Source organism: Solanum dulcamara, chromosome 7 (genome assembly GCF_947179165.1).
Source record: "Solanum dulcamara chromosome 7, daSolDulc1.2, whole genome shotgun sequence".
In the NCBI taxonomy this organism is placed as follows: domain Eukaryota; kingdom Viridiplantae; phylum Streptophyta; class Magnoliopsida; order Solanales; family Solanaceae; genus Solanum; species Solanum dulcamara.
In genome coordinates this window covers 48384594-48456682 of record NC_077243.1, presented here as the reverse complement: position 1 = coordinate 48456682, position 72089 = coordinate 48384594, and the positions used below count along the sequence as shown (strand labels likewise).

The following is a 72089-nucleotide window of genomic DNA, read 5'->3' as shown; positions in this document are numbered from 1 at the left end:
TTGACCCCAAGTCTGTGACAAACTCTTTTCGAAATTGAATCAATAGTTAGTTAGTTAGTTAATTTAATTTTGGTAAACTGTTAGTTTAAGAATCCATTCAAACTTTCTTTCACACACGTGCATTTACTTAAAGTACATTGAAATTTAATCATCTTCTAAATTAAAGTCCATTGGGTTTGATAATCTGGCTCGTAAGAGCCACTATATAACTTAGTTGACCACGTACACTTGCATATGCTATTAGGAGCAACAAGTTTTTGGTACCATTACCCTGACTTTAAAATCATCGAATATTTTATTTTCAAGTATCTGGATTATTTGTACAAGTATTGACAACTTGATCTTAGATTCTGTTTCTTACAGGTCTCTTTTGTCATTGCACTAGAAAGAGATAGGGAAATTTTAGAGCCACTGGCAGAGCCAGAATAATTTTTCCATCAATAATGGAGACAAGCGGCTCTACGTATCTTGTGCCTCAAGTCGATCATGAATGAGAGGTCCTTGAGAAAATGGAACCTATGACAGTTAGAGATGTCGCAATTGAAAGTTGGGGGTAGATTTGAGCTGAAGCAGAATATGGTGTAGGTTTTGCACACTAATAGGTAGTTCGCCCATTTACCTCAAGAAGATCCCTAAATGCATATTAAGAAATTTTTGGAGATCAGTGACACTTATATGCCTACTAAGGTTTCTCTTGACTACATGAGGCTCACCTTGTTTCCTTTCTCTCTACTGCAGAATTAAAGCGGTGGTTGAAGTTGGAACTAGCTAATTCTATCACCTCATAGGATGATCTCGTGTGGAAGTTCTTGATAAGCATTTTCTCTTCGGAAAAGACAACTAAGTTACGAAGTGAGATTCTGAGTTTTAAATAGAAGGGAGGAGAGAACTTATACTAGGCTTGGGATAGGTTCAAGTCCTTATTGATAAGATACCCACATCATCACAAAACTAATAAAGTGTTGGTACATACCTTAATTGAGGGCTTGGAACCTAATACTAAGATTTTTTTTGATTCAGTTGCGGGTGGACAGGCATTAGAGAATACTTATGCAGAATTTTTCACACTGTTATATCATATTTCACAAGGGAATCCTAAATGGAATAGAGGAAGTGCCAGACCAGTGGTGTAGAAAATAGCCGGCGTACTTGAAGTTGATACAGTCACTACTTTGACTGCTCAAATAGCAGCCATGCACAACATGATAACCACCCAGTTCAACAACTTAGATTTATGGAAGTAACAGGCTCCAATTAATATGGTACATCAATAACTGTGGTGCGAAGTGTGCGGCAGTGGTGAGCATGCTTCAGAATACTATGGTGCAAATTCGAAGTCTATAAATTTCATTAGGAAGCTTAAAGAAGCGGAGGGAACCAAAATTATGGAAACATCGATAATCCTAGTTAGAGAAACCATCCTAACCTCTCGTGGGGTGGTAATCATGCTCAAACCCAGGGGTAGAATCAATTTAGGCCATAGAGTAGTAGACAGCCGTATCAGCAATAGAGCCAGTCAAACCAGCAAGGTGGAAAGTAGGGCAGTATGAGTGTAGAAGATATGTTGACTAAGCAAATCATGACAGATCAGGCTAAGTTGGTTGCAGATGTTCGCAATAATCATTGGCTACACAAAACTTGGAGAAGAAGTTTGGGCAGTTTGCTAGAGCTTAGAAATTCTACCCACAGGGGGGTTTGTTAGGTAATATTGACCTAAATCCAAAGTAGGTGAACACCATCGATACCCATAGTGGTCGTCAATTAGAGGAGTTAGCTACAAAAATGCAGCGGATGGAGATAAGGCTAAAAAGAAGGTAAATAGTGAAGCTGGGTAAAGTTCACCAGGAACTAATAAGCAGATCTGGGCTAAACCACCTCAACCATTCCTGTAGAAATTCATAAAGCAGAAGGAGGACGAATGTTTTGGTAAGTTTATTGAAGTCCTTATGCAGGTATAGGTTAATATGCCTCTCATTGATGTGTTTCAGGGCATTCCTAAGGATGTTAAGTATGTGAAGGATATTGTTGCTAATAAGAGCATGCTGATAAAGTATAAAATAATGGCACTTCCTAAAGAGTCCAGTTCCATGATTCAAAACAAATTGATGGCCAGGAAGAAAGATAGAGGGAGCTTTAGATTGCAAATCACAATTGGGAGATGTATAAATGTTAGGGGTTATATGACTTGGTATCCAGCATAAACCTGATACCAACATCTATGTTAAGAAGCTGGGTTTGGGGAATCCAAAGCCGACCACCATATTATTGCAACTTCCAGACCGCTCTGTGGCTAGGACAAATGGGATTATAGATGATGTACTAGTCTAAGTGGGATCTCTCATCTTTTCCATGGACTTTGTAATCCTAGATTTTGAGCTTGATCCGGAAATTCCATTTATTTTGGGATGTACCTTTTTGTCCATTGGAGGAGCTTTGATTGATATTACAGTAGGACGGCTGACAATGAGGACTCATGATAAAGTAGAGGTATTTGATGTGTACAAGGCAATGAAGCTGCCTGATATTTATGAAGAGCTATCAACGATCACAGTTATTAATGAGAAAGGGGAAGCTAAGTACACCAAATCAAAAGACCCTCCTAAGAGAGTGGTTGTGGGCCAGGAATTTTATGGGGATGCAAAAAACAATGAGTTGTTGCAGATTCTGGATATAGCAAATATAAACTTTTAGAGAAATATTGTAGAGCCATTGAACAGGGTGTTGGGCCCTCCACCCAAGCCATTAATTGAAGAATCACCAAAGCTAGAGTTAAAATCCCTTCCTTCCCACTTGAGGTATGCTTTTCTAGTTGAGAATGATACTTTACCTATAATTCTTTCAGCGGCATTGTCTGAAGTGCAGGCTAAGGATACTTTGACCATGTTGAGGAGGTGGAAGAAGGTTATTGGATGGAAAATGTCATACATACATGGTATTAGCCCTGCATTATGCATCCATAAAATATATATGGAGGAAGGTCACAAGCCGAGTGTGTAACACCAACATCGGCTTAATTCGGTAATGAAAGATATTATCTGCAAAGAGGTGATCAAGTGGCTAGATGTAGGTATTGTGTACCTTATCTCTGAAAGCAAATGGGTTAGTCCAGTACAATATGTATCCAAGAAGGGTGGCATCACTGTGGTAACTATTGATACCGATAAGGATAGTCATAGGCTGGCGTATTTACATGGACTACAGGAAGCTGAATGAGGCAACTCGCAAAAATCAATATTCAGTCTCATTTAATGATCAGATGTTAGACAGATTGGCAGGGCAAGAGTATTATTGTTTTCTGGATGGCTATTTGGGATACAATTAGATTGTGATTGCTCTAGAGGATTAGGAGAAGACCACCTCCATTTACCTTTATGCCTTCAAGTGTATGCCATTAGGGTTATGTGATCTTGGATACATTTATGTGCCCAATAACAAATAAAACCTATAAATTATTAGTCAAGTTGAGAGAAAATTCCTAGAATTTAGTTCATATTGTTCCATTTTAGTATTATTGTAACAAACCAATATGATTAGATACTTTCAGGGCTGATTAGGAAAGAATGAACATCAAAACATGATCGGATAGAAAGTGGAGCTCAAAGGAGAAGTTGAGAATACAATGTGAAGAAAATACACTATAAGAAAGTATGTCCGCGTCGCACACTTGGCTTTTGAGATTAAATTCTAAAACTTGGAATTTATTCGACGAAATAGTGTGGTGCGTGTCAGGTCTGTGTCGCAGACTTGGTTCTGTATAGCACAAATTCATGTCGACACAGCAAATGAAAAATTGCACTGAACTGAACCAAATCCATGTTGCGGACTTCAGTGCGCCTACTTTAATTCTGCATTTTTGGTGTTATAAATAGCACATTTACATATTTTATTAAAAAGTAAATCAGATTGTCCGATTTAGAGTTGAAGATGATGAAGGAAGAGCTACTTTTGGAGATATTTTCTTCTTTACTTTTATTTTGAATTCAATTTTTTATGTTATTAATAATTTATGTAAATATTTTACACACTATAAGTGGTTAAATCCCCTTGTTCTTGGGTTGTACCCACAAGATGAAGGTTTAAATCTTGTTTTCTTTGGTTGAAAATGGGTTTTGTATGTGATTGCTCTTATATTCCTGTTTTTATTGTTTTAATGTTTGATCACCATTAGACCAAATTTGTTGTCAACCTGGACTTGGAAGACGGAAAAGGGATAAAACACTAGAATATAAGGAGCATGTTTGTCCTAGAATTGTCTAGAATAATTCGTATATAGAATGACCGTTACACATATCTATACACCATGTTTGGTTACTAAACATGATGATTAGATCTATGCATTTTTGTTGGTTTATGCTTATCCCCGCTCAACAATGTAGTTAAATTGTCAACAAGAGTAATTAGAGGTCTGAAGATCATAATTGTAAAATCAACCTTATAAATCAGTAATCGAATAACCCATTGGATACCAAAGAAAGGATTTTAGACTAGAAACCTATGAGTGCTACAACCTAGGGACTCTTCTTTAAATTGATAAAATTTCTCTAATATCGTTAAATTAGTTTCTCATATCGTTTTTGGTATAATTAGTTTATAGATATAAATGAACTCAACTCTTTGAAAACAGACATGAATAATTTGATTCATTGAAAAGCTAACTAACGCCTAATTGTATTTCTCTGTGGATTTGATATTCAGCTCTTAAAAAGGGTCACTATATTACTTTTGAGACCACGTACACTTGCGTGTGCATTTGGATGAAACAAGTTTTTGGTTTCGTTATCGAGGAAATTTTTTAATTTGGCAATAGTTTTTTTGTGCGAAGTTTCTTTATTAGTTGAGTTTGTGTTAACAACTTGATCTTAGCTGTTATTTTTGGCAGGAGAACTCAAAAAGGCATACTTGAAAGAAGTGGGAACATTGTAGAGTCGCTAGTTGAGCCTGAAGTATTTCTGCATCAGCAAAGAAGGATAGTAGCTGCTCTATATCCCGTACCATAGATAAATCTGGGTGATAATAACGAAGTGCCTGTAGAGGTCCTTGTGGAGATGACAGCCAGGATAGTACGTGATGTGGTAGTCCCACTCATAGCGAATATCACCTCCAGCATTTAGAAATCATCAACTGGAGAAAGATTTGAACTGAAACAGAACATGGTGCAGTTGTTGCACTCTAATGTGCAGTTTACAGGTTTGCCTCATGAAGATCCTCAACTTCACATCCAGAACTTCTATGATATTAGCAACACTTATATGCCTAATAGGGTATCTCCAGACTATGTGAGGTTAACATTATTTTCCTTTTCTTTATTGGGGGAAACTAAGAGGTGGTTGAAGTCAGAACCACCAAATTCAATCACTTCATGGAATGATTTGGCTTGCAAGTTTCTTATTAGGTTCTTCCCTTCGGGGAAGACAACGAAGTTGAGGGCTGAAATTTTAAGCTTTAAAAAACAATCTGGAGAAAATTTCTACCAATCTTGGGACAGGTATAAATCTCTACTTATTAATTGTTCTCACCATCATCAAGCTAATGAGGTATTGGTACACACCTTTATAAAAGGGTTGGAACAATACACCAAAATTCTTTTTGACTCTGCAGGTGGAAAGGCACTAGAGAAAACATATGATGAGCTCTACACATCGCTTAATCACATATCTCAGGGAAATCCTGAGTGAAATGGAGGAAACTCTTGACTTGTGGTTCAAAAAAAAGAAGGCATATTGGAAGTTGATATAGTGACAACATTGACTGCACAAATTGCAGCAATGCAAAACATGATGACAATGCATTTCAACACTTTAGCTAAAGTACAACAGCAAGCTTCAGTGAATATGGTTCAACAACAACACATGTGGTGTGAGATATGTGGCAGTAGTGAACATGTGGCAAAATACTGTGGAGTTAATCTTGAATCGGTGAATTTCATGAGTAATGCACCTAGGGGTGGTGGTAACCAGAATTATGAGAACACTTACAACCCAAATTGGAGAAACAACCCAAACTTCTCATGGGGTAGAAATAAGCAAACCCAACATCAAGGGTAGACCCAATTCAGACCATAAGGAGGTGGAAAACAGTATAATAATTAAAACCAAGGGTACAATAATCAAGGTCAAAGTAATCAAAGCTCAGGAAAATCAGGAAGCATGAGTGTAGAGGATATGTTGAAACAAATCATGACGGACCAAGCTAAGTTAGTTGCAGATGTTCGTCAAAATCAGTTAGCTACTCAAAATTTAGAAAAATATCTTGGGCAATTGGCAAGTGCACAGAGTTATCTCCAATAAGGGGGTTTACCATATAATACTGACCCAAATCCTAAATAGGTGAATGTCGCAAGCACTCGCAGTAGTCTTCTCCTAGTTGAATTGACTCCCAAAATTAAGCCGGCAGAGGTAAAAGGTAAAGAGAAAGTTGGGAAAGAAGGTGAATCTAGCGAACCAAAGACAGTCGAAGAAACAAAAACAAAACCTCCTCCTCCATTCCCACAAAAATTTAAGAAGAAGAAAGAAGAGGAGTACTTTGTGAAGTTCATAGACTTGCTAAAATATTACAAATTAAGTTACCTTTGATTGATGTTTTGCAGGGAATCCCTAAGTACGCCAAGTATGTCAAGGATATTGTGTCCAACAAGAGTAAGGGGCGGAGTATGAAATAGTGGCACTTACTGATGAGTGCAGTTCTAGAATCTTGAATAAAGTTAAGCTTCCAACCAAGTAGAAAGATCTAGGGAGTTTCACGGTGTAGGTTACTATTGGGAAGTATGTGAATACGAGAGGACTATGTGACTTCAGTGCAAGTATAAACTTGATGCCAATCTCTATGTTTAAGAAATTAGGCTTAGAAAATCCTAAGCCCACCACCATCTTGTTACAACTGGCAGATTGCTCTGTATCTAAACCGGGTGGAGTCATTAAGGATGTCTTAGTCTAGGTGGGATCTCTCATTTTCCCTATGGATTTTCTCATCTTAGACTTTGAGCCAGACCCAAAGGTTTCCTTTATTTTGGGATGCCCATTCTTGGCAACAGGAGAGGCTTTGATAGATGTAGCAGTCGGGTGACTCACAATGAGAGCTTATGATAAGGTGGAAGTATTTGATGTGTACAATGCATTGAAATTTCCTACCATATATGAAAAGTTATCTATGATAACAGTAATTGAGGAAGAAGTGGCAGAGAAATATGTGGAATTAAAGGATCCACTTGAAAAAGTGTTAGTGGGTCAAGACATAGAAGGCGATGTAACAACATAAGAAATTCTTGATGTGTTAGATGCTCACAATGTGAGCATGTGGAAAAAACAGGTAACTATTGAACAGAGTGTTAGGTCATTTACCCAAACCCTCGACTGAGGAAGCTCCTAAATTAGAGTTAAAACCATTGCCTTCCCATCTCAGGTACGTATTCCTTGGTCCCAATGACACGTTACCGATAATCCTTTCATCCTTTTTGTCTAAAATAAGGTTCTAGCAGCTCTGGAGGTGCTTCGATGAAGAAAGAAAGTTATGGGCTGGCAAATGGCTGATCTACATGGACTTAATCCAGCCTTGTGCATGCATAGGATCTTCATGAAGAAAGTACATAAACTAGTCGCACAACCACAGCGTAGATTGAATCCAATAATGAAGGACGTAGTGAGGAAAGAGATTATTAAGTGGCTAGATGTAGGTATCATATATCCCATCTCAGATAGCAAATGGGTAAGTCCAATATAGTGTGTGCCTAAAAAAGGAGGAATGACTATGATCACAAATGAAAAGAATGAGTTAATCCCCACTAAAACAGTCACTGGATGGAGAATTTGCATGGATTATCGCAAGTTGAAGAAAGCTACAAGAAAAGATCACTACCCAGTTCTTCTTATTGATCAAAAGCTAGATAGGTTGGTAGGGCAGGAGTACTATTGTTTCTTGGATAGATATTCAGGATATAATCAAGTCTTAATTGCACCTGAAGATCAGGAAAAACTACGTTCACTTGTCCTTATGGAATATATACCTTTAAGTGTATGTCGTTTGGACTGTGTAGTGCTCCGACAATGTTTTAAAGGTGTATGATGGAAATCTTTTATGACATAGTCAAAGATTCTTGGAAATTTTTATGGATGACTTCTCAGTCTTTGGGAAATCGTTCGATTTATGTTTATAGAACTTAGACAAGGTGTTGGGAAGGTGCAAAAAGACAAATCTTTTCCTAAACTGGGAAAAATTCATTTTCTAGTAATGGAAGGGATTGTCTTAGGTCACAAAGTGTCAAAATAAGGGTTGGCAGTAGACAAAGCCAATATAGAAATGATAGAGAAGTTACCACCCCCGATTTTAATAAAAGGAGTGCGTAGTTTCTTAGGTTATGCAGGGTTTTATAGAAAGTTCATCCAGGATTTTGCAAAAATAGCCAGGCCCATGTATAGTTTGTTGGAGAAGGAAATAAAATTCACTTTCGATGATAAATGTATGCAGGGCTTTGAGCTGTTGAAGAAGAAGCTCACAGAGGCTCCAATTTTAATTTCTCCCAATTGGGAGCTACCTTTTGAGCTTATATGTGATGCCACTGATGTAGCAGTAGGATCAGTCTTAATACAGTGAAAAGAGAAGATCTTTCACTCTATTTACTATGCAAGCAAGACCCTTGATTTACCTTAAACTTACACAGTCACCGAGAAAGACATACCAGCGCTGGTTTATGCATTCAATAAGTTCAAATCCTATTGGGGAGATACTAAAGTAATTGTTCACACTGACCATGCATCTCTTAGGTACCTACTCAATAAGAAAGATGCAAAAACAAGGCTCATAAGATGGATCCTATTACTACAAGAGTTTAATATCGAGGTCAAAGATTGCAAGGGCTGTGAGAATCAAGTTGATGATCACCTTTCCAGGTTAGAGAGTTTAACACATGTTGGAGAATAGCTAAAGATTAAAGAAGAATTTCCAGATGAGCAGCTATTGGCTCTAGAGGTGACTGAATTGTCGTGGTATGTAGATGTCGTCAATTACCTGGTTAGTGGAGTATTTTCTCTTGATGCTACCTCGCAGTAGAAGAGAAAGCTTATGCATGATGTCAGGTTTTACATATGGGACGAGCCTTACTTATTCAAGTAGGGAATAGACCAAATGGTAAGAAGGTATGTGCCAGAAATCGAGGTGCGCTAAGCATTAGATAGCTGGCAATCATCACCATATGATGATCATCATAGAGAAAAGCGCACTACGCATAAGGTATTTCAATCTGGTTTCTTTTGGCCAATATTGTTTAAAGATTCTACAGTGTATGTGAAGAACTGCGACTAATGCCAACAAACGGGCACCATCTCAAGAAGACACAAAATTCCATTGAGATACATCCTGGAAGTCGAATTTTTGATGAATAGGGCATGGACTTCATGGGTCCATTTCCATCATCTTATGGAAAACAGTATATCTTAGTGGTAGTAGATTACGTGTCCAAGTAGGTTGAGGACGTAGCTCTTCCCACCAATGACTCAAAGGTGGTGACCTACTTTCTCAAAAAGCACATCTCCACTCGATTTGGCACTCCTAGAGCAATTATCAACGATGGAAGATCACACTTCATAAATCAAATAGTGAAGAATCTATTGGCTAAGTATAGGGTGAGGCATAAAGTCGCTACATCATATCATCTGCAAATGAATGGGAAGGTCGAGGTATCCAACAGAGAGGTGAAGCAAATATTACAAAAGACTATTAATGTACAAAGGAAAGATTCGTCAGAGAAGTTAGATGAAGCACTTTGGGCATACTGAATGGAATATAAAACACCCACCAAGGCCTCTCCATATCAGATGGTATTTGGTAAAGCATGTCAATTACTGGTTGAGTTAGAGAACCGAGCATATTGGGCAATCAAGAATCTGAATCTTGACCTAGAGTTAGCAGGGAGAAATCGGTTGAACCAATCACATGAGTTGGAGGAGTTTAGGATCCACCTTATGAAAATGCCAACTTTTACAAGGAAAAACTAAAGCAATGGCATGATAAGTACATCATCACTCGCACTTTTGAACCAGGGCAAAAGGTACTTCTTTTTAACCCTAGACACAAACTTTTTCCAGAAAAGTTAAGATCCAAGTGGAGTGGCTCTTTTCAAGTGGTATGTATGACACCTCATGGAGTTGTGGAACTGTGGAATGCATTAAAAACGTCCACGTTTCAAGTTAATAGGCAAAGATTCAAGCACAACTTTGGTAATGATATGGACCATGAAGAGGAAGTTGTAAAGCTTGAGGATGAAAGATGAAGGCGTTAAGTCATGCCATGATGGTAAATAAGGCATTGCACGGGAGGCAACCTGTGAGGTAATGTAACATGTTTTTAATTAGAAATTATAATGGATTTTTTGGGGGGGTTGCAATAATTTTATTTTGTTTCAGTGTATAAGTTAGTTTATAAAATAAAATAAAAAGAAAATTTGGAGGAAGCCTGCAGAGAGAGGTCGGCGACGTAGACCATGCCAGTTCAAATTTTATCAGGCATGTTTTCGAATAGTTTTGGTAAAAATAAGTTCCAAGAAGGTGCGCGCCAGGTCCACATCGCGGACTTGGCTGATTATAGTACAAAATGCAGTTTAGAATTTTTGGATGCAAAATAGAAAGGTTTGTGTCACGAACCTGGACATTTTTTAGAATTCTTCATTTAAAAAGATGGGTTTAACCCATTTTTAATGGGTGCACCCAATAAAATTAGTGTTAAAACACCGAAAAAACCCATTTAATTTCAGTTTTTCAACTTTGAACCATTTTTTTCTCTCTTCAATTCTCAAAACTCCTTTCTTATAAGGCAAAATCCGCGACGCAATCAACAATTTTAAGCAAATTTCTTTTGGGTTTCTACTTCTCACCCACAAGGTATGTGTTCTTGAACTACTTTTATGACATAAATGATTGAAATCTACATTAGTAAGTTCTTGGGCCTTAAGTTTTGACTCAATATAATTCATTTTCATGTTTCTTAGATTAAAATACTTATCGGGTGTGTTAAGTTGCTTAGGAATTGCTTGTTGTGGTTAACTAATTATGGGTTAAGTTCTTGTAATCTAACCCTACTTTTGATGATTAGAATAAATTGGATGTTGTGATTGTTATGATAATGTGTGTTGAATTCTTGAGTAAACATGCATAAAGTAATGTGTTGAAGTTGGTTTGAGTTGTGAAAATAGTGTGAAGAGAAGTTTATGTTGTTTCAATTCTTGGGTTGAAAATATGCTTGTAGTAATGGTGATCATGTATGCATATTTATGCTTGAACTTGTATACTATGTTGGGTTAATCATGAGTTTATCTGTGTGCTCTGAAGTTGGGGTTGAAATGCCTTGTAGTATTGAATCATGTATGTTGATTTTTGGGGATATGCTAGATTATGGGAGGCTATTTTGAATTCGTGTAGTATTGGACTCACCATGTTGATTATTTGAAGTGTGGGTTGGTTTGTTAGCATGTATGTGCAGTATTCAAATGAAGGGAAGTCTAAGTACCTTCATATCACTTGCGTGCTGATAAAATGATTAAGTATGGGGTACGAGCCTGAAAGTCAAATGCACATTTAGGTTCTTATATATTGTTTTTGGGTGGCTTATTTGCAGTGAAAATGTCATCCAGACGAAGGCCAAGAAAGGAACCAGTAGGTCCTGGAAGCAAGAAAAGAGAGAGAGGGGCACTCTCTATACCACCTACCCCACCCATGCCTCGAGGCCAATCTCATCGATTTATCATAAAGGCGATGCATCCAACTAGGAAAAAGTTGTACAAGCGACACATTGAATCACGCTATCTCTATGACATGCCAATTGATGAAGAAAAATTAGCCAGAGACTATCCCCAAATAATACAGAGAATAGAGGAACTGAATATGCATTTGTTGGCTGACCCAAAGTCGTGTAATTTGCACGTGGTAAGGGAATTCTATGCAAACTATCAACCTGATCAGTGCACACATTACATCAAAGTTTGAAGGGTTGATGCAACTCTATCTCCCATGGCAATAAATGAGATATTGGGAACGCTAGAGATGCCAACCATCGCCTTGAAAGATTGGAATATTCAACTGCATACAGGGATGTCCAACTACTTTGTGTGGGACTAGGCCGACTATAAAGTGGGTACGTCATGGTCTTTGGGGCTACCACAGCATATTACCATATGTGCATCTTAATAAAGAAGCACGTGTATGGGTAAAAATTATTTTGCACAGCCGTATTCTAGGCCTCCACTACACAGAATTAACGCGGGACAGAGTGTGCTTGGTCTATGCCCTTATGAAAGGGATAGACGTGAATGTTGGTGTTGTGATCAAATCTATTATTAGGAAGTGCAGAGTTCAGCGAGGCAGGGGTTTTACATTCGGAGGCCTCATCACGGATATATGTCAAAGGGCCAGGGTCCCAGGGTCCTCGAGGAACAACATGATTATATGTCCCCCCCTTCCCTTAGATTCTTATGATGTCAAAAATATCAAGGGGGCAGACTACACTCACAGACAATTCCTTACTACCCAGGAGCGTGGAAGGCATGATGATAAGATCACAGCCCAGATGTTTGGCTTAGAAATGCTTCGACACCGTACTGGAGGGCGAGCTTCAACTGAAGAGGAACTCTGTGAGGTCGAGAGACAATACCCATTGAATGAGCATGCTTTGGTTTTCCTTAGAATGGGACCTAAATTTTTGAACCTACTGAAGACGACATCCCCATGGATATGGATAGAAGGAGGACCGGCTCAAACGTGGAGTCAGATTTAGAGGCCATAGAGTTTAACCCCTTGGCAGTGGAAGATTCGGATATTGGTGGACAGATGAATGAGTAGATAGGGAAGTCTACTACCTTGAGCTTCTGAGGACAGTCCCCAACTCTAAGTGTGTGGTAGAGTCTGTTTAATTAAACCATATCTGTTTATTTTTTTTGGTTAAGTTTGATGTTCTGTTTTATTTGGATTGTTAATTGTTGTTACTTGTGTTAGATTTATATTGTGATTCATATAGAGTGGTACTTATTTATTTTCTTTTCTCTGACCTTGGGTTTCATGGCATTCATTTTTGGTTCTTTGGCCATGGATAATCCCTTTGAACCGTATAAAAAATTGACTAAATTGAGACATTTAAGACTCTGTTGTTAGATTTTGAATAATGTTAAATTCATGTGATTGTGGTTGAAATTTTTGAAGAATTATCGTTCTGAAATTAATCATGTGCAGTTTGAGTAAGGTTAATTATATAAACCTGGTTGCTTTTGATTGCTAGAACTTGCCCTGTGTGTATGAGTAGTGAAATTAAAGAAAGTTTAGAATTTAGAGAAAGGATCTAGGCAATTCTTTCGTAACCTTATTTTAAAACCACTTGTGTACCCACCTTAATGTAAATCCATAGTTAGCCCTCTAGAGCCTTTGACTTGATTCTTTGGTAGCCTAGTTTGAAGTCTATTCTCATTTTTTTTCTGAGACCATAATTTTGATCCAAGAAGCCAAGTACTTTGGAAAAGAAAAAAATGGAGAAATGGGAGGCTAAAAACCTTGGATTACTAAGAATAAAATCATTGGTGCAATTAATTGAAATAAAATCTTGTGTTAGGAAGACAAGCTTGTGGAAAATGAAAAGAACGTCAACCACTTTATGGTTGAAATTAGAAAAGAAAATAAGAAATTCCTCTACACAAATAATGAAGTGAAAGGTTAAGCTAACGAAATAACAAAGTGGTAAGAATAAGGTTATGAAGTACTTGAAAGGAATTAAAAAATGTAATGTGTTGAAAGCTCTTGGGAACCAAGTCACTATACATGTCCAGATTTCTACCTACCCGTCCCCTAGCCCATATTACAACCTGAAAAAGTTCTAAGTGATCCTTAAGTCTTAGATGCCTTAATAAAGCTATTTGATACACTAAGGGAAAGCCTATGGTTCATCCTAAGCAAATTGTGATTTTATTTGAGAGAGTGAGCGAAACTTTATCTAAATACCCATTAACGTAACTGTGAGAGTATGGGTAAATTCTTTCTTGGTGAGGGCACATGTTTAATGAAGAAATGGTAATTATGCATAAATTTTAATTTAACAAACCATGTGAGTTGTTTAATTACAGAGTCAACTCTCGAGTCCATGTGATGTTGAGTTAGTCAGTTGCTTAAAATAGAAATTTGACATGTGTTTGTAAGATAAGCTAATTGTACAATCACTATGGTTTGGTAGAATTGCTTTGTATATCATGGATTTGTTATTATAGAAATAAAATTGGGAGTTTATTTGAGGACTAACAAAGTTATAAGTGTGGGGTGGTGATCTTGGGTACATTTATGTACCCAATAACAAATAAAACAAATAATTCATTAGTCAGGTTGAGAGAAAATTCCTAGAATTTAGTTTATATTGTTGCATTTTTGTATTATTGTAACCAACCAATGTGATTAGACACTTTCAGGGCTGATTGGGAAAGAATGAACATTCAAAATATGATCGGATAGAAAGTGGAGCTCAAAGGAGAAGTTGGGAACACAATGTGAAGAAAATACACTATAAGAAAGTGTATCCGCGTCGCACACTTGGCTTCTGAGATTTAATTCCAAAAATTGGAATTTATTCGACGAAACAGTGTGGAGCGTGCCAGGTCCGCATCGCGGACCTGGCTTTGGATAGCACAAATTCATGCTGACAAAGGAAATGAAAAATTGCACTGAACTAAACCAAGTTAGCATCGCGGACTTCAGTGCACCTACTTTAATTCCGCATTTTTGGTGCTATAAATAGCACCTTCACATATTTTATTAAAAAGTAGATCAGATTGTCAGGTTTAGAGTTGAAGAAGACGAATGAAGAGCTACTTTTCGTGATATTTTCTTCTTTCCTTTCATTTTGCATTCAAGTTTTTATGTTATTAATAATTTATGTAAATGTGTTACACGCTATAAGTGGCTAACTCCTCTTGTTCTTAGGTTGTATCCATATGATGAAGGTTCAAATCTTGTTTTCTTGGGTTAAAAATAGGTTTTGTATGTGATTACTCTTATATTCTTGTTTTGATTGTTTTAATGCTTGATCACCATTAGAACAAATTTGTTATCCACCTGGAACTTGGAAGACGAAAAGGGATAGAATACTAGAATATAAGGAGCATGTTTGTCCTAGAATTGTCTAGAATAATTCGTGTATAGAATGACTGTGACACATATCTATACACCATGTTTGGTTACTAAATAGGATAATAGGATCTATGCATTTTTGTTGGTTCATGCTTATCCCCGCTCAACAATGTAGTTAAGCTGTCAACAAGAGTAGGCAATTAGAGGTCGGAAGATCATAATTGTAAAATCAACCCAGTAAATCAGCAATCAAAAAACCCATTGGATACCAAAGTAAAAGATTTTAGACTGAAAATCTATGAGTACTACAACCCAAAGACTCTTCTTTAAATTGATAAAATTTCTCTAATATCATTAAATTAGTTTCTCATATCGTTTTTGGTATAATTAGTTTGTAGATATAAATGAACTCAATTCTTTGAAAACAGACATGAATAATTTGATTCATTGAAAATCTAACTAATGCCTAATTGCATTTCCCTGTGGTTCGATATGCGTCTTTTAAAAAGGGTCACTATATTGCTTTTGAGACCATGTACACTTGCGTGTGCATTTGGACGCAACATTATGCAATGCTTCGACCACTTTTCAGAGATGTATAATGGCCATATTTCATGACATGATAGAGGAATTTATGGAAATTTTCATGGATGATTTATCTATCTTTGGGGAGTCATTTGATCAATACCTGCAAAATTTGGATAGGGTGTTAGCTCGATATGAGGAAACTAATTTGGTCTTGAAATGGGAGAAACTATATTTCTTGGTTAAAGAAGGAATTTTTCTTGGGCATGAAGTGTGAAGCAAGGGCTAGAAGTTGATCGTACAAAAGTGGAAGTGATTGAGAAGTTGCCTCCCCAATCTCTGGAAAACAGGTAAGGAGCTTCCTTGGCCATGCGGGCTTCTATAGAAGGTTTATCAAGGATTTCTCGAAGACTGCTAGAACTATATGTAGTCTATTGGATAAGGAGGTAAAGTTCGAGTTTGATGAGAATTGCATTCGAGAGTTTGAGAAGCTTAAGAGAAATTTGATAGAGGCACCGATTTTGATTGCTCCAAATTGGAAGCTACCATTTGTGCTGATGTGTGATGCCAATGATGTAGTTGTAGGTGCAATACTAAGCTAGAGGAAGGACAAGGTGTTTCACTATTTATTATGCGAGTAAGACACTAGATTCAGCACAAACCAACTATACCGTGACAGAAAAGGAGATGCTCGCCTTGGTCTATACCTTTGACAAATTCAGGTCATACTTTGTAGGTACTAAAGTTGTTGTTTATACTGACCATGTTGTTATCAGGTACCTCTTTAACAAAAAGGATGCCAAGACGTGGTTCATTAGATGGATCTTGCTACTCCAAGAATTTGACCTTGAAATAAAGGATATGAAAGGCATGGAGAACCAAATTATTGATCACCTGTCTAGGTTAAAGATTTTTTACATATACATGATGATGGAAAAATTAATGAGGAGTTTCCTAATGAATATTTATTGGCTTTAGAGGTGGTTGAACTACCATGGTATGCGGATATTATAAACCTTTTGGTGAGTGGGGTGTTCCCACCGGGAGCAACTACTCAACAGAAGAAGAAATTAAGTCATGGTGCACGCTTCTATATATGGGATAAGCCATACTTATTCAAGCAAGGGCCAGACAAAGTGGTAAGAAGGTGTGTTCCTAAAAATGATGTAAGACAAGTGATAGAGAGTTTCCATTCTTTTTCTTATTGTGGTCACCACGTAGGAGAGTGCACAGCCCATAAGGTACTCTAATCCAGATTCTTCTAGCCAACTTTGTTCAAAGATGTTGCGGTTTATGTCAAAGGTTGTGATAAATGCCAAAGGATGGGGAATATTTTGAGAAGGCATGAGATGCTATTGAACAACATATTAGAGGTGGAAATATTTAATGTATGGGGGATCGACTTTATAGGACCTTTTCCACCTTCCAATGGTAATTAATAAATCCTTGTTGCAATGGCCTGTGTTTCAAAATAGGTTGAGGCTATATATCTTCGTATAAATGATTCTAAGGTAGTATTGAAGTTCTTAAAGAATCACATTTTCACTCGATTTGGGACTTCGCAGGCGATAATCAGTTATGGAGGAAAGCATTTTATAAATCATCTTGTATGGAATTTGTTGAAGTATGGGGTCCATCATAAGGTGGCTACAGCATACCACCCTCAGACAAGTAGACAAGTGGAAGTGCCAAATAAAAAAGTAAAATAAATTTTTCCAAAAATAGTGAATGCATAAAGAAAGGATTGGGCACTAAAGTTGGGTAAGGCGTTGTGGCATATATGATGGCATATAAGACACATATTGGGACTTCTCCTTAGCAAATGGTGTTTGGCAAAGCATGTCATCACCCAGATGAGCTCGAACATTAGGTATATTGGGCTATAAAAAAGCTCAATCTTGACCTAGATTTATCCAGCAAGGAAAGGCTTGGACTTCTGCATGAACTAGAAGAATTTAGGCTCCACACATATAAGAATGCTAAGTTGTATAAAGAGAAGACTAAATGATGGCATGATAAGCATATCGGCTTGCGAGTCTTTGAGCCAAGTCAGCAAATATTATTGTTCAACTCCAAATAAAGTTATTCCCTGGTAAGCTAAGATCTAAGTGGAGTGGACCATTTGAGGTGGTTCGAAGAACGAAGCATGGAGCTGTGAAATTATGGAATGCCAATAAAAGCTCCATAATCTTAGTGAACGGACAAAGGGTAAAACACTACATTGGAAATGATATTGATTGTGACCAAAAAGTTATTGTGCTCAATGATGAATTATCCCGGAGCTAAGTTGTGCCACGATGTTAAATCAGGCGCTACACAGGAGGTAACCTGTGATTTTGATACTAAGTTAGGAATTTTATTTTCTTTGTTTAGTTATATTTTTTCATTTTGAACTTCGTTTGTGTTATACCCCGCACTTTTGTACATTGGAGCACAGTTTTTTTTAAAAGATTGTCATGTGATCTATGTTATCTATGAAGTTCTACGTGAATAGTGACAGTTGGAAATAGGTCTAAAGGTCTTTGGAAGGAATTGGAGGCCAAATAAGGAGTCGTGGTACTCAACCTACTTGCGTAAGCTACAAACTTGGATGTCCTACATAATTAAGCTACTTGAGAACACATCGAGCTTAAGTAGCAAGAAATACATAGGCTCTTAAAGTAAGACGAGATTATGAACCCACGAAAGAGAAAAAAGGAAGTGTAGCACCTACTTGAACTAAGTAGGTGATGCACCTACTTGAACTAAGTAGGTGATGCACCTACTTGAACTAAGTAGGTGATGCAACTACTTGGACCAAGTAGGTAACGCACCTACTTGGGGGTGGGCCCCACGCTGCCACATGGTAGCCTTAGAGTGGTGGCATGGATTGGTTGGTCTAATAAGGGCTGGACATGTGTCACCCTTAGGGGATGACACGTTTCACCTCTTAAAGGATGTATATACAAGTGTATTGATGAAAAATTCATCAAATTCTCATCTTTTACCACTTTAAGTTAAAAGAACAGGAAAGAAACCCTAAGAATTAGAGAGAGTAGCATCAGCCAAGGGGAGAAAGAAGGTAATTCTTCCAATTTAGCTCCATAAATTAATTATTTAAGGTATCCTATGGTAATATAATGATTTTTAATAGCATAAATTAATTATCTGGGGCAGCAGGATAGCGCAACAAACAACCCGCTAATTTTTAGCATTTTAAGGAGCTTCCAAAGTTGAGTTTTGGCAAGGTAAGATCCCTCCTTTTGAGTTGGAGTTAATGATGTTTTTATGGAGTATGTTACATGTGTTGAATGAAGTTGAAAGTAGGAAAATTGCACAAGTATACTTGACGTGAGAAACAAACTAAATTAGAGCCTTCTAGTTAAATTGAAGTTGAGTAGTGTTGTTGCGATTGTGGTGTTGTGGTTGGAGACGGTTTAATTATGTGTTGGAGGGATGGAATGTAGTGTAAAAGGGGTGTGGGTGCTTCTGGTTGCAGCCACATAACCCTCCAGTTTGTGTGGTTAAAGGTTTTACGAAATAGAGATAGAAAACCTTATTTTGATATCGTGGTTTTGGATGAGTTGTTTGGAACTTGTATTGCATCGTATTGTAGTAATTCAATATTGTATAGCTGCTGGTTTTCATTATTAATATGGTTTCTAAGGTTTGGAGGTTAAAACGGAAGTTTGGATAGGGCAAGTTATAGGAGAGGTGTTTCCCGATTTCCGTTAACTTTTTAACTAACTTATAAACTAGTCGAGAAAGGCGAACAAGGAAATGGTTCCTATGGATACTTGAATACAAATGTAGGAACTGAAGAGTCGAAGGTTATTAATATGAGTATTATTTTCGTGTTAAATAGGTTCAGAGGACGACAACGCGAATATGGTTACGAGTAACCCATAAGAGGTATGTAAAGCTTATCTCTTCCTTTCTTTTGGCATGTATTCAAGTTAAGTAATGAATGATATGAGCTTGAGGGTAAATCTACTCATAAATGTCATGCATAATTCACGGTCCTTGTTTACTTCTTGATGAAAGCACTCTTACAGTACTTGAACTAGGGCTTCTCAAGCCTTCCATACGTTAGGAAGTGATGATTATGTGAAGCTATTCTTCTTTTCTCTTGACATGTCTTAGCCATAAGTGGTTTGTATATAAAATGTGGGGATAATTCCTTTCATAAAACTCCAGGCATGACTCATAATTCTTACCCACTTCTTGGTATTAGAACTCCTATAATAGTTGAGTTATTGCCTTTTAAGGCTTCTATATGATGAAGGATAGTATACGTAAAGCCTATCTCTCCTTTCTTTTGGAATGTCTTAAATGTAAGTGAATTAATATATGATATGAGTTTGGAGGGAGTTCCATTCATAAGTTTCGGACATAACTCATGACTCGTGTTCACTCTTGAATGCTAGAAGTCCTAAAGTAGTTGAACTACTACCCTCGAGCCTTCTATATGTTGAGTAGTGACTGAGTATGTAAGCTCCTATTTCTAAAGACTTTGATTGCATAAGTTGTGTAGCATTATCTTGATGCACGTCTATGTTGCTTGAGGCTCCACTTAATATGATCCCTAATAACCTGTAGAGGATACTTAAGACAAGTACTACCCTAATATTCAAGTGATGGTTCACTTGACTATTTCCTTGAATCTTAGACGGTGATTTTACTTGCATATGATTACCCGCTACTCTGCTCATGCATGCTATTAAATGATTATTCACCGCGTCCCATAAAGGGACGGGCATGATAAACGATGAAATGATTATTCACCGCATCCCATAAAGGGCCGGACATGATAAATGATGAAATGATTAGTCACCGCATTCCATGAAGGGTCGGGCATGATAAATAATAAAATGATTACTCACCGCATCCCATAAAGGGTCGGGCATGATAAATGATTAAATGATTATTCACCGCATCCCATGAAGGGTCGGGCATGATAAATGATGAAATGATTATTCACCGCGTCCCATAAAGGGTCGGGCATGATAAATGATGAGATGATTACTCATTGAGTCCCTTACCAAAAGGGAGGATATAGTATATAGACATGCATATGAAATATAGTGATACACTTGTAGCACCGAGTCCCACAGCGGGCCAGGTATGGTATGTGAGGAAGATGTACATGCCCTCATTTCATAAGGTGCAGGTATAGTGATTTGTTAACTGTTACACTTGTTGCCTGCATCTCTATTTCAGCTGTTGTCTCAGTTATGACATGTTATGATTTATATACTCAGTACATGTATAATACTAACCCTCCATTCTCTGGGGGGCTGTATTTCATGCCTAAAGGTATAGACGCACGTTTTGGGGATCCGCCAGCTTAGGATTCCACACAGCGGTTTGGGAAAAGCTCTATTGTATCGGAGCCTAGCTTTTGGTACTAGCCTTCTGATGTGTATATTGTTCATTCAAGGGTACGGCGGGGGCCCTATCCCGCCATATGTTATCGTTAATACTCTTAGAGGTTTGTAAATATGTGTGTGGATTGTGTATATATGTGTGTTCGATTATGTCCATACAACTCATATTTTGGGACGTTTCCTTCGTCATGGGCAGCCTTGTCGGCTCGCGTGTATATATATAGGGGGATGACCCCATATGCTATGATAGCCTCATCAGCTTATGTGTTATATTGCCTAAATGATAAGTTGTGACCCCTTAGGAAACAGGTTGTGCCAATGCATAATCATGCAATAGGTTTACTTACAGTTAACAAGGGTATACGCGAGTGTCCAGCTTGGACACCCGTCACGGCCTACGGGGTTGGGTCGTGACAGTTTGTTTTATTTTTGTAGTTCTAGGTCATACCTGGATTTATTTTAAGTGTTAACAAAAATTGCAGAAAAATAGGGATTTGGCAACGTTGGTGCTAAAAATAGCTTTCGACGGGAATTATAAAAGTGCATAAAATAGTAGAGTTCGCAATAGAAGCACGTCGTGAACCTGGGTAAGGAATTTCGATTCTCATTTAAAAGATGAGTTTTGACCCATCTTTTCTTAAAAATAATCGACCTAATCTCCCTTTTAAACCCAAATTTTGTCATAATATGTCATTCTCTCATTCTCAAGACCGACATTCCCTCTCCACACAAGCTTTAACGAAGTTTCACTCTCAAATTTGTAGCATAGAGTTGCTTTTGTTCTTCAATTCTTGCAAGTTTCATATCTCTTAACAACCAAGAAAATTATGTCAGGTACTCACAGAGCGGGGAAAGAGGTTATGTCTAGTAGCCGAAAGAAAGTAAGGAGTGGGACAATTTCCCCTCATACACCTGCAGTCCCAAGTGGTCAAACCTGCCGTTATGGTATATGGGTGGTTTCTTTTGAGGGGAAGAACTGGTAAAAAAGCATACTGAGGCCAAGTATTTCTCTGACATGGTGATAGAGGAAGTGAATTTGAACAGGGAATTCCCCTAGATTATGCATCACATCTATGGGTTACATATGAGATTCATCTTCGATAATCCCATATATTGCAACTTGAGCCTAGTATGGGATTTTTATACGAATTGGCATCCCAACGCATGGTCCCACTTTGTCACTGTGCGGGGTGTTGAGGTTCCACTAGCACCTTTGGCCTTGAATGAATTGCTAAGGACTGTCGAGCTTCCACCAGCCATTCTTACAGGGATCAACATTAATCCATTATACCAAGACATTCGTCATACATTATGTGGTGCAGTCCACTGCTAAATAAACTTGTCATGGTCACTAAGGCTAGCACCAAACCTATACATATGCTCATATGAATCGAGAAACGAGATTTTGGTTGAAGATCATCATGAATTGTCTAATCCCTAGACTACACTACACTGATGTGACACGAGATCGAGTATGCTTGTTGTATGCCCTTATGAAGGGTATAGATATCAATGTTGGGTTGTCTTAAAATTAGCTATGCAAAAGGTAAAGGTGTATCGGGGGAAAGGTATGCTTTCGGTGGTCTAATAACGAGGTTATACGGAAAGGCTAGGGCGCCGAAAGAGAATTTGGACTACATGACACCATTATTCAAAGAGCTAGGGGATGTGACTAAGACAAAATGATTTGACCCTATTCATAGGACCACTCTTACCACAACGAAGCATAGCATATGCAATGAGATGATTATGGCCCATATGTGTGGGCTAGAAATGCTACGCCACCAAAATAGGTGTCAAATCTCCACTTCGAAGCAGCTTAGAGATATCAAGAGAAGGTACCCCTCAACGAGCACGCCAAAACAATCTTGGGATTAGGGCCAAAATTTTTTAGCCCACTTATAATGATGTCCCTACAGATGAGGACAAGAGGTGAACCATGTTGGATAGTGATCCAGATTCGGAGGAGGAATTTGAATCACCTCTAGTTATTGAAAATATTGTAGGTGATGATGATATGGAGGACTGAATAGGGAAGTTCTTCACCCTAATTTGACTTTATTTTGTGATTTTTGTAGTATTGAGGACAGTGCTAAACTCTCAAGTGTAGGGTGGAGTCATATGCTTGCCTATGTATATGTAAATAAATGTCTTTTAGCTTTGGTTATTGATTTTTATTTTGGGTTCCTTGGAGTTTATTTTTGATTCTTTGACCAAGAATAGTCCCTTTGAACCATACAAAAAATGAGTCTAGTTTATAGGATTGAGTCGTAGTGGTGGTTAAGTGAGGCTGCCCTATGTGAGTTATTTAATTACAGTGTCAACTCTCGAGTCTATGTGATGTTGAGTTAGTCAGTTGCTTAAAATAGAAATTTGACATATGTTTATAAGATAAGCTAATTGTACAATCACTATGGTTTGGTAGAATTGCTTTGTATATCATGGATTTGTTATTATAGAAATAAAACTGGGTAAGCTTGTCATTGTGTTTATGTCAAGATATCTTGCTAGACTACACGATTGCATGTACATAGGTTAGAAAAGTGAAAAGCATGCTATAAAATGGAATGACTGTGTTTACAATGCCTAGGCTCATTTGATTGACTTACAATTATGATGTGTGTTAAAATGATATTCCTTGATTGAGAATGTATAAAGATCCATCTTAAGTTGAATGTGTGACATGTGTGTGAGGTTTTGCTGCATTCTATGTTTACATGTTTATGTCTAGAACTTTCCTAATGTGTTTGTGAAATGAAATGAAGAATGTGGAGTTTAGGAAATGATGTAGGCATTTTTTTGATAGCCTTATTTATACCCCCATTGTATCTACCTTAATGCTTAATCCTAGTTAACCCCTTTGAGCCTTTAACTTTTTTCTTTGGTAGCCTCATATGAAGCCTATTCTCATTCCTTTATTAGACCTTGACTTTTATCAAAACTCCTAAGAGCTTTAGGTGAAAAAGATTGAAGGAAAACAATAAGTGAGTGTGAAGCCCCATAAAGTAATAGTTATTGGTACTTGAAATAGCTTATACCTTGTTGATAGGGAGTACAAAGAGAGAACCAAAGTGTTGAAAAAAATAGTGACTCCCTACTAAAGGTGTGTAAGTAGCTTAAAGAGAAGGGATAAACGAAGAGGGTTGGCAATGTAGCTTATAAGTTAGAGCTACCACAAGAGTTAATAGTTGTTCATCATATATTTCACGTTTCTATGCTTAAGAAGTGCTTAAGAGATTCTTCCCTCATTATTCCTACAGAAGGCAAAAAATAGTGACTCCCTACTAAAGGTGTGTAAGTAGCTTAAAGAAAAGGGATAAACGAAGAGGGTTGGCAATGTAGCTTATAAGTTAGAGCTTAGATACCCTCATCTATTTGTTCCTCTTAGTGTTGACGTTGAAGGTAATAGTCCTTTCCCATCTCAGATTTAATGCCTCTTTGAGTGCTTAAGTATGTCAATTCTTGCATTGCCTTTGTGCTTTATGTAGATTCTTTGATTGGTCATCATTCGATGATGAATGATCCCAAGGGAGAGATAGTGTAATACCCGAGATATTCTAATTAAGATCAATCCGAGAAAACCTAGAAAAGTTAGAAGGAAGTTTTGTAATTTGTGAACTACGAGAAGTACCTATGGAGCATAGATGGAGCTACGGGTCATAAGTAGTTCTTGTAGTCCACCTTGTGCCTTGGTGAAAAATCTAATTTTCTTTGAAACCTTCCTAAGAATGGCCTCTACGATCTGTAGGACATCCTATTGACCATAGGTGATGCTCGTATGAAATGTTCAGAGACTCAAAATATATGACATGCAGGAGAAGGGCTTCTATGGCCCATGCGAGGGTATACGACCCGTAGAAGGGGTACGTAGACCTAACCTAGCAAATTTCATTGAGCTCAAAGTTGTGCACCCAACTTCCACAAGAGGCCCCCTAAGGCCCGTAGAAGGACCACGGTCCGTAGGTGACCCCCATCAACTTTTAATGAAGGGTGTTTTCATCTTTTTCCACCCTTTTCAAGTTAAAACCCTGATGGTTTAGGTTTAAGTTAAGTCCCTTATTAGTACCCTATGATCCTTTTCCTCTCATTAGCACTTCAAAGACTTAGAGCAAGGATTAGAGAGGAGAAAAAGTTAGGGTTCAAGCATATTCATTGAGTTCTTCAAATTTTGCCAACAATATTATTTTTTCAGGTATATAAGGCTAATCATAGCATTGTAGTGAGTATGTCCTCACGCTTTTTATCTCAATTTTGTCATTAAAGAGTTCAAGCATGAGTTTTAGTCCTATTGTATTGAGTTTTTTTGAATGAGTTATGATTTCTTTCATTGAGTTCTACGTATATTCATTAAGACCGTGATTATTCCCATAATTCTAAGTCTTGAATTTGTTATTCATGCTTACATATCCTAGTTGAGTATTTACATTTTTTTCTCCTTTTGCATTATTTTGAGTTGAAGAATGATGTATTTTCACGTCTTGATTAAATAAAAAGAGTTTTTAGGGAACATGAGTGCTCCAATTATATACATTTCTTGAGTTTATGAAGCTTTATATTACTGATTTTATGCATGATTTACATGGTTTAAAAGAGTTAAGAGTCTTATGCATAGTTAATATTTTGAAAGAGTTTTTGAGAAAACCTGAGTAGTCCCAAATGCATATTGAATTTTTTTAAAAAAAGCATAAAGAGTTGAAAAATAGTTTGAGCTAATCGAACTAAAGTACAATGAGACTCAATGAGATGTATTTTGAGTATATTACTCACTATATTATATGAGCACTATTGCATGATTTTGGGAGTAGTATTGAACACCGATTTGGGTAAGAGATTAGATAACTCAAACCCCATAAACTACTAGCCAACGTAGAATAGAATCGTACCGTTGGTTTGGGTGACTCCTCACTTCAGTACCTGATACAGACTTTTATATGGATCCATAAGTTGAGATTGTGTCCCCTATTCTGGCAAGGAAATGAATGGCTCTTACAACATGAGCAGTATGTTGTATCATCACGAGGCTCATAGTGATGGTTGTCAGTTAGAGAAACTTTTCAAAAGAGAAAACATAACTTTTACTTTGAGTTGCATTCACTATCTTACATTTTGTAAAGCTTTGACATCTTACCATACTTGAATGCTTTACTTAAGTTGATTTACTTTCAGTATTTGATTCATGAGTATTCAGTCCAGTTTATTTCTCTTCAGTCATTTTACATATTGTAAATTCCATGTACTGACGTCTTTTGACGTTGGATTATTTTATGATATAGTTACAAATGTTAGAGATCCTCAACATGCGCATTATTGAAGATCACATTCCTCCAACTTTTGGTGAGACATCCTTGCTTACAGAAGAACTCCTTTTCAGTTTACTTATTGTTGTCATTAGTTCTTTTGAGGTAGCCATGAGCCTATTTCGGTACCTATTCAGAGTTATTTAGAGACTTCATATATAAAGTAGAGAGTCAGTCCAATATTTCATTATCGATGTGTCAAACTTTGAATTTTATCATATTCAGAGATTTACTTCAGATATGCATGAGTTTACTTTTAATGTACTTTAAATGCTCATCCTTTTTTGACATTTTTTCTATTGAAGTCTTTCACTGAGTAGTTAGCCAGGCTAGGGGTTCATGGGACGAAAAATAGTTTTTGAGTACGGCCACGTCCAAAGTGTAGGCTAGGGGCATGACGTATTAGCACTTTTTATTGATGTCACTATTATTTTTATTGCATAACTTGCATTCATACGCATCGCTGATCACTAATATAATTGGTTGTTGTTTGCACCTGTCGGTCATATGGGGGTCCGACTAGGTTATGTCTGCTATTGTGTGCTTTCCGGGCTTATGTGGGCTCGGTTAGATTATTGTTTAATTATAGTTGTGTATTTGTGTTAGTTCAATGATTGGTTTAAATGATTGGCTTAGAATTGTCCCTTCGATTTCCTCTATATTGGTACTTTCAAGATTTGGTTGGATTGGATTGGCCTTTTGGCTGCTATGATGTATCGTGGTGGTTCTGTTAGTGTATTTTTGGTTAGTTGATTTCTATGGTAGCCTCTGTTGTTAGGTTATTGGGCTAGCTCTTTTTATTATATTTTCTTGTCTCTGCTTATTTTTACTAAGCATTATTTTTTCTTTAGCTACTTGTGATGTATACTCCTACTCTATCTATTTTTTTAATGTTTAATCTTTGGAGCTTAGTCGGCCTGTACCTATTGAGTATCATATGTTTGATACTCATATTACACTTTTGCACACTGCAAATTCTAGTACGAGTTCTGGCCGTTAACGTGTGCCTCGTGTGAAGCAACTTTTGGATTCAAAGACTGAAGTTCTTTAAGCTATATTTATGTCGTTCTATAGTATATTTGATATTTTTTTATTAGTTTAGTTCGTATTGAAAATTGAGTTTCAATGAATGATGATATCCTATTTTTATATAATAAGTTATTTGTTTTAAGAAACAGAACATAAAGCTATAGTTGGATTTTTTTTTTTGTTGTTATATCCCTAAGTTTCTCTTCATTATGGTAAAGATTATGAGAATTTCTTTTTCTTTTAAATGTTTCTACCATCTTTGTATGTTCATAGATGACACGTAAATAAGATTTTTCTTTATGAGTTTGAAATAGTTTTTTAATAACCGTTTAAATTATCATTTTTGTTAATTGAAATCTTGATATGAAAATTTGAATATAAATATAAGGTTTAAGCTAAAATAATTAAATTCTAATGAACTCATTATTAATGAGTTGGCTTCGCCCTATATTCAAGAAACATTGAATTTAATTATCATATCGTTATATTAATATTGATTTTTCATTATTAAAACAATATGCATATATTTTAACGTTAACTTAAATTTTTTAATTGACGCGATGCATTTGCCCATATTCTAAAAAGAACTAGTAGTAAGTTGAGATACAGGTGTTATAGAGAGAACAGTTCGCCCTCCAATTCTCCAAGTCCAAGTGTCCAACTGCCACAAAATTTCATCATCCCGCTTTGCGTCTGTACCTTCTGACGACACGCTTTCCTTACACATACACTTAGTTTTTATTTTGTTTTGGCTTAAATTGAAAAAAAAGGACCTAAATAATTTACTACTCTCGCTTAGACCTCTTTTTTGACGGCAAAGCTCCAAGTCTCCTCTGTGAACCATATCTGCATATATTATTATAAACATTATAATAAAAGATAGGTATTGAGGTGTTGGGCAAGATCGGCATGGGAGATGGCAGAGGCAATTCCAATAGCAATCGGCCAGAGTGGCTGCAACAGTATGATTTGATAGGGAAGATTGGGGAAGGGACTTACGGGTTGGTTTTTTTGGCTAAGATCAAAGCTAACCGCAGCAAATCTATTGCTATCAAGAAGTTCAAGCAATCCAAGGACGGTGACGGCGTTTCCCCCACCGCCATTCGCGAAATCATGGTTTTCCCTCTTTCCCAGTTTCGGCTTTTTGTTTCTGGTGGAGACTTTATCATTAATAACGAGAATCTTGATGCAGTTGCTTCGGGAGATATCCCATGAGAATGTTGTAAAGCTTGTCAATGTGCATATCAACCAGGCAGATATGTCTCTTTATCTGGCTTTTGACTATGCGGAGCATGACCTCTATGTGAGTATATGCTTGAGTATACAAACTATTCGTATACATTTAATTCCAATTTTATAAGCTATGTTACTTGTCTTAACTGTTATCTACTGTATATCGCCATCCATAAGTGTTTACCTTATTTCTTTTCTTTCATTTTTAAGAACACGAATGTCTACAAGCTTAAGGAAATTAAACTATACAAGAGTCGAGCGTCTCATATAAAAAACCTTATGGTTATGATTTGAGTAACCCGAGACTTTTATATACCCTTTTGGAAATCCTTATACAATCAATGTGGGCCAACTATATAATTCAACACCTGCCTGATGTGTAACCTGATTTTATGATTTACACATGACATTAATGCAATATTACTGAGTGTGAGATTCATGCCAAAAATATTTGTACCATGTGAAATTGTTTGAGTACCCAACTTAAAACCTTAAGGTGATGGGTTCAGTAGTACCAGACTTCTATATAACCCCTTACAAAACCTAAGTGGGATGACTATATAACTGGGTAAAAACAATAGATAATGTCAAGGTCTCTTCATTATTAGCAAAACATAAAAAGAAAACCTCGATGCTTTCCAATTCCTTTGCATAAAGTCGGAGACCAGCTTCGGACCAAAACAACTGATGACAAAACTAGACCAGCTTCGGACCAAAACAACTGACGACAAAACTAACACAAGGAAATCAAAAACTGAAGAAATAAGAAATTAGAGATAGAATTTAGAAAGACACGATAGATTCTAGTAAAGGAAGCAATTAGTCAACCCCAAGTTTAGACTTGTAACCAACAAATTAGCATTCAATCACAAGAATAGAATCCAGGGGGAGGAGTAATTGAACTCGTACAACAATACTTACTAGAAGTAGAGAGTTTCAATTGAAGAGGTTAAGGGTATTCACACAAAGGAAGGGTCCGTCAGGGCCTCAAGAGAATTCATCAAAAACTAGGTAATACTCTACATTACTTCTATTTATACTATTAGCTAAACAATGGGCTTGGGCCCAAGTCCAAGTACTTTATAATAATAGTAGTCCTAACCTAAGTTGCGCGGACTCTTCACTTTCGAGTTTTGATGCCGCACCCATGTTAAATTCTCCAATAATACACTACTTTTGGAGAATCCGGCACGCACCCGCTGACATTTTTGAAGAGTCCGAGCAACACAGGTCCCTAACATAATTAAATGAATTGTGAGGCTAGTGGGGGGTTGTGGGACCATGCTAATCCCTAAGACTGTAATGGTAGTTAACTCTTGGTCAACGTTGGATAAACCAGTGACCAACTCTGATCAAAATTGGTTAATGCTCGATCAAATCTTTCATTAAATCTTCCAGTCTTCTTAATAAGGTAAGTTTGCAATCATTATCAAAAACTAAGGTAAGTTCGCGGTCATGTTATCGTCATTCTCCCCTCTTAAAAAGATTTGGCCTCGAATCTTGGCCTATAGGCAAAAGAGCCCTATAGGAATAAAATATTGGAATATCTCACAAAGGGGAAGATCACAAATCATTTCATCCAATACAAATTCAAACAAACACTCTTCCAACCATATTTATTTATTCCCACACTTACTGTCACGATCCAATTAGCGAAAGCCGCGATGACACCTAACCCACTTCCTGTTAGGTGAACCCAATTAGCATGAAACATCTCAATTTAATACTTATAAGACATTAAAGGCAAGTAATGTCTAGGTATGTATTGACGAAGTAAATGATCCCTTTATTTTGTAAGGCAATTTAAACGAATCTCTGTAATTTAATTTCTGATAGTAAAACCAAAGTGGAATTATGTCCAGCTTTAGACCAAAACAACATTTTGTCTCGAGTAAATAAAATGATCCTTGAATTTTATTTTTGTTGCATATATTTAGAGAAGTTTGTCTTATTCGTTCTAAATGTCGAGACTGTTTAGGCGTATTGTACACTCCACACATGTCTAGGTACTTCTTGCGAACTTCTAAGATAAATGAAATGAATGCCCTCTTAATTTCACCAGTTAATTAATTCCTGATGGCCAAAAAAAAAGAGGATTTGACTTTTCTATTAAAAGATAATGCTAATTATGTCCTTACCTTTGCCTTCTTGAACAATATGGGTGTATCGTTTGCCCCTAATGTCTTAATTATCTATGTGGGTGACAATTGTCATCTAACTCCATTATCCATTTGAAACCTTCATTTGCATTAGGAAATTATCAGACATCATAGAGACAAGGTCAATCAGGCAATCAATCAGTACACTGTCAAGTCTCTGTTATGGCAGCTGCTTAATGGTCTCAATTATCTTCACAGGCAAGACATGTTTATTAGATTTCTTTGTTACTTTTATAACTAGATTCTTATCTTGCCTTAGTGTTATCCTTTTCATTTCATTGTAGTAATTGGATTGTACACCGAGACCTAAAGCCATCAAATATCTTGGTATGGTTCTGTCCTGTCTATCCTAGTTTCTCTTCTTTTACATTTTTTTATAGTAGCGTTGGGCCGTATGACATTCTTGTAAATTGAAACATTCCTAATTTTGTATCCTTCATTTCCCTTTACAGGTAATGGGCGAAGGAGAAGAACATGGAGTTGTTAAAATTGCTGATTTCGGCCTTGCAAGAATTTATCAAGCTCCACTGAAACCATTAGCTGAGAATGGGGTGAGTTACACTTGGTATTGCGATTATAGCTTCTCCATCTCATCTTTTTGGTTTAGCTTGTGATTGCTGCTGTGGATGGTGCTTTTGCTTCCCCTTTCCCAGTAGAGTAGTTACACCTTATATATAAAAGCTTAAGCTGTTTTCTGTTAAATGGCACCCAAAGGTGTAATCTAGGGTCAATGGAGCTGGAATGGGCCATGGAAGACCAAAGTTCAAAACTAAGCAGAAAAAAAACACATTTGGTGGTTCCCAATTCTATAAGCCTTGATGGAAAGGTTGTGCTAGTAGAAAGTATCTAGTTGTCCGGTACTTGTGCTGGTGGGAGGTAGCAGATACTTGGTGGGTTAGTCGAGGTGTGTGTTTGGCCCCGATACCATAGTTATCGAGAAAAAGCTACACCATATCAACTGCTGTTATCGTTCCCTTGTTTCCTTGTCTCTTATCTTTCTATCTTCAAAAGGTTTTGCAATTTATGGTTTCCAATCTGTCAAAGAGCTTTATTGGTGCTGGTGCACCACTTCACTCTAGGGCATCTTGATATTGCAGCAAGAAGTCACACCATTTTCAATAGTATTTATTCTGCTGGTCTTTTAGTGCTTTTTGGATTTCAAAATGTTTTGTTTGTTTTGGTTTTAGTAATTAATCTTTTTTTTTGTTTTGAAAAAGTAATTGTTAATATTTGTGTGAGAATAAGACAAGAAAGAGAGAATTGAACAGAACGCAACCTAATTAATTATTCCCTCAAGCAATTGGGTATAAATAGTGAATGTACAAGTGCTAAAAAAGAGAGGAAATATTCTGACTACTAGATTACAAGCAAGAATCAATCTATTTGATTTCAAGTAATCCTAATCAGTACACAATATCATCTAATATTCTTTTTTGAAACTGAATATCATCTAATATTCTTAACCATTTGGATTTGGATGATTGATTTGGCTATGTTTGTTTATTTGAAAAATATCACTAAAACCCTAATAAATTAATGTTTGAAAGAGATTAACTCTTAACTGATCCCCGAATGGAATTACATTTCCCTCTCCCCCCCAAACCCCCTCACACACAAACACACAAAAGGCCAAGGAGAAACTTAAGAAATTTGAGAAACAGCCCAACAATTGGAGATTAACCATAAGAAATACCTCACTTGCCCTTTTGGTTCTTTGTGAAACCAATGATCATGTTTTTAGTAACATCCTGCTTTGGATTTTGAAACCAAAACAAGTTGGTCCCAAAAAGAAACAGATAACTGCCATTATAGAAAATGCTGAACTTCTTCAACTTTGAGAGAACTAAGATTAGAACTGTTAAAAGCATCCTTTGGTATTTTAAAGAATTACTAATAACCTATCTTTTGTTTTGTTGATAAAGTTAACAGGTATTATAAACAAAGAAGTACACCAATAGTGAACTCCTATAGTAATTACATCAAAAGTATAGCGGGAAAGTCAAAAGAAACTAAACACCTATCTCCCTCATAAACTATCTAAAAATAGGGTGATATCCCCTGGATCCTTAGGTACATTGTGGATACACCAAAAATAATGGTCACTAGGCAATTCAATTTAATGCTTTGGAATGGGATGCTCTTGTTCTCATAACATCTCTGATTTCTTTCCTTACATATAGTCCACCAGATGTAGGCAGGGACAATCTTCCATCTCTCGTTGTGTCCAGACAGATTTCCATCTATTCCAACATTCTAGAGCTTCTGCTTTATTCCTAGGCATGGTCCATCTAATACCGCCCCCCTCAGGTTAATGAAAAATTTCATAGTTTCTCAGTCACTCTACAGTGTCTCTGTATCAGATTCATAAAAAAAACATCTGGAGCATAACTGTCTTCCCCTTTCCATTAAGTTGTCCTGAGTCAAAACAGCTTGTCTTGCAACAAGCCCTGTGAAACAGACCACCTTATGTGGTATCTTCCCTTTCCAGATCATCTTCCAAGGCCACATCTCCTTGGTTTTGGTTGAAATGTCTAGTAGTTTGTAGGCTGATTTCACCTTGAACCTGCCATCTTTATCCAGCTTCCATGTCAATTTGTCTTCCTCATATGTGAGCTTCTTGGTTTGTTCCAAGATGTAGAATTGAATCATTCATTCTACTTTCCAGTCATTGAGGAGCCTTCTAAAGGTCAGGTTCCAGCCTTGTTCATTTCTGACTACTAGAATTGTAGCCATTTTCTGTTGATTGAGAATGTAGATGTCTAGAAACTGTTGTCTCGAAGGTGTTTGTCCCACCCATATATCATTCCAGAACAAGGTTTTGCTCTCATTTCCCACATTGATAGCAAAATTACTCCACATTCTTGGCCACTGATTTCTAATAGTTCTCCATAAACCCACACCATAAGGAATATTGACCTCCTTAGTAGTCCAAAATCCTTCCTTACCATATCTTGCAATGATGATATCCTTCCACAAGTCATGTTTATTTGTTGCTAGTCTCCAAAGCCATTTTAACAGAAGGCTCTTATTGTGGGCTTTTAGATTCTTAATTCCGAAACCTCCCTGTTTTTTGTTTAGTTATGCAAGCACCCCATTTGACCAAGTGAAATTTCTTCCCCCCTTCTCTAATACCTTGCCATAGAAAATTCCTTCTCATGGCATCCAACTTTTCAATGATCTTCTCAGGCATAGGGAAGAGGGACATCATATAAGTTGGCATAGCCTCAAGAACACTGTTGATCAGTGTGACTATACAACCCAAGGATAAGTATTGACTTTTCCAATTATCCAATTTCTTTTCACATTTTTCCACCATTGAGTTCCAGATGCTCAAGGATTTACTCTTTGCTCCCAAAGGTATGCCAAGGTAGGTGGTGGGAAGCTCACCTATCCCGCCACCTAGAATGTTTGCCAGTGAACTGATCTCTGGTACTTCATTCACATGGTAAATAAAACTCTTTCCCCAATTTATATGAAGTCCAGATATTGCTTCAAGCAAAATAAAAATAACCCTTAGGTGTTTCAGTTGTTCACTCTTTGCATCACAGAACACTAATGTGTCATCGTCATATTTTAAATGGGATATAGACACTCCAAGTGAATCCCCCTCGCTCACCTTGAAACCCTTAATTCTGTTGTTTGCTTGAGCAGTCTTCAACATTTCACTTAGACCTCCCATAGCTAGGATAAACAGAAAAGGAGAAAGGGGATCTTCTTGTCTCAATCCTCTCTCAGAGGAAAAGAAACCAGATGGGTGTACCATTGATCAAACAGAGAACTTCGCTGTGGTCATACAAAACCTCATTCATTTTATCCAGGTATTTCCAAACCCCATCCTCCTGAGTGTACTCCACAAATATTCCCAGTTCAAATGATCATAAGCTTTCTTTATGTTTAGCTTACAAAGAATTCCTGGGACATTGGATCTGTTTCTCACATCTACACATTCATTGTCCACCAGAATGGCATCCATAATTTGCCTACCCTTTATGAAGGCCATTTGTTGGTCATCAACTTTGGCATAACCCTATTGAGTCTTTCTGTTAGGATCTTTGATATGATTTTGTAGAAGCTCCCAATCAGGCTAATTGGCCTGAAATCTTTCAATTCAGATGCTCCCACTTTCTTGGGGATCCGGGCTATGAGAGTAGCATTAAAACTTTTTTCAAAATAGCCCTTATCATGGAAATTCTGGATGGAAGCTATCACTTCCTCCTTAATCAAATCCCAGCACTGTATGTAAAAGGCCATTGAGAAACCGCTAGGGCCTGGGGCCTTGTCTCCTGCACATGAGAACACACTGTCTTTGATTTCCTATTCTTCAAATTGGCCTTGCAAAGCTATATTATCCTCTTCATTGATCATAAGTTGGAATCAAGAATTGAACTGAGGTCTCCATACTTCTGTTTCAGTATATAGTTTCTGGTAGAAACTAATTATTTCATCTTGGATCCAGTTGGTTCAGTAATATTGGCTCCATTTATGGTTACTTTGTCAATGTTGTTGTACCTCTAGTAACAGTTAGCAATCCTATGGAAATATTTTTAATTCCTGTCCCCTTCCTTGAACCAAAGGGCCCTAGATCTTTGCCTCCAAGCCACTTCCTCCCTTTTGGCAGTTTCCTCCCACTCCACTGTCAGTACTGCTCTCAAGTAGGATTCATCATCAGAAAGTGCTCTCTGATCTTGAATCAAATCTAGATAAAAGGAGAAAGTAGCCTGTTTTTATGTTCATGTGAATCTACCACCTGTCAATTGTAAGAGCCCGTTTGGATGGGCTTAAAAAAAGTAACTTTTATGTATGAAGTGCTTTTAGAACTTTGAAGTGCTGAAAGTTATTTTTATAAATAAGCAGTTGAGTGTTTGGATAAAAGTGCTTAAATGAGGAAAATGATGTGAATTTTAGGGTTAAAAGAATAAAAAGGGTAGTTTGGGAATTCAGTTAAAATATAAGGGATATAAAAGTAATTTCCATGGTCAAAGAAAATGACTTTAAGCACTTAGAAAAAAAAAGTTAGGAATCCTAACTTTTCATTTTTGACAGACTTTATGAACTTTATGGCTTAAAGTTAGCATTATGCAAACATGTCCAAAAGCTAAAAAGGGGCTTTAAGTTGGTTTTGACCAACTTAAAGCCCATCCAAACGGGCTCTAAATCTTGTAATTCCATATCCTATATAAAATTAGAGAAATCTTCCATCGCCTTACTGAATCTTTTATAGTTCTTCTTTTCTGTTGGGTACCTTACTACATTGAAATCCCCAGCCACCACCCAAGGTCCACCAAACAGACTCCTTACTGCCCCCAGTTCGCCCCCACACTTCCTCTCTTTCATCTCTATCATTAGGAGCATATACACTAGATAGATGCCATTCAAAGACTTGCGTTTTCCCAGTGAACTTACATGTGATACAGTAAGCCTCTACTTCACAAACTTCTCCCTGGCAATTTTTGCTATCCCATAGAATAATGATACCCCCTCTTGTTCCACTAGTCTCGAATTGTGCATATATGACCCTTCTATTTGCTTATATCTCTTTAATAACCCCTCTCATATCTCCATTAATTTTTGATTCTTATAAACAATACACATCTGGAAGGGGAGCCTTAGAGTAACTGGTAAAGTTGCTGCCATGTGATCAGGAGGTCACGGGTTCAAGCCTGGAAACAGCCTCTGGCAGAAATGCAAGATAATGTTGCGTACAATAGACCCTTGTGGTCGGGCCCTTCTCCGGACCCTACGCATAGCGGGAGCTTTAGTGCACCGGGCTGGCCTTTTTTTTATAAACAATACACATCTGCCCTCCAGTTGTTTATCATGTTTTTGATCGGTAGCCTCTTCCTTGGATAATTGAGGCCCCTTACATTCCATGTAACTATGTTAACTCCCCCCCCCCCCCCCCCCCCCCCCCGCCGCCGCCGCCGCCGCCGTTCCTTTGTACCATAGCTCACAAAATTACTAGTTGGTTCCGGTTTCTTGAGTTCTCGTGGAATTTTCCCTATTGGAGTCATAAGAGCTATAGCTCCAGCCACCTTCTCAATTGCTTGCCTCTTGCCATCAATTGTCATGAAGCGATTCAGAGATACTTCTTCGCAACCAATAAAATGCACCCCAAATTCTTTACTGAGCCTGAGTATGTTCTGTTGGACCCATGAAGGAATTTCGTTCTCCATTACTGTATCAGTTCCATGCTCATCTGAATTTAGTGGTATTATATCTTCAATTATACCTTCCCCCTTGGCCTTCTGTTCCACTAACATGTTGTTTTCTATTTGTGTCTCTATGGTTGTTCCTTCCTCTGTTTGGATGATCGACATATTATCGTCGTCCCTTATTCTTGTTGCAGATACCAGATTATCATCTTCGTCTCCCTGAATTGAATGGAGTGGCTTGCCTTTATTGATTGGGGCTATTAAAGCCCTGTAATTTGCGTGAATTTCATCGAGCAAAGGTTCTGAAGTCCACACTGAAATATTGGGCTGCTTCTCATTAAAATAAAGAGCTTGGTCGGCCAAAGGGTCAAGGCCCAACACTTCAATTTCTTTTCCTTTCAGCTGCTGCACACCACTTGCCCTATTTTTAAATTCAAAAACTTTTTAGCATCCCACGTGGGTGTTCCTGTCGCCAGCTGACAAAAGCGTGGGTTTCAGAGCTCCTTCCTTGTGCAATAACCACTGGTTTGAAGGCTGAGGCCTTCTATCTCCTTCGACAACATCGCCATTCTCTCCGGCAAAAAACCTCGTCGGCGTTTCATCCCACACTTGTATGGTATAATCAATCCCCTTAAAAACTATCTTCACCTCCTTCGGAATGGCCTTTCCATTGCTCTTGACGAGTATTCTTAACCACTTTAGGTGATTGCAAAGTTTTGTTTATTCCTCTATCTTCACCCAGCCACCGCAAAAATCCCCCACTTCTTTAAATGCATTTTGAGACCACAGATGTAGGGGAAGGCCCACAAATTTGATCCATGACTGGTTTATGGCAACCCTAGATTGAATTGCATTGTCGGTGACCACCATTGTAGCCAAATTTCTTGATTTTTCCACTGCCATCTTCAGCCCCACTAATGGAAGCAAATTCGAAAAGAAAATAGTTCTTTCCCATCTCGTAAATGTTAAAGACCATGAGCTTGGTTCCATTTTTTGCTTGTGCATGTACGAACTTCTGCAAGGATAGGCATCTCAGATCCATTTGTTGGAAAACTACCAACGAGACTCCTGTTTAATAGCTCGTTCCTAGTTAGATTGGAACCACTAGCTATGAGAATGGTGTTCCCCCTCTCCTTAATGACTGCTTTGTTGATCTCTCTGGACGACCATTTTGCTCCTTCTGACAGTCTCTACATATGGAATCTCTTCATCGACCATTCTGTAATTTTTATTGACTGTGTTATTAGCTTTGTAATAAATGAACTTTTCAATTTTGGTGGCCAAGTCCCACCAACTAGCATTGAATGAGATTTCTGGAACAATTAAATACTGCTCTGTTTTTGCCTTGAATGCTGATAATGCTTATATATCTCCCCTTGTTAAAATTTCTTGCACAAAATAAATTTGTGACATGCTCCTGTCTTCTCCATCTTCTGACTACGTTTCCTTTCACCTTCGATGCCTCCTTTAGAATTGAGCAGATCCATTCCATCGACTTCTTACTAAAGCTTGCTCTGTTTATCATATTTCTTCCTCTCTCAGTTCAGTCGCACCACATCTCTGCTCGTGATACATCTCCCGCTATGTCGTAGGACTTGAAACCCATCACAAAGAAAATCGTATCATCCTCCATTGATAAGGAATAGGAATAAAAGAAAATAAAAAGGGTATGTCTGAGGGAAAGAAAGAAAGGAGAGAGGGAGGATTCCGGTGACAGAAGGTCACCGGAGGGAATTCTACCCTCCTAGATTAGGAGAGAGAAAGATTTTGGGGACTTGTGCTTGGGAGCATTGTATCTTTTAGGGTGGAATGCTTAATAACCCATCTTTTATTTCTGGTCCATGGATGGTGGAGCCAAAAAATGTGATTGTTGAAAGTCCAGTCTTTTTTCTTTTTCTTTTTTTTATTAAGTAATAATTTATTGATGTTGTGCACAAACCATGCTATACAAGTCTTGTATGAAAGAGTAGAGGATTGATGTCAATTAAAATAGGAAAGACAAGAATTAAAGATAACAAGTATGGAATTTAGATACGACCAAATTGGAAGCAAAATATAGAACATTCATGGAAGAATGAATGTCCTAAGCTACAATTAGAACCAAACCTTATTGGAAACTCTCAAGTGGATAGTATTCCCCTTGAAAACCTACTCGAATTGTCTTTAAGCAACAATTAGAATTATCATTTCTCACTGGTTCAATATTCATCAAAGAGGTAAGCCCTTTTTCTACTCTTAGCCAAAAAGCATTTATACTAGGCAAGTCCTCAACTAGGCCTAAAAAGGAAACATCCCAAAATTGTTAAGCTCCGATGATACAACTTTAAAGCGTGGATCTGGTTGTTTTTTGTGGCTATGTTTGGTGGCCTCCAGCTTCAGAAAGTTGGAGATCTTCATGGAGATAATCCATAGAGCGGGGTCCTTCAGGGAGATAAAACACATTTTTTTGAGATGTTGGTGGCCTCTGGCTTCTGAAACGTGGAGATTTTCGTGGAGACGATCCAGATAGTGTTTTCAACTTTTCGTCCAATTTTTTTCGTTAGTCAATCCACCAAATATAATGATGTTTTAATCACTATATGATGAGCATTTGCAAGTGTCCAGAGCTTTGGTTTGAGCCCTTGTGAATGGCCTAGATGCTTGTATGCTTCCTTGATCTACATCACGGACAGGCAAAAACATGTGGCTTTCAAATAACACTTGTTATCTGTAGTAAAGTAATGGGGATTTCTTGGGTACAATTCACAAAAAGCAAAGACAGCCCCCCAACCCTCATCCCGCAGCTGACATCTATTCTTCTACACTGACACACATATTTCATATATATATGTGTGTGTGTGTGTTTTGTGTGTATTCATTTATGCATAACATAGTCTATATGACTGATCTGTTGAAACCATTTTTTTTTGTGTTAATGCCGCTGATGAGATGGATTACTTAATAAAATGGGCAGTGTTCGAACTGAGAATAATTTGAAGAGTTTGAGGATGAGCAAAATATCTGACCAGCATCCTATTACTTCTGATTGTCACAACTTTTGCCATGTTAATTCTTTTGTTCTGAACAAACTCAACAGTCCTGGATTTTGATACGAATTGCTTTTCTGATTGAGCTGCAGGAATGGAAGTTAAATACTAGAAAGATGATTCCTTAATTCTTTTCTTCCTATTTAGGTGCATGTTTGCCTTTCTTTGTTGAAAATCACTGCTTTGTAGTGACTCTGAAATTTTGTACGTGGAGTCATGACAGGTTGTAGTTACTATCTGGTATCGTGCACCAGAGTTACTTCTTGGGGCAAAACACTACACAAGTGCAGTTGGTATGACCCTTCGGCGTTTTTGAACTTCGATAATTGTTGTTCTAAATAAGCAAAAAAATTCTTTCTTCTTTTTCAACCAAGAGGGAAAAATGTGTTTATGTAGATATGTGGGCCGTTGGCTGTATATTTGCTGAGCTTCTTACTCTAAAGCCCCTATTTCAAGGTCAAGAAGTGAAAGGCACACCAAACCCGTTCCAGGTTAATATTTTTATACTCTCCAGCATCACATTTTATTCTTTTCCTTTTGGAGGTTCAATAACATACCTTTTGATCCATTTTACCGTGTAACTTTTTTCATTTTAATAATCTAATACACAATTCTCGTAATGTAGCTTGACCAACTGGACAAGATATTTAAGGTTCTCGGTGAGGATGAATTTTTGTATATTCTCTATGTTCCTTTTACTTTGGTTTGAACACTGTGCTAAGTTCATACTGCGTCAGGACATCCCACACCTGAAAAGTGGCCAACACTGGTAAACCTTCCGCATTGGCAATCTGATGTGCAACGTATTCAAGGACATAAATAGTAGGTTCATTCATACTATTTTTAGTATTAAAAGTTTCTTTTAGTTGTGAATTCTCTTGCTATCCTTACCTAGCAATTGGAGTTGTCATCTAAAAATTTTATTGTTTCCCTTGCAGTGACAATCCTGCACTTTATAGTTTTTTGCACATGTCTCCCAAAAGTCCTGCATACGACCTCCTTTCTAAGATGCTTGAGTATGTGCTCATTTCTTAGTTAATGCAACATTGAATTTTTAATGCGTTCAATATGGTGATGCCAATAGACCTGCTAGATGATGGTATGCATGCTAAATATCTAAGGGGTGCTAATCCTTGTTAGAGGCGGCACGCTTACACTGTTACACATAATGATTCAATATAGTTACTTATGTAATCATAATGACGAGAATGGGAACAATATAAGTGAAAAAAGTAAATTCCGTTCCTAATTGCATAATCACATGGAGTCTAAGCAGGCGTTTGGCCATGAAAACAGTATTATTCACTTTATTTGGAATTTTGAAAATTGGAGTTGTAGTTGGAGTTGTGTTTGGACTTTGGCCATACTTTTATCAAAGAATATTTAGAATTTGAATTTACTTTTGCTAAATATGGTTTATACCCCAATTTCTAAAAACTAGCAAAATCACGCAACTTGACTAATTTATCTGGAACATGCAATCAAATCTGCTCTAAAAGAGTAATATCTCATAATAGATAGTCACATAATGTCATAGATTAAATCCCATATTCGAGCTACTACATATTACTACAAATATTTTCACTTTATTTGAAATTTTTGAAGTTGGAGTTAAAGATGGAGTTCTGTTTGGTTATAGTTTTTGAAAATAATATTTAGTAAAATTTATAATTGGGTCATTTTTATAAAGATGAAAAAATAGGGTAAAATTTGAAAAAGGAAACTATAGTGAAAGTGAAAACTGAGTTTATGGCCAAATGCTGATTTTCAAATAAAGTGATATAGCTTTCTAGGAAAAAGTGAATAATTCTCATGGTCAAATATGTCCTAAGCCTTTTTACGTATTTACAGGAATAAACTCTTGTTATATTAAAAGTTTCTTAATTATTAACACTATCCCTCAATTTTGAACGTACATATTGTATGTTCCTATCTTGCTTAAAGTATACTCATTTTGAAGCCACAAAATCATCTTGTAAGAGTATATGCTAACTAATGATTAGAGTTGACGAAATTTATGATAACACCCCCTTGATTCAATATAATTTGAAAAAACTGACAATCTACTTTTATATGCTTCATTTGTTCATGAAACATCGAGTAATGTGTATTGCATCTTGGTTTTTACATTATCAATTTCATGTGTGCTTCTCCTGCATGCCTCAACTCGGGGAGAGGTTGCTTTAGCCATATAAGTTCACATGTTGCCAAAGCCATTGCCAGTTTCTTCCTCTGCGTTTGATTTAGTACTATATCTTGTTTGTTTTCTTTCTTAAAATACTAGTTTTCCTTCCATTAAACATAGTACAGTGGACTGAACTGTCTGTCTAAAGGAGATCACTCCTAGTCTGCATCAGAATCCTCAATAATACTTGCATGTCCTATATCCTCATAAGATGGATCTTGTTTGGCTGAACCTTTGATTTGATGTACCTTAGAAAATGTTACATTACAATGATTGTCAACTAAGCTTTGCAGAAATTGGCTTACCACACCAACAACAAATAACATAGATGGCTGTGTGATCATAAGATAATTGACCTTAGCAACCCGTCTCTGGTGAGGACCTCGGTCCTTCAAAGGCTTTGTTATTCAGGAACAATCTTAGAATTCAGGTCTGTAAAAATATCAACAGGATTGCAATTCAACATGCAAGTTTCTTCCTATATATTTGTAGCACACTCCATTTGTTAATGAAAATTCTACTTTTAGATTGTGCCACCTCAACACTTAGCAAATACTTTAATTTTCCCAGGTCTTTAGTTTGAAAGTGATTGATAAGATGCTTCTTAAGATGAATAATGCCTTTATGATCACTACTTATTATAAAAAAATAGTTATAGAACATTGAGTGAGCTATTTCACTTCGAAGCATGCCAAACTGTTGAATAACAGAGCTAAAATAACCAAACCATGCCCTTGTTGATTGCTTGAGACGATAAAGAAATTGACGTCGACATACTGATCTAAACGCCCCCTTAACTTTCTTTGAGCAATAAACTCTAATGGTTGCTCCATGTAGACCTTTTGAAGGACGGCATACTTGACGACCAATTAGTAAAGTGGCTAATGAAACATGGTTGTGAGGGAGATAGTGAGGTCACGAAAGCAATCTCGGCCATGGAGAAAAAGGTATTAGTACAACTAAAATCATAATTCTGAGTGTATCCTTTAATCACCAATCTAGCTTTTAGACGATCAACCTTCTCCCATCAACATCTCTATTGACAATACACACCTAAGTCCTAACGACATTCATCTGTTGTCTTATCCTGTGTTTAAGGAACTATGTCCCAATTACCATTATCAAGATAAATGGGGAATGGGCAATAAAAGACCTCTCAACATTGCTCCAATACTTGGAGGGATACAACCTTAATCTTCAGGGTAGAGACAGGATGAGATGGGGATTCAACTGTAATGGTCTTTACTCAATCAAGTCAGGTTATACACAATTGAGCTCTAACAAGATGATTGACCTATAGCCTTGACAACTAGTCTGGAAGACAAAAACTACCCCCAAAGTCTCATGCTTCACCTGGACAGCTCTTAAAGGGGCTTGTCTCACTCAGGATAATCTCATCAGAAGAAGCTGTCAGCTGGTTAACAGGTGCAACGTTTGTAAGTGCTTCAGAGAATATAAACCATTTCTTTTGTACACTATCCAGTTGCTACTGATTTTTGGAATATTGTTCCTAGCTATTTTTGGTCTCAATGGTCCATACCTTTTACTGTCAGAGAAGCATATGCCAGCTGGACCATGGTCCCTGCCTGCCCTTTTTGGTACATCTGGACTGAAAGGAACAGAAGAAGCTTTGATGGGGTTTCAACTCAAATATGTTCTCTTGAGGGCAGTTGTTTGGTTAGCCCGGGCTAACCTTTCCCCAGTAAATAACTTAGCCATCTTTTTGGAATGTCTACTCCATGGCTTTATAAGTTTTTTTTTGTATGTTCTAGCCCTGACAATTTTCTCCTTTTGTAATCTGTGCATCCACGGGATGCTTTTTAATAATAATTCTCTTCGTAAAAGACAACATTTTTAAATAATAGCCTGAAGCCAACCTAGATGAGCCATTGCTTTTGCTTCAGTCTTGCGTATTTTAACAGTGGATAAATTTGTAGCAAAGCCTTGTGAGATACCTTAAGGAATTATAAACATGATAATGTTTGCGGGTAGTACAAGTGCCTTTTCAAAGAACAATTGGGAGGCCAAGTTCATCTAATGAGTATCCTACTGATCTAGGGGATGCCGTTAGAGTAAGTAATGAGTCACTCGGTTGACTTTGTGTACTTGTATCATATTTATGAATGTAATCATCAACTTAATTAGCAGCTACTTGTTTGGTCGAGGTTGTACAAAGTAGACCTAAAGTGGAGGGGTTGAAGAAGGGAGAAGTAGAGGTTGAAGAGTTGGATCAGATGTATGGGGTGTCTCGAAAAATGTCATATCTGCAAATACAAAGCACTTGATGTGTTTGTAACAGGATCATAACATTTGTAACCTTTTTGAAGATGAAAGTATCCCAAGAAATGCATTTGATAAACTTGGTTGAAGTTGTATTTACCAGGAGTTGGATCGGATCTTTGACAAACAATGTTCAACCAAACACATTGGGTGGAAGAGAATTGGGATTCTATTCTAGTTTAAGGATAGAGTAAAGATTCATGTGCTGCAAAACGTAGGAAGGTGGTCGATTAATTAAATAGCACGAATATATGACAACTTCATCCCACAAACAAATTGGAACGTGAGCATGGTATCATGACCCAAAACGGATTGAGACGTGGCCGGCACATGATTCCGTTAACTTGCACCGGGCAATATAACCATTCTATTTGAACCATGCCTCATGCATCATATTATATTTCAGTTAAGCATTATCATTTTTAAACATAACAAGTGCGGTTGCTTTTACAAAGATAAAGTATCATCATTTAAACATTATGCACATACATATGTACAACAATGCAAATAACCCCTTTTGAAATGTGGTGACCATTCACAATAGTATTTTCAAGATGATCTAAAATCTTCTCATTCTAGAGCTGTCATGCCAGTGTTATCAAAAGGTGAAAAGCGCAAAAAAGCTCTAAGGTCCATTGGGGCTTTAAGCACAAAGCACAAATAAAGCATGGGCTTCAATGAAAAAAAGCACAAAGGGAGAAAAAATACAAATATATATGTTTAGTCCAAGACTAATAATTATAAACATGAATGACAAATATATGACAAAGAAATTGAAAAATAATTATGATAAAGTGAAATATCAATTGTTTAGTGTCACGTCTTAAGAAGAGGCCCATTGGCAAGGAAAAATTTGCCTTAGAACCTTGATGACGACACTGAAGCGCACATAAAGCGAGGCAAAGCGTTCAATACATTTTGAGCCTCGCTTCAGGGCTTAAGCGCGCCTTTGACTACACTGTGTCATGCACGTGATGTCAACACTCATCATTATGTATCTTTTGAACTTTTGCACCCTTTGTTCTGAACTGACTTTAAGCCGCATATGTAATATCTTTAGCTCCAAACCACCAACTCAAAATTTCCACAAAAATTTGCTACCCGATTTTACATTTATATAGGCTAGTTGCTTGCATGAGTTGTCGAAGTGATATTGTGCTAGTGCGTATCCTCCTTGGTATCCAAAATGTTATTTATAATAATTGTCAGCACACTTTAAAGTCTTAAAACCTTGTCAAATTTTCAGGGCCATTGCACCAACATTCACTCCCATATACTTTCCTTCCGTCCCAATTTAAGTGTCTTAGTTTGACTTGGCACGAAGTTTAAGAAATAAAGGCAGACTTGAATCTTGTGGTCTTAATTAAAGATGTGTGAATTCGTTTAAATTTTGTTGTTTTAAACTTGCCAAGTAGGAGGTTGGCATTGAAAAACTTACTAAATATAGAAAGAGACATTGGAAAGTAAGAAACTTAATTAGGACAGAGGGAGTAATTTTGCTAAGTCTTACAACCATTCTATAGAACTTGCTTTTATTTTGTTAAATATCCTTTATTTCATCACACTTCGGTGGGACTTTTGCATTTTCAACCATCCTATTTTGATTTTGTGAACTTTTGTTTTTCTATCATAACATACTTCTGGAACCTCGAGCCTAGATATATGAATTATTTGCATTTGGGCACAACCAATTCCATCTAATCTCGCCTCAACTTCCATATATTTTGTTTTTTTAAAAAAGAACAAAAGATGTTTTGATGGATATATGGTGTCTTTATCTTATAGAAATGTACATGCTTTATACCTTTTATCTTTTTGGTGTTAAAATCTAATTGTAAGTGATATAGGCCATATGATGGCGTTTGTGAATACCCTACATAGCTATATAAGGAAGCTTTTGTTTTTGTAAATACTCGTCTCATAGAACTTTTTTGGTGATATACATGATAGAAGTACCCACCTTCTCTTTTTTTTTCTCTCTTTTTAAATGCCCGACTAAATTATAATACTAGCATTTGGTTTTATGCCCTAATGTTTGTTGCCCAATTGTTGTTGACATGTTATTTATATTCCAGAAACTTCTATTTAATTGAGATCAATATTATATTTTAATGTCATCTGATATGCAGATATGATCCTCGCAAAAGAATTACAGCAACACAAGCTCTCGAGCATGAGTATGAAATCTCCATCTCGATTCCCCCCCCCCCTCCCCCCCAGCCCACACCCTTACCCACCCACCTACACACTTTGCTCTGTTGCGTTGTTCACTTACAAATGGTTCTGAAAATGACGGACGTATATCATCAGAAAATAAATTTGTAAAACGGTTCATACGTATTCACAACTTGATTATCTTATACATCTCTGATCAAAAGAATAGATAAAGTTAACTACTTATCTATTTTTTGTTGTCACCTGCCCAGATAACAAAGTTTACCATTTGGATGTCCTATTCCCATCCTTCAAGCACTGGGCTTACTTCTCTTGCTAATAGATTTTCTCCTTGAAGTGGGAAAGTTGGAATAGTATTTGGCCTAGTGAAGTTTTGTGGGTTTATTCCTTTTTATACGAACACTTATCAAGATCTTGGAAATTTCTTGAAATGAAAATATGAAATAGAGGAATCCTACTTTTTGCATTGGTTTTACTATTTCCTACATGGTTCCTAAACCAGGAAGGTGAAGGCCTAGAGTTCTTTTGATATATTGTGATAATGGGTGGAGGCTTGCCAAGTATTATTGTTAAAGCTTTCTATTTTTCTGGTTTATAGGTACTTTCGGATGGAACCTCTACCTGGCCGCAAGTAAGTACACACCTTTCCAGTCTCTTGGCAAACAATTGATCTACGAAGTTTCATTAAACTAGTTTGATAAGATCATATGATAGAACATTGAATTATTATGAAAATTGACATTTACAAGTTGTACCTTTTTATATCCATTTACACCTACTGAAAATTTAAAACATATATAACCTTATTGATCATTGATTCTAACAAAGGGAATATTCTATCCACTCTTGACGTTGACGCTTTCCTACGCTGATATAGCCATTTATCTTTGATTTTCTACTTAATAGGTACATGTAAATACCCAGTTTCTATTACCTGTTTCTCTCTCCCCCTCCCCCTTCCCCTTGCTTGATCACTGGGATCGAAGCCAACACAAGAATGGGCGCAACTCAATCATAGATGATGGAATCATCAAAAGATTTGACCAATTTTGAACTGTCTGTAATTCACTAGAGGACTGGGAAACAAAGAGAAGACGTGTACAAACGAGATATCCATCAACAAGACGGAAAAGGATTGTGCCTGTCCGAGTCCTTAAGACAATGGGTGGTTTCCCAAAACCCTTATAAACCCTTTTGGATACTCTTTTAAAACCAATGTAGGAATATGTGTTCTTTATCTTTTTGGTATGAATAACCCGATTTTGGATACACACATGGATTTGAATACCGATTTGAGAGTGAGAATGGCTTCCCAGCGCGGATTCTGATACTGAATCCAAGCATCTTTCGTAGAACTATGACTATAAAATAATGAGTGGGATTGTTCATGTTCTTTTAAACCCATTTGACCCTATGTGGAAGATGTTTGACTTTCTGTAACTCAACAACAAACATTTCATCCCTTGTATTCTTGTCGACCATCATTATGAGAAAACACTTTTGGATGGTAATGTGTTGGTTTTTCTATAGTTATTGAAATGTGGAGCTGTAGCACTTATGGATGCTTCATCTTTCCTTCATTTCAGGGAGACTACTTTGTCTTTTTTTAAGCTAGTTATTTCTGTTAATCATTAAATCTGCTTAATTTTGACAGTGCACTTGTACCACCACAACCTGGAGAAAAAGTTGTGAATTATCCAACTCGACCTGTGGACACAACTACAGACTTTGAAGGAACCATTAGTCTTCAAACTTCTCAGCCAGTAAGTATAAAATTCTGTACATCGACTAAGTTCATGTCCCTATGCTTGCTGGTTTATTTTTGGTGTTTATTTACTACTGATATATTTCTGATTTCCTATATATTAAATTTCAGTAAAAAAAACTGCTAGTGTTGGAGTCAACTCGAGAAAGCCAATCAATCAATTAAAACTATTATCTAAGTAAAATTGAATTGGTTCAGCTCAGCTAGAATGGTTGTTCTGCATTTCAGCTAGAATGGGATTTTCTAAGTAAATTTTAAACTTTGAATTTCAGCCAGCATAGGTGCTCTGTGCTGTTGCTTAGCCTATTTGGATTGGCTTATTTTTAGTGCTTTCAAACTAAAATATCTTTTAAGCACTTTTGTAGTATTTGGGTAAAATGAGAAAGTGTTTTTAAGCACTTGTTTTTAAGACAAAATAACAAAACTAAGTCAAAAGTCACAAGTTAGGGGGTGTTTGGATTGACTTTTTTAAAGTAGCTTCTAAGCTAAAAGCCAAAAGCCACAAGTTGATCAAACCCAACTTTTGGCTTTTACCTTATTGTTGTACTTTTTTGACCTAAATGTGAGTGCTTAAAATCACCTTTTGTCTTTCCCAAACACCCCCGAAAATAAAAAGGAGCTTAAAAGATAAAAGCTACTTAAAATAAGCCAATCCAAACAACCTCTTAGAATTCCTAGCTTATGGCTTATAAGCCATAAAAAATGTAAGCCCATCCAAACATGCCCTAATCTGGATATTCTAAGAGTCTTGTCTTATCCAATATTGCTATCCAAGTTGGAAAATAGAAAGTATATATTTGGATCCTGCTCGATACAAATTTCAGATTTATGTAAACCATGGAGGATTTCCTAAACTGTAGTAAAACTTATTTTGATCCCAAAGTATAAGAAAAAACTTGATAAGAAGAAGGTTAACTAATTGTTTCATGGTGAAGCAATCTTGGGAAGGATTTCTGGAAGATGTCTTGTTTATTGTGGACACCGTTTAAGCGTGAGTTGAATCTTTTGTTTTCCTTCAAATGGGCTACATGTGTTCTTGGTGACAAGTTTTCTCAAACATACTGAGATACTGAAACTTGTTTTATAAATACTCATATGTCCTAATTTATATAAATACTATTATTATTTGGAGTTAGTGTCAAACATTATTTCCATTACTACAATCTTTCAAAAAATTTCAATCTATGCCCTCTTAACTTTGGGTGTGCACAAGTAGGCAATTAAACTATCATAAAGTTGAACAAGTAGACACACGCGTCGTCCTACATGGCAAATCTAATGCAATTTTTTTTGTAGGATGTATGTGTCTACTTGTTCAACTTTATGATGGCTTAAGTGCCCACTTGTGCTCACCCAAACTTGGAGGACATGGATGCTAGCTGAGGCCAAATTAAAGGGCACGTTTATGTGCTATGCCTTAATTTTTTTTACAATCCTGTGTTGAAAACTTTTCTTTTGAGGTGAGGGTCTATCAGAAATAATCTCTATACCCCACAAAAGTAGGGGTAAGGTCTATCCTCCCCAGACCCTACTTGTGGGATTATACTAAACATGTTGTTGTCCTATTAACACATTCCTCCAAAGTCTTTGTTGATGTATGTGACTATCTCATCCAAAAGTTTAAGGTGTTAGAAAGAACACACTTTTATTTACTTATTTCTATTCTAAGCACGCCTCCTTACGTGCAGGTAAGTGATAGAAACTGAAGTTTTATACTAGATAAAAGCAATAGAAAATACGAAGAGAGACACAAGTATCTCGTATCTCTTAGAACAATAGAAAATACAAAGAGAGACAAGTATCTCGTATCTCTTAGAACAATCTTCTGCATATAAAAGATATATTACAACCCCTACACATTACTGTATCTATTATTATATAATAGATAACTATAACTACTTTGAAGGGAGCCTTGGAGTAACTGGTAAAGTTGCTGTCATGTGACCAGGAGGTCACGGGTTCAAGCCTTGGAAACAGCCTCTGGCAGAAATGCAAGGTAAGGCTGCGTACAATAGACCCTTGTGGTCGGGCCCTTCCCCGGACCCTGCGCATAGCGGGAGCTTAAGTGCACCGGGCTGCCCTTTTTTTTTAACTATAACTACTTCATAACTACTTAGGATAAAGACAGATAACTTCTAGTAACCATAAAGAACTGCCATAACTCCTAATAACAGTAAGAAACTGCTCAATCCACCAGATCTTCTACATTTCTTTGCCTTCTCCTTGAATAAGTATGGAATATTCGTGGCTTATCAGTGCACCTTTCCTGGAAAGACGACTTGTCCTCAAGGCGAAAATCTGGAAATTGAGTAGCTAGCAATTCATACTTTTCCCAGCTAGCTTCTTCGAGAGATCGACCAACCCATTGAATCAACAACTCAAGTTGAGGATTGGCTGTTGGTGGTCTCCAACGATGATCTAAATCATGTGCAGGTGAAAGAATGAGCTTGCCCTCATCATTTAATGGTAGTTCCGGCGGCTGGAAAGGAATGTCAGAACCAAGCGCAGGCCTTAAGAGAGAAACATGGAAAATAGGATGGATTTTAGAACTGGCTGGAAGTTCAAGCTCATAGGAAACAGGACCCACTTTACGAATGACTTTGTAAGGGCCAAAGAAACGAGGTGACAACTTCTGAAATGGACGATTGGCCAAGGATTTTTGATGATATGGCTGAAGACGTAAAAGGAAAGCATCACCAGCATTAAAAGAGAGATCTCTGCGCTTAGAATCAGCTTGTGCTTTCATCCTAGATTGCTCTTTCACAAGGTTGTCCTTCATAAGTTTTAGCATAGCATCTCTAGTCAATATCTATTCTTCAAGGTCCGCAATATTGGTGTCGCCTGGATGGTAAGGATGCTGTGAAGGGGGATCTCGTCTGTACACAATCTTGATTGGGGGACAACCAGTAGATGTGTGAAACCCGGTATTGAAGGAATATTCGGTCCAAACAAGAAACTTACTCCATTGGCGAGGCTGGTCATGAGCAAAGCAGCGCAAGTATGCCTCTAAACAACGATTAACAAACTCTGTTTGGCCATCAGATTGAGGATGATAGGACGTGCCCATGTGAAGACGAGTATTACTGAGGCGAAAGAGCTCCTCCCAAAAAGCACTAAGGAAAACAACATCATGATCAGACAAAATAGAACGTGGGATGCCATGATGGCGGACAATTTCCTTGCAAAAGAGGCTAGCAACAGATTTAGCATTAAATGGGTGAGACAAGCCAATGAAATGACTGTATTTACTGAAACGAGCCACTACCACCAATACTGAATCAAATCCATTAGATTTTGGAAGGGCGACAATGAAATCTAGTGAAATATCTTCCCAAACACTCTCGGGAACAGGAAGAGGTTGTAGAAGACCAGCTCAAGTGTCTGATACTTATTTTTCTGGCATATCAAGCAGTTTTGGACATATCGCTCGACATCTTTCTTCAATTGGGACCAATAAAAACTCTCTGAAACCCGTTTGAGAGTTTTTAAGAAACTACCATGTCCTCCAACATGAGAATCGTGAACCTCGGCTAATATCTTAGCTTTAAGAGGAGAATCATCAGGAATGACCAGTTGGGACTTGTAATATAAAAGATTAGATGATATCTGAAAGTCTGGAAGAGAAGTGGGATCATCAAGCTTCTGTAAATAAATTCCTTTGTACAAGGGTCTGACTGTAACTTGGCTTGCAAATTTCCAAAATCCATGGAAACAGGAACCACCAAAGCCAAAAGACTGGCAGAATGTGGTCTGCGAGAAAGGGCATCTGCTCCTATATTTTCACGCCCAGACTTATGAGTTAGAGTGAAGTCAAAAAGCAGAAGCTTCAACAAAAGGCATTGTTCGTCTGTGGTAATCTGCTGATCCAATAAGAATTTCAAACTATAATGATCAGTTTTCACAAAAAAATGACGCCCCAATAAATAATGTTTCCATTTCTGCAGAGCCAACACCAAGGCTACGAGTTCTCTGTCATAGGCAGATTTGATTCTGTTAGAAAAAGACGAGCCTTTACTGAAGTATGCAATGGGATGATCCTTTTATAATAAAATGGCACCAATTCCTGTTGTAGAAGCATCACATTCTACTGTAAAAGATTGAGTGAAATCTGGAAGACATAATACAGAAACTGAAATCAAAGCCTCTTTTAATTGGTTGAAAGCAACTGTAGCATTATCATTCCAATGAAATGCATCCTTTTTTGTCAAGTCAGTCAAAGGTCGAGCCAACATGCCATAGTTATGCACAAAGCGGCGGTAATATATAGTTTAGCCCAAAAAACCACATAGCTCCTTAACAGATTTAGGTAATGGCCAGTCTAAGACAGCAGCAACCTTTTCAGGATCAACCCCACTCCTGCACTTGATATTATGTGTCCTAGAAACCCAATTTAAGGTTTGATCAAATAAACATTTCTTTAGATTAGCAAAATAAGAACAACTAGACAGAAGGCTAAAGGTTGTTCGAAGGTGCTCATAATGTTGCTGGGAAGTAGGACTATATACTAGAATATCATCAAAGAAGACAAGGATGAATTTGCGCAAGTAGGGGCGGAAAAGATCATTCATGGCAGCTTGGAAGGTAGATGGAGCATTAGTCAAGCCAAAAGGCATGACAACATACTCATAATGGCCAGAATGAGTGCGAAAAGCAGTTTTAGAAATATCAGAAGGATCAGTGTTTTGAGAAGAGAGAAGCGGAAAAAAGCGACGGGGGCTCGCTTAACAGAAGCGAGAAGCGTGAAGCGAAGCGCATGCTTTTTTCAGAAAAAACGCTATTTAGTATAAAAATATAAAATATAAAATATGCATAGATAAATAATCAAGAACTCAAAAGACTTAGATTAAAAAGTAACTAGATAGTCAATAATCCTCATAAGTAACAACATATAAAGCAAATGCATAACCAAATCACAAAGAGAGCAAAATCCTATTCTTCAACAAGATCCTCAAACTCTTGAAGTGCCATCAACAAGGGTTCTACTTCTACTTGGTCCTCATCTTCTTCCTCATCGGAGGACTCATCAACACGAGTTCTACTTCTATTTGATTTTGAACATGAACTTGAACCTGTAGCTACTCTTTTTTCCTTGCCCCTTAAAGTACTCCCCCTAAAACCATAAATATTCTCCTCCACACCACTAGCCGTAGCAACTTCACCATAAGTGAGACCTTCTCCTTCATATACTTCTTCATCTTCATGATTTTGGGATGCTCTAGTTAACCATTCATTTGCATCATCAATATTATCCAACAAAATTGGATCAATGGTATTGCGAGCATTGTAGCGACGCACCAATGTTCTATTATATTTGATGAACACTAGATCATTCAGGCTTTTTAACTCAAGCCTGTTTCTCTTTTTAGTATGAATCTGTATAGAATTTGTAGAAAGTAATTAATGGGAGGACTTTGGACAACTAAGATACCATTTAATTTAGTAATAACGTAATATAGGTTCTCACATGTTAATACAAGCTCCAATTTCTCTCGCAACCGGATGAGCTACAAGTTAAACTTTGCACTCTAATAGCAAATTGTTGCAAGTTTGGGATATTATGACCATATTGCATCCACCATTCAACTGTAGAAGAATTATTTTAAAAGTTAATATGTAATAACTTAAAAGTTAAAGCTCTAACAGTTAAATGTTGAAATGCTCACCTGATGACCTTAAGGTTCTAGCTCTAATGGCCGACTCAATTCCAAGTAGCCCATCAGCTTTTATGTACACACCAAGCTCATACCCTATTTTGTCTTGCAAAGTTTTATCTAGGATCATCCTCTCAACACATGCATGATATCCCAACCACACTTCTTCAGTTAAAGTCTTCATCTCATTATTTTTATAATAGAGCCCCGGGTTCAAAATATGTCCAGCTGCATGTAAAGGTTGATGAAGTTGATCCGTCCACCTTGCATCAATGATTTTGAAAACATTCATATATTTCCTGTCATCATAATTGAATGCCTTTTCAATACTTTCTTTGGCCCTATCCATGACTTCATAAGTGTAGCCCATTGGTGGTTTTTTCTCCCCATCTACCATACGAAGTACATTAACTAAAGGACCACCAACTCTAAGTGCTTGAACAGTGTCATTCCAAAAATATGGACTAATGATGTGTCTCGCAACTTCTTTCCCAAGAGTTTCCTTTGCATAGACACTCTCATTCCATTCAGTGGACATAAACAAGGTTCTCAGATTTTTCTTTTGCATATAAAAACTATGCAATGTCAAAAAAGCTGTTGCGAATCTTGTCTTAGCAGGTTTTACCAAGTTTCTTTGCTTTGTGTATCTCCTCATCATATTCAACAACAGTGCCCTTTGACTGATATAAGAATGTATCTTAACAGCCTTACCAAAAACTATTCAAAAAATTTAATAGTTAATAAGAAAACTAACATGAAGATTAAAAAAGAACATTAAATATCAAGACTCAAGTTCACCTGTAGAATACGGGGCCTCTTTGAAAATGTCACCAAACATCAAGTTGATACAGTGAGCAGCACAAGGAGTCCAGAAAATATGCGGGAACACTCCCTTCAACATGTCACCCGCTTTTTTATTCTCACTTGCATTATTAGTCACAACTTGTACCACATTTTCCTTGCCTATTTTCAAGATAGTCTTCTCAAATAAGTTAAACATCTTATTAGAATCAGTAGAAGAGTCACTAGCATCATGAGATTCAAGAAACACACTCCCTTTTGGAGAATTCACCAAAACATTGATGATCATTTTCCCATTTCTTGCTGTCCATTTATCCATCATAATGGAACAACCATATGTTTTCCATTGAACCTTATGATCTTCTACAATTTTGTTTGTCTTTTCCACCTCTTTTTTTAAATAAGGAACTCTTTACCTCATGATAGGTGGGGAGCTTCATTCCAGGGCCATATTGGCCTACTGCCTCAATGAATTCACCAAAACTTTAGGTGTAGTTAACACAATTGAAAGGCAATCCTGCATCATACATCCACCTAGCAAAAGCAGATACAGCACGATCCCGTAAAATCTTGCTAGAAGCCTCTAGATCAATAGGTCCACCTTTTCTCTTTTCATTTGGTTTTTGCGAGAAATAGAGATTAAGAGGACCTTTGACATTGCTAGCGGTGGATGACCCACTTTCACTAGTTGAAGGTTTCTTTTTTGAGGGAGGCCCCATTGGCATATTCACTTCAACTTCATCATCCATTTCATCATCATCAACAAGATTAACCATGGATGCTTCAGGATTCATTTGAGTTTTAAATTCATTTTTTTCCGTAAAATACTCTTTTATTTCTTCCTTCACACTATTCGGGACCTTTGGACACACTTTAACATCTTTATAACCACCAATAAAATGCTTCTTGTGCCGAAATATTCTGCCATTATATGTCAAATCACAAAAAACACATTTGATTTTTGTATTACTTCCCATGGCAATTCCTTTTTTGTGCCATTAAGAAAATACAACTTATTACAAAGAAAAAATAGAATAATAATTCAGTCACACAAGTCAAATTGTCAAAACAATAATAGAGCAGTTGACAGATGGTAGCAAAATTAATAGAGCAGTAATAGAGCAGCTGCAACAAAATTAAAAAAAATAAATAAAGCTGCTGCAGTGGGTTTTAAGTCAAAAGTTGGCCATGGAAAGTGGTCTATAGGCTCCACTTTTTGATAAATTCCCTTTATGCAGTTAATTAAACATCTAATAACCATCCCCCACTTCATATCACTGAACTTTGAGCCCACTAGCCTGATAGAATAGCTACAGCAATATTAAAAAAAATAATAAAGCAACTGCAGTGGGTAATAAAGTAGCCCTTGTTTTGTGTAATAAAGCAGCCCTTTTTTTGTGTAATAAAATCACTATAAAAAATTCAACCAAATTTTTCAGTTCACCAAATTAATTAATATTATATGATAAATGTTAGTTAATTTTTTTTATGACGGTAATGTTAGAGCCTTACACGCAGATTAATTATATTACCAGGTTAAATTCATCTATTGTCTCTTTTATTCAATTTAAACTTAGTGATCTTCAAGATTGTAATTCATGGTTTTATTTTTGGTAATAAAATGATTTATGAGGAAAAACAATCATGATACAGATATAAAAAAACAGAGCATAGCTTAACAAAACAGAGGTCCACTGAGAACCCAAATCAAAAAAATGGCCAAAACATAACAGCAGTTGCGCAGAACTGCACTGCTGAATAGAAACAGAAAAAGAAGAAGAGAAGAAGTGATGAAGAGAAGAAGAGAAGAACATCGCAGCAGTTGCGCAGACGACAGAACTGCTGAATAGAAATAAAAATAGAAATAAAAAGAGAAGAAGAGAAGAAGAAAAACTAACCTGGTTGAACTGTCGAAGTCTTGAAGAAGTCACAATAGCTTGGAACAATTAATTATAAGTTTACAGTTTTGTTTTTTTTTTAAAAAACCTTAGTGCCGCTTTTAACAAATAAGCGAGCTTTTTTCTCGCTTCTACATGAAGCGCGCTTCTCGCTTCTCCCATGAAGTGCGCGCTTCTCTGATATCGCTTCGCTTCACAGTATTGAAGCGCTAGTGCCTCGCCTCGCTTCGCTTCACGCTTAAAGCGAGCGCTTTAGCGCTTTTTCACAACACTGAGAAGGATTGACACGAATTTGGTGGTAACCAGAACGCAAGTCTATCTTAGAAAATATGGTTGACCCATGGAGTTCGTCAAGTAGTTCATCGATGTTAGGTATAGGGTATTTATCTGGGATAGTGATTTGATTAAGGCTACGATAATCAACACACATACGTTAGCTACCATCTTTTTTCTTAACTAACAGGATAGGACTCGTGAATGGACCGGAACTTGGGCGAATAAAACCAGATTGCAACAAAATAGAGACTTGTTTTTTGATTTCAGTCTTTTGATAGAAAGGATAACGATATGGACGTAAATTGGGGGGTTTTGAATTTGGAAGTAAGGGGATAGAATGAGTGAATTGACGAAAAGGAGGCAGGGAATTGGGTTCTGAAAACACATCATTAAACTCACTAAGGAGTTGTTGTATCACATGGGAAGTAGAGATGTCACCTGAATATTCGGTTGTGGCCACCAACGATTGGAAAGATGCTGGTGTGTGTGTTTTCTGAGGAACTCCTTGCAATCTGTAACTTTTTCCATTCAATTGGAAGATTATAAACATCTTATTTCAATTGGCCTGTATTGTGTTCAAGGACGCCAACCATTGTATGCCCAACACGATGTCTGCTCCACCAATAAGAAAAGGGAAAAAATCTTGCGTGATGACCAACTGAGGAAATTCGACTGACAAGTCCTTGCAAATTCGGTTGCATTTGACAATGTCACGATTGCCAATCTGGACACCAAAGGTGGGAACATATTGGACTGCCAACCCAAGTCCCGTGACAAGTTCTTCAGCCACAAAATTATGCATAGAGCCGCTGTCCACCAACATTCATCACTTTACGCGTACAAAGAGTGCTCTGAAGTTTCAAAGTTGTAGCAGATTCTATGCCCAAAATTACATGAAAGGAGATTTTTGCCAAATTAGTAGGGGGTATGTCTTCATTTTGGTTACCTTCAACACTTTGCACATTGTTCTCCTCTTGCAATAACTCCAAATGTGCAAAAGTCCCAGGTTTGCAGCGATGACCAGGAGCAAACTTGTCTCCACATCGATAGCATGGGCCTTTTTCTCGCCGAATTTGTTGTTCAGAATTCAGCAAGTGCTTGGAAGCGATGGATGTTGAAAAGGTCGTGTAACTAGTTGACGGGATGATTGAACATTAAAGGATTCTCGAGCGGCTGGGGTAGATTTTTCGATTGATGAAGGCCGTGTTACTGAAGGCCAAGAGGGTACTTTACTGGACCGATTTGGTCCCTATTTTCCTTCATATTCTAAAGCCAAAATCATTGCCTTATACACAGATCGAGGCTTGTGAATCCTCACATCCACACAAAGGTCTTCTTTGAGCCCACTAAGGAAAACTCTAAGCAAACAGTGCTCTGGCTAATTTTGCACATGCACTGCTCGTTTTGCAAATTCCTGCCTATACTCGAACACTGATACAGTCTGTTGGATGCTACACAAATATTCATCTAGATTTTGAAACTCAGCGGGTCCATAATTTTCTTGCAGCACTTTTACCAACTCATCCCAGTAATAAATGGTTCTTTCACTTTTGATCCAAGCAAAAAGATCCAATGCATCTCCTTCCAAAGACATTGAAGCCACATCAATCTTCCAATCATGAGGTGTTCAATAATATTGAAAATACTTCTCTGCTTTCAGAATCCACCCTCGAGGATCTCCTCCCTCATACTTAAGGGTGTCCATCTTTGTTTGCGAACGCCGAGAAGTTTCTTGATACCTCCAAGTGCTATCAACCTCGCCCTCCTTTGCTAAAACTTTAGATTTTCCTTGATGATTCCTACTATTTTGTGCTTTTAATGCTGCCACATCAGCAACCAAAGCATCTATGGCTTCCAATTTCGCTGTTATAGTGGTCAATTGTTGGCCGATCTGATCATGATTCGACATAATGGGTTTACTGTGGGAAGCGTTTGTTTGTGTGTTAACCATGACAGATCTTATTGCTCTGATACCAAGGATAGAAACTGAATTTTTATACTGGATAAAAGCAATAGAAAATACAAAGAGAGACAAGTATCTCGTATCTCGTAGAACAATCTTCTGCATATAAAAGATATATTACCACCCCTACACATTACTGTATCTATTATTATATAATAGACAACTATAACTACTTAGGATAAAGACATATAAAGACAGATAACTTCTAGTAACCATAAAGAACTGCCATAACTCCTAATAATAGTAAGAAACTGCTCAATCCTCCGGATCTTCTACGTTTCTTTGCCTCCTCCTCCTTGAATAAGTATGGAATATACGTGGCTTATCAGTAAGATTTTTTTTAGTCATGGCCAAGCACATGATTTTCTTATTTTTATTATGGGTGGCAGTGAGATTTGATCTGATGACCTTTGCCTGCTCTGATATCATGTTGAAGTGTGTGTCCATCTCATCTAAAATCTTAAGCTATTAGAGACAACACTTTTATTTAATTAAATTCTTAACACGCCTCCTCACGTGCGGGCTCGACTTTTGTTCAATGGGCAAACACGTGTGAGGGTAAGGCAATCCCAGCACAACTAATCCCAAAATAACTAATTCCAGCATAACTTGTCTTCAAACCAAACGATCCCTAAGTAGTAAATTTCTATGTGATGGTAAGGCAATGCAGGAGGAATTATGGGGGTTAGAAATATGAGACTTCATAATAAGAGCCTATTGCAGAAATGGCTGTGGAAATCTAAGTGGTGTGGACTCTTCACTTTTGGTACCACAACCGTGTTGACTAGACATGGGCATAGGTGTGGAACCATTCTGGATTTGGTTATTGAGAAATTTGAGACTAATACAATAACATCTGAAATCAAAACAAAGCTAGGGTGAAATCATAATTAGGCACATATTTTTTTTTGTTAAAAAGATATTTATATTGAAATGTTCGCAACTAGAAGGTGCTTTAAAAATATTTACAGGTCAACACCACTACGGAATGTGCAATGAACTAAAAAAAGTCTTTATCATGACCTCTATAGCATTAGCAATTTGGTGTGTTCAAAACTAAAAAGTAACCGATAATCAAACTGGAAAGGTGTTATTGGATTATTGTTATAGGTGAACGGTTCAGGAGTGGATTAGAATTTTATAATTAACGGATTTTTCGTTTGGGAACGGATTGTCTAACTTTTATATTGAATAAACCGATATGCCATTTTATTCGCCCCCCTCCCCCAAATTCCTTTGCCCCTAAACATTTGTTTCCATTCGCCGCTCACCGCAACTACCATTGACATCGCCTACCAACTATATTCTCCACCAACACAACAATGTCATTTCATGGGATCAGGCCATTGGACGAGAAGTCACTGTTAGAGTACATAAAAGCCACTCCTTTGTTTCAATTTTTATATAGGATAAATTGATAACCTTTAAGACGAACCAAATCAACCGATTTCTTATTGGTTCGGTAGTGGTTTAGCACATATAATAAACCGATAACTAATAAGCCAGTGCAAAAATCGAACCGAACAACCCTATATGCACCCCTATTTGCAATAATGTTACACCCAAAAACAACAAGGAGATGCATTTCTACTTAATAATAATTATATATCCACACTTGCTCTAACAAATTCATGCATTCCTTTCCTTCCAAACAGTCCAACATAATTTAGGCTTCTTTTTGTAACTTCATTTTAGATACTTGAATTATTTTTAGATGAATCCGTACACCCGTATCCAACCAGGATGCGTACCTCGAATCTTAAAATTTAGATCATGAATTATCCGGCCTCTAGAACTGCACCCGTATCGGACACCCACAACCGAGTCCGAGCAACTTAGGTGTAAATATAATGATGGAAAAAGGAAGTACTTGGAAGAATCTGATAAATGACAAATATGTGAAGAAGTATATATGGAGCCCTCCTATCATTCAAAATTCTTCCAGAGTTGGTCTGGAGTAACATTAGTAGGTTGTGGAATGATTATCAACAAAACACTAAATTGAAGCTGGGAAATGGTGTAAAAATCAAGTTCTGGTCTGAAATGTGGGTGGGGAGGTAATCTTGAAAAACCGATTTCCAACCCTATACAATTGCTCCTCTAACAAAGGAGGAAAGTTTTTAGAGTATTATTCTTCCAGTGGGAGGCAGTTGAATTTTAGAAGAGGATTTAATGATGGCAGATGGAAGAAGTTGGACAACTACTTCAGTTAGTGAGTTAAACAGTGGTAGAAAGAGGATATCATGGTTTGGACAAGTAATTAAAAACTGTTACAATCTTTTGCAGAAACAAACTTTTCACTATGAAAAACCAAAGCACCTGTCAAAGTAGCCTGTTTTGTGTAGGTTGTCATTAGAAAAAGCTTAACCAAGGTAACTTTCAAAGAAGAGGATTCATTTTAAGCAACATGTGTTACCTATGTGAAGAAGAGCTGGAATCAGTTAACCAACTCTTTGTTCATTGTGGAATTGCGAAGCAATACTGGCAGCTTTTCTTGAATCTTTGTGGGGTTGTTAGGAGTATATTGGATAGCTGGTAATGGCAGAAGACAACAAAGATCCACAAGCATTTCTGGAGGACCATCCCATTGTGCATTTTTGGACTATTTGGAGACAAAGGAATAGTGCTTGTTTTGAGAGTAAAACGATTATATTTCTTGAGTAAAAAATCTGTTTATGCACAATCTGTTGTTTTGGCGTAAGAGGTGTTTACTAGAAAAATATGGACTTTTTGGATTTGTTAGGAAATGTGTAACTAGAACTCTAGAAGCTCAAGTAGGGGCGGTTTGTTTTTGTTGTACTTTAATGTACCTTCTTGGTACTTCTATTAATAAAACTAAAACCTCATCAAAGAAAGGAATTTTCTTTGTCTGTAAAACATCTGAGGTTCCTCTCCTTCCACACTGTTCACTGAGTGAAAGCAGGTATGATGTTCTGCCCAGTGCCTTCTTTCTTTTCCTTTTCCTTCTGCTTCAAACAGTGAAGTAGTTGAGTTGTGATCCTCAGCATTACCCACTTTAAACCAGCAAGGTTTAGGAATATTTTCCATAGTTGGTCAGTGACATTGCAATCCCCAATAGGTGCCTGATAATCTCCTTCCTTTCAACATAGATGGCATTTATTTCACAAGATTAGGACATGAAGAGCAATCTAGAGCACACTAGGCTTGATTTGTCTCCACCAAGTGTTTAGATGGGTTATGTTCGTACAGTGCAGGTGGTTGCATGGGGTAGAAGTCCTATTTAATAATGCCTTCTAGATAATCTTCACATAGATTCAAAAGCTGATTTCATTTCCCCAAGACCTGTTCTTTTCTGTCACAGAAAAAAATCTTCATGCTCTTGAAAAAAGGCCATAGGTATTGCGAGAAATATAGGGGAAACATATTATTGAATTGTGTAAGAACATTATTACATAAAGACCCTATTTATAGACACTATAAAACAATCCTTTACCAAGTAGGATACTATAAACTACTCCTATTTCTAATCCTATTCTAAGTAGGATTGTGTACACCTTTTCCTATTCTATCATGTATCTTCCATATTAGTTAAAACATTGAACATATGTGGATTATTGTGGTGTCTGCAATTTTTATGTATTCTAGTCACATTGTCATTCTAAAGGTCTAGTATGACGCCGTATTGGTCAACTGCATCTTGCTCATATTACTATTTGTTGGGGCAGGTATCATCTGGAAATGCAACATCTGGTGGCATGCATGGTCCCCATGTTATGCCGACTAGATCTGTACCCCGACCGATGCAAATGGTCAACATGCAAAGGATGCCACCTCAGGGCATGTCTGCCTATAATCTTGCTTCTCAAGCTGGCATGGGTGCTGGAATGAACCCAGGAAACATGCCCATGCAGCGTGGTGTTTCTGCTCAGGCACATCAGCAGCAGGTTGCTTTAGTCAGCCTTGCATTATTATACGTTTAGTAGTTTTGATCCCTAAATTGATTGATGCCTTTTGATTTCAAGCAGATGAGAAGGAAAGATCCAGGAATGGGAATGCCTGGATACCCTCCACAACAGAAATCTAGACGGTTCTGAAAGTCTTTTTCATAGACAATCATGCACATACAACTCTGGTATATTCTGTATTAGCTCATCTGTTTTTTCCCTTTCCCCGCTGAACGTAGAAAGTTCCTATTTTTTGTCTGTTTTAGTGAATCTCTCCTCTTATTGTCTCTAGTGGCTAAACTAGCAGGCAAATGACAGTAGGTCCATGACGTTTTCAAATTCATGTTTTCCTCTTAATTTTGGGATTTTTTGAATAGCTCTGGGATGCTGACCTTTTTTTTTTTTTTTGAATTTCATGTTATGTTTTGTTCACAAGAACAGTAAAGTTGCCTTTGCATTTGTGATTAAAAGGGCTATGATGTCATGGAAAACAATAATTTGTCTTCTTTTTTAGCGTAGCTGGTGGATTAACATTTCTGAAGCTGACTTAATTTCTGAATGTTAATGGACACAAGTAGATGAAGCTGAAGAAGGTTGACAGGCAGGCACTATTATTTTTGACTTGGAGACAGCAATGTTATTTAGTGTCTCAGACAAAGATGATTGCATAAGGAATAACTTGTGTTGTGGATCAGATATATCAGCAGTCACTAACGAGATCAGTGATAGCGATGGTCAGCTCTGTGATGAGCCACCTATCTATTATAGAGTTGTGTATACAAATAGTATGTACACTAACCAATTATCAATGTATTGGGTATGTCGTCTTTACTGAAGGAAGATCCCTTTGATTTAGAAAATTAAAGACCAGAACGCAGGGTTCTTCGAACTATTTTTGTTCATTCCTCCAACTCTGTGCTGGTTAAAGTAAAGAATGCATGCAAAATGCACTCATTGGTAGGAATTGCCTTGTCAAAAATCATTGCAATTGAAAATGTCAAAAATGCGGTATAGTTAAAAAATCAGACAAATTAAGTACGGAATGAACCTACAGATGATAGGTACATGAGTTGGGATACCCTCCAGTAATCTTCAGCAACTCGTAAAAATAACATCTGAAGACGGTAATGTATTTCTGCAAAAATCCATTTTAACATCCATTAAATTCTCATTTTTTTCACTCATCTAAACAAATATTTCACGTAGTATGTTTCTTCTTACATTGTGGTCTCTGTTTCCCCAATGTTATCATGTTAAAGTTTTCCCAGTAATTCTGATTTAATGTGTGTTTTTATTCTTTTTGGTAGCAAAAATTGGTTCTTTGAAAGAATTCAATCTTTATAATTCTGGAAATAATTTTACTTTGGATCCAAATGTTATGACCCGCCACTTGATCTTGAAGAAGGAAGAACCTAGAGTCTTAGAGAGGCTTGTAGAAGACACTAGATTCTTGTAGAGATGTCTTGAAAGACTTAGAATTCTCTAGAGTGTGTAGAGAATTTTAGAGTAAGGACTTCTTTGTAAATATAGAAGGACTTGAATAACAATTTTTATTTACACTTAAGCTCCTTAGGAGTAGTATAAATAGAGGGATATTCATTTGTAACAAATCATTCATAAATCAAAGCATTCTTCCAAGTAATACAAAGTCTTCTTCAAAAAAGCTTTCATGTCTTTTTTACAATCTAACGTTTTCTTAGCGATCTAGTCTTAAAGGCTTATTTGAGCTTGCAAGATCGTGAAAGACTCGTGAGTAAGTTGTCAAGTGTTGCACGGAGGTATTAGTTGGAGTCTATCTGTGACAATGTGGTATCAGAGCAAGGTTATACTAAGGGAAATGACAAGTGAGGGAGACATCAACATCACCACCGCCACCAACGTCAAGCAAGATGTTGGAAGGAAGCACGACAAAGGAAAGAAGAACTCTAAGAGAATTGATGAGGTGCCACTTGAGCCTACACCAAGCGAGGCCCTAACATCCTACTCACCCTTGGCCACTGAGGTGAGTGATGATGAGCGAGGTGAGGAGCCCGTAGACGTCACGCTCGGCATGGAGTGGATCGCAAGGGTAGATGCTTTCCGGTAGGCCGTAGAGATATTGGGCAAGCGCTTGAACAAGTTCGACAGCAAGTTCAAGACTTTAGAGGAATTCACCCTTGAGGAGAATGTCAACATCCGAAAGGATTTGGATGTGCGCAAGGCAGCCGAGTACGAGATGAAGGAGACGATCACTTCCTTGGAGTGTCAGCTCATGGACGCGCTAAGCACGATAGAGACCGTGAAGGCCGAGATGGCAACACTCAAGGGAGACATAGAAGTTAGGAGATGCGCGACGTCTATCGCGGACAGGGAGGCCAAGATTGAGGCTCCCAAGCCACCGATGTTCAAAGGTGCTCATGATGCACAAGAGGTGGAGAACTTCCTTTGGCACCTGGAGAATTACTTCAAGTGTAACAAAGTGAAGAATGATGAGACGAGGATCAACATAGCTGTGCTATATCTCTCGGAGATGGCCATGTTGTGGTGGAAGCGCAAGGAGTCCGAGATCGAGAAGGGTCTATGCACCATCAACACCTGAGAGCAGTTCCGGGACGAGTTTAAGAAGGCCTTCTTCCCCAACAATGTCATCTATGAGGCCAAACGCAAGTTCCAGGAATTGAAGCAAATGAGTAGCATACATGCCTATGTGAAGGAGTTCACTACCCTTACGCTTCAAATCCCCAACCTCACGGATGAAGACATGCTCTTCCACTTCATGGATGGGCTGCAAAGTTGGTTCAAGACGGAGTTGGAGCGTCGTCAAGTCAGCACCATCGATGAGACCATCACCCAAGCTGAAGCCCTGACGGACTTTAGGCATGAAAGAAATAAGGGTAAAGAAACAAGGAGTAGTCATGCCAAAGATGGGGAAGATTGTGGCAAGGGTAAGGAGAAACACCCTCCCACCAAGAGCCATGATGCCAACAAGTCTGATGGAAGGAGGTTCGGACGACATGGCTATGCCGAGAGGAAGGAGCAGGCCACGAAGGGCAGCGACTACTATATATGTGGAGGTCCTCACGGCTATGCTAGGTGCCCGAAGATGAAGAACCTTGGTGCCATACTGCGGGGGCGAAATGACAAGGAAGTGGACCAAGGGCAAAGCTCGGGCAAGACCCAGCTAGGCATGATTGGGCTATGCCATCACGAAGCAAGCTGAGAAGGTGGGAGATTACTCCGTACAATATGTTGACATATCCATCAACGGAGGGGCCAGCTCGTGCTATGGTGGACTCTGGAGCGGAAGCTGACATCATGACCAAGATGGCGGCACAAGGTCAAGCAATACCCGCCTAAAGACGATCAATGCCCCATTGACTCCCGTGTGCGGAGTCGCTCATGGAGTGGACATCACGCTGGGCAAGTGGCAAGGTAAGACAAGCTTCACTGTCGTCCCCTTAGATATCTTTGATATAATACTTGGGCAGGAACATTTCCAACGGTACCACACGATGATCGATCCCTATCTCCAACAATTCTTGGTGATGGAGCGAGAGGGACCCTGCATGGTACCTTTAGTCAAGATGCCGAAGAGGAAGGACAAGCCCACCTGTCGGTCGTGCAACTTGTGAAGGCCTAGAGAAGGGGAGCCGACGTTCGTAGCCACCATTGCGAGCTTGGATGAAGACAATGGTGCTAAAGAGGCATTGCCACCTTGCATAGAGAAGGTGCTTGAAGAAAACAAGGACGTAATGCCCGGAGAGTTGCCAAGACACCTACCTCCGAGGCGCGAGGTAGACCACATGATCGAGCTGGAGCCAAGAGCAAGGCCGCCCGCATACCCGCCATACCGCATGGCTCCACCCGAGTTAGAGGAGATGAGGAAGAAGTTGAAGGAGCTCCTCGAGGCTAGTCATATTCGTCCATCAAAGCCACCTTATGGCACACCAATTTTATTTCAAAAGAAGAAGGATGGCTCGTTGCGCCTATGCATAGACTACCGAGCGCTCAACAAGGTGACCGTGAAGAACAAGTTTCCCATCCCGCTCATTGATGACTCGTTTTATAGACTTGGACAAGCCAAGTACTTCACCAAGGTGGATCTAAGGAAGGGCTACTACCAGGTACACATAGCGGAGAGAGATGAATTGAAGACGACATGTGTGACGAGGTACAAAGCTTACAAGTGGTTGGTGATGCCCTTCGGCTTAACCAATGCACTCGCCACCTTTTGCATACTAATGAACAAGATCTTCCACCCCTACTTGGATCAGTTCGTGGTAGTCTACTTGGATGACATAGTCATCTATAGTAACACCTTGGAGGAGCATGTGGAGCATTTGAAGAAAGTGTTCCAAGTCTTGCGCGAGAATGAGCTTTCATCAAGTGGGAGAAGTGCGAGTTCGCCCAACATGAAGTGCACTTCTTAGGACATGTTATCAGCCAGGGAGAACTACGGATGGACGAGGCAAAAGTTCGGGCCATCAAGGAGTGGGAGGCGCCCACAAAGATAACCAAACTTAGATCTTTTCTTGGACTTGCAAACTATTACCACAGGTTCATAAGTGCCTACTCCGCCAAAGTCGCTTCACTTACCGAGTTTCTAAAGAAGAATAAGCCATGGGTTTGGAGCGAGGAGTCCAAGAAGGCCTTTGAAGACCTTAAGACTGCCATGACAAAAGAGCCGGTCCTAGCGCTGCCTGAATTCTCCAAGACATTTGAAGTGCACACGGATGCCTCTAACTATGCCATTGGAGGAGTATTGATGCAAGAGAGTCACCCTATTGCCTTCGAGAGCTTCAAGCTGAACGAGACAGAACAACGGTACACCGTGCAGGAGAAGGAGATGACGGCCATCGTTTATTGCCTACGCACGTGGAGGCACTACCTTCTTGGCTCTAAGTTCTTGGTCAAGACTGACAATGTGGCCACTAGCTACTTTCAATCACGAAAGAAGCTCACACCGAAGCAAGCTAGGTGGCAGGACTTCTTGGCCGAGTTCGACTATGAGCTGGAGTATAAGCCAGGCAAAGGCAATGTTGTGGCCGATGCCCTGAGCAGGAAGTTCGAGCTGGCTGCCATCACTGCAACACATTGTGACATCTAAGATGCAATCAAGGATGGTCTGCAGTACGATCCTGTGGCAAAGAGGCTTATGGAGTTAGCCGTTCAGGGCAAGACAAGGCACTTTTGGATAGAAGACAGACTCATGTTTACTGCCGGACGGAGGATCTACGTGCCGAAATTTGGAAACATCAGGCGGCGGATCATGAAGGAAAGCCATGACACATTGTGGGCTGGGCATCCAGGGCAGCGTCGCACAAGGGCCTTGATTGAGGCAATTTACTACTGGTCACGCATGCTGGACGATATAGAATGCTATGTACAGACTTGTCTTGTGTGCCAGCAAGACAAAGTGGAGCAACGTCAACTAGGAGGACTCTTGGAGCCCCTGCCCGTAGCGGAGCATCCATGGGAGAGCGTGGCCATGGACTTCATCACTTGTCTGCCGAAGTTCGACGGGTACGGGACGATTATGGTCGTGGTGGACAGATTCTCCAAGTATGCTAGTTTCATGCCCGCCATGGCAGGTTGCACTGCTAAGGAGGCTGCCAAGCTATTTTTCAAAAACGTGGTGAAGTATTAGGGATTGCCAAAGCACATCATTAGCGACAGAGACCTACGCTTCACTGAAAACTTTTGGAGAGAATTGTTCGAGATTCTTGGCATGAAGTTACATTTCTCCACTAGTTTCCACCCGCAGACGGACGGCCAGACGGAGCGAGTAAATGCCTTGCTAGAATGCTACTTGAGGCACTTTGTGAGCTCCCATCAGAAGGATTGGGCGAGGCTATTGCACGTAGCCCAATTCTCATACAACCTGCAGCGGAGTGAGGCCACAGGGCGGACACCGTTTGAGCTAGCTATAGGCCAACAGCCACAAACTCCACATTTACTACTGGCCACGTTCTAGGGCAAGAGTTTGAGGGCTTATCACATGGCCAAGGGCTTTAAGGAGCATCTTGACACTGCCAAGTCTTATTTGGACAAGGTAGAGAAAAAGATGAAGAAGTTTGCCTACCGTAAGCGTCGTCCCACGGATTATAAAGTCGGAGATATGGTCTTGGTCAAGTTCAACCCAAGGCAGTTTAAAGCATTGCGAGGCGTGTATCAAAGCTTGGTGCGAAAGTATGAGGGCCCATTCAGGATCGTTGCCGAGGTTGGCAAGATCTCATATAGGTAGGAGCTACCACCGAATCTTAAGGTTCATCTTGGCTTCCATGCCAGTGTCCTCAAGTCGTACCATGAGGACAAGGATGATTCTAGTCGAGGGGAATCAAGTTGGGCGCCACTCACAATTACCGCCTCCCATGATCCAGACATTGAGGCAATTATGGACTACCAAGCCAAGCGAAAATGGGGATAACATGCCACTGCTATGTTCCTAGTCCACTGGAAGGGACAATCTCCGGAGGAGGCCACCAGGGAGAGGTATGAAGACCTGTGGCAGTTGAAAGATAAAATACGGGAGTACTTGCAGCAGCAATGCGCCGCGGTCGTCGCCACATCAGGTGGGGGAGAATGTTATGACCCGACACTTGATCTTGAAGAAGAAGGAAGAACCTAGAGTTTTAGAGAGGCTTGTAGAAGACTCTAGATTCTTATAGAGAAGTCTTGAAAGACTTAGAGTTCTCTAGAACTCTTTAGAGTGTGCAGAGAATTTTAGAATAGGGACTTCTTTGTAAATATGGAAAGATTTGTATTACAATTTTTACTTACACTTAAGCCTCTTAAGAGTAGTATAAATAGAGGGACGTTCATTTGTAACAAACCATCCAGAAATCAAGCATTCTTCCAAGTAATACAAAGCCTTCTTCAAAAAAGCTCTCTTGTCTTTCTTACAATCTAGCGTTCCTTTAGCGATCTAGTCTTAAAGGCTTACTTGAGCTTGCAAGATCGTGAAAGATTAGTGAGTAAGTTGTCAAGTGCCGCACAGAGGTCTTAGTTGAAGTCTAAGTCCGTGACACAAAGCTCTAAATCTTTGTCTTGGCCGTACCTGTTGCGTCCTAATTCTTTATTTGTTGGTCGTGGTCCTCCAAAATCTTGGGACGACAAGGCTTTATCACGATTTCTTGGGTGTTTGGTAGGAACGAAAATATTTTCCATGGAACATGTCTTTATAGAAAATGTTTTGTTGGAAAAATCAATCGGATATATTTGGTAAGTAAGAATTATTATTGTAAAAGCATTTATGTGTAATCTAGCAAACACAACGATATAAGAGTAGGAAGTGGGGGGTTGGAGGGGTGTGTGAGGGGAGGGGGTGAACGGGGGAGGGGGGGGGATTGAGGATTTTGGGTTGGTGTGGAGGAGACAATGAATTTGGAATGTTACTTATGGAGTTTGTTTTTTCTACTCTCATTAGAGAAGTCATTTTCCTCATTTCTAAGAGCTTATTTTTGTAGAAAAAATATGTGTTTCAAAATATTTTGATCAACTAAACATGAGAAAATTGAAAATATTTTTCGGACAATATTTTCCTTCTTGCCAAACAATCCTTATCTTTGATTATCTTTTCTTGGATGGAGTTGTGACAAACTCACAGAGTCTCGGATCTTCTAAAACAACATTTTTATTATATGTGAATTGATAAAAGTCTAAGCAAAATATGGTTCCCAGATATTTTCAAGTAAATTATAGGTAAAAATAAGAGAAAATAGCTAAAATTTCGAGCAATCTATTATTATTTTTCAACTATACATTATTTTTGTGGGTTCTATTATCTCTTAAACTATTTTAGAGTGAAATCAATTCCAACAGTTAATCTTGTTTCCAAAAAAAGGATCTTATTCTGCCTTCTTCCTTTCTTCCTCAAACCATTTTTAGCCGTAATCACTAATAAAACATCACTTTTAATCCCCACAAAATCTCTGTGTCTAACAAGTATATCAATTAAATAAAAAATCTTTTGTTGAAAGCTTTTAGTACATGTTATTTGTAACGATCCGTTTTGTTATTATTAGAAATTTTGCAATGAAATCAAAAAAATTAAATTATGAGTTATAATTTTCATTTCGCCTTTGCTAAATTTTCAAAGTCAAAATTGATCAGTTAACGAAGTTTGCTGTAGCAGATGGTACTTCGCCACAGTGGTCTTTGCTACAGCGAAGGTCCAGCGCTGTAGTAGAGCAGCGGGGGGACAAAATTCATTTCTTAAAAACTTATTTAGGGTTTTTATTTCTATTTAGGTTAGAATTATCTCCTGAAAACAGCCCAAGGTTATATTTTGAGATAGAAGGACTCAAGAATGATGAAAGAGGAGGCTTTCCATGAAAATCAACTTCGTCTCTCCTTTAGATCCTCTATCAAGAATTCGATCTGTGGGAGAAAGCAGAGCTACATGGGGGCTAGGATTGCGGCTTGGTATTGAGGTACACTATGGTCTACTTTATGTATAGATTTGGATAGTTATGCGTGATTTCATTGTAGAATTTTGGGAGATAACGTGATCAATCCTATGAACATGGTGTTTGGGTGGTTGACCTTTAAAATAGAGTAAGTCTCTGCATGACTCGACAAGTTGGGGTGTGATACCATTAAAGTGTGAACAAGTCAAATCTTAATTTTTTTGAATCAATAAGTATAACTGGCCTTGCTGAATCTATGTTAAATTCCAATCTAAACCATTTACTACTCTTTGATAAATTTGATTTGTCAATTTTATTGATGTTAAAAACACCACCACCTACAATTGCTCTCAAATCATCATAAAAAAGTTATTCTTGAAAAAGACTTACCTGATAAAATCAAGTATTTTTCTTTGAAATTTGTTGAATCGAAATATTGTTGAGTTTAGATAACATGTTTTATACCCCAAATCAAAACTATTGCTTGAAATTATAGTGCTATTGATTGTGAAGAGTAAATATTCTCCCAATAAACTTCACCAATTGAGTCAATTGCTTAAAAAAGAATCAATTAATGGATATGCTTTTAAAAAATGAAGTTAATTTGTTAGCGGTGTTTAAACAAGCCATGCTGATAACGTTTATCTCAAGTAACTATTCATGAAACTTCGACACTAATAATGGCAGATGTGTATTGTTGTATAGATATAGAATAATGAGAAACAACGAAAATATAAAAAAAAACAAGAAGAAAACAAAAATAAAAAGAAAAAAATGTAAAAGTAATATCTAATAACAAATATATTATAAAAAATATTTGTAAGTATATTTGTTGCTTCTCAGTCTACTTAAGAGAGTGAAATACACTCTATGCCATATCAGTGCTTCCCTCAAGAAATAAAGTGTGTAGTTGAAAAAATGATAATAGACTAC

At 37.9% G+C, this 72089-nt stretch overlaps 2 protein-coding genes and 1 non-coding gene across 7 annotated transcripts; 1 reads left to right on the top strand and 2 right to left on the bottom strand.

Moving 5' to 3' along the window:
* Positions 1-842: 842 nt before the first annotated feature.
* LOC129898074 (small nucleolar RNA R71) lies at positions 843-949 on the bottom strand. The gene has a single exon (XR_008768991.1). It is a non-coding gene; the product is annotated as a small nucleolar RNA R71 (small nucleolar RNA).
* A 27112-nt stretch (positions 950-28061) lies between these two features.
* On the top strand, positions 28062-63733 carry LOC129896897 (cyclin-dependent kinase E-1-like). 5 transcript variants are annotated; one of them, XM_055972886.1, is made up of 16 exons: positions 28065-28416; positions 28493-28603; positions 30787-30890; positions 30977-31019; positions 31145-31243; positions 40094-40163; positions 40267-40361; positions 40496-40529; positions 40608-40692; positions 40809-40886; positions 46465-46512; positions 47109-47141; positions 48165-48273; positions 62551-62769; positions 62851-62957; positions 63345-63733. In XM_055972886.1, the coding sequence occupies exons 1-15, from the start codon at positions 28210-28212 to the stop codon at positions 62917-62919; spliced, it is 1404 nt and encodes a 467-aa protein (XP_055828861.1). In that variant the 5' UTR covers positions 28065-28209; the 3' UTR covers positions 62920-62957; positions 63345-63733. The 5 variants fall into 5 exon arrangements, with proteins under 5 accessions (XP_055828862.1, XP_055828861.1, XP_055828858.1 ...); XM_055972883.1 differs by having other exon boundaries at positions 63289-63733; XM_055972884.1 differs by having other exon boundaries at positions 63284-63733.
* Positions 52603-55120, bottom strand: LOC129896899 (uncharacterized). Its single transcript, XM_055972888.1, has 2 exons — positions 54725-55120; positions 52603-54643 (listed from the first exon to the last, which is right to left on the bottom strand). The coding sequence occupies exons 1-2, from the start codon at positions 55047-55049 to the stop codon at positions 53919-53921; spliced, it is 1050 nt and encodes a 349-aa protein (XP_055828863.1). The 5' UTR covers positions 55050-55120; the 3' UTR covers positions 52603-53918.
* Positions 63734-72089: the final 8356 nt, after the last annotated feature.

Bases quoted from the DNA above. Each gene is read 5' to 3' on its own strand.
- LOC129896897 (XM_055972886.1), top strand. From the start codon at position 28,210: ATGGGAGATGGCAGAGGCAATTCCAATAGCAATCGGCCAGAGTGGCTG. The intron at 28,604-30,786 runs GTGAGTATATGC...CATTTGCATTAG, and splicing joins ATGCGGAGCATGACCTCTAT to GAAATTATCAGACATCATAG. The intron at 30,891-30,976 runs GCAAGACATGTT...ATTTCATTGTAG, and splicing joins GGTCTCAATTATCTTCACAG to TAATTGGATTGTACACCGAG.
- LOC129896899 (XM_055972888.1), bottom strand. From the start codon at position 55,049: ATGATGGATAAATGGACAGCAAGAAATGGGAAAATGATCATCAATGTT. The intron at 54,644-54,724 runs GTGAACTTGAGT...TTTTTTGAATAG, and splicing joins AGAGGCCCCGTATTCTACAG to TTTTTGGTAAGGCTGTTAAG.